Source organism: Homarus americanus, unplaced genomic scaffold (genome assembly GCF_018991925.1).
Source record: "Homarus americanus isolate GMGI-L3 unplaced genomic scaffold, GMGI_Hamer_2.0 scaffold48016, whole genome shotgun sequence".
Lineage (NCBI taxonomy): Eukaryota > Metazoa > Arthropoda > Malacostraca > Decapoda > Nephropidae > Homarus > Homarus americanus.
In genome coordinates, this window is record NW_024755055.1 from 560,314 (window position 1) to 632,402 (window position 72,089).

The 72,089-nt window shown below is 37.8% G+C and overlaps 2 protein-coding genes across 10 annotated transcripts; one reads left to right on the plus strand and one right to left on the minus strand.

Moving 5' to 3' along the window:
* Positions 1-906: 906 nt before the first annotated feature.
* On the minus strand, positions 907-53,223 carry LOC121856255 (probable phosphorylase b kinase regulatory subunit beta). Of its 8 annotated transcripts, none has more exons than XM_042351645.1 (27): positions 53,118-53,223; positions 50,426-50,541; positions 50,056-50,191; positions 48,720-48,927; positions 47,080-47,276; positions 46,577-46,736; positions 45,519-45,605; positions 44,799-44,909; positions 44,176-44,314; positions 43,030-43,103; positions 42,227-42,406; positions 36,219-36,239; positions 31,065-31,079; positions 28,337-28,429; positions 27,238-27,375; positions 26,166-26,353; positions 25,784-25,899; positions 24,738-24,880; positions 23,437-23,569; positions 21,506-21,645; positions 9,144-9,236; positions 8,807-8,916; positions 7,954-8,091; positions 7,499-7,568; positions 6,213-6,383; positions 5,045-5,152; positions 907-4,447 (listed from the first exon to the last, which is right to left on the minus strand). In XM_042351645.1, the coding sequence occupies exons 1-27, from the start codon at positions 53,189-53,191 to the stop codon at positions 4,289-4,291; spliced, it is 3,318 nt and encodes a 1,105-aa protein (XP_042207579.1). In that variant the 5' UTR covers positions 53,192-53,223; the 3' UTR covers positions 907-4,288. The 8 variants fall into 8 exon arrangements, with proteins under 8 accessions (XP_042207579.1, XP_042207578.1, XP_042207581.1 ...); XM_042351644.1 differs by lacking the exon at positions 21,506-21,645 and adding an exon at positions 14,120-14,262 and having other exon boundaries at positions 53,118-53,221; XM_042351647.1 differs by lacking the exons at positions 21,506-21,645; positions 36,219-36,239 and adding exons at positions 14,120-14,262; positions 39,212-39,217 and having other exon boundaries at positions 53,118-53,221.
* Positions 53,224-54,723: 1,500 nt separating this feature from the next.
* Positions 54,724-59,331, plus strand: LOC121856254. Of its 2 annotated transcripts, none has more exons than XR_006086943.1 (2): positions 54,724-54,791; positions 58,447-58,536. XR_006086943.1 is itself a non-coding variant. In XM_042351643.1 (2 exons), the coding sequence occupies exons 1-2, from the start codon at positions 54,817-54,819 to the stop codon at positions 59,076-59,078; spliced, it is 819 nt and encodes a 272-aa protein (XP_042207577.1). In that variant the 5' UTR covers positions 54,798-54,816; the 3' UTR covers positions 59,079-59,331. The 2 variants fall into 2 exon arrangements, 1 of the variants encoding a protein (XP_042207577.1); XM_042351643.1 differs by lacking the exon at positions 54,724-54,791 and adding an exon at positions 54,798-55,003 and having other exon boundaries at positions 58,447-59,331.
* Positions 59,332-72,089: the final 12,758 nt, after the last annotated feature.

Below are 72,089 nucleotides of genomic sequence, written 5' to 3' on the forward strand. Positions count from 1 at the left end.
GAACTCCACTAGTCACATCTGAAAAGCTTGCTAGTCTTGGGGTGGTAGATTAACAGGGTTTTCTTACTACATTTCATTCTTTCTACTACTAGAACATATTACCTGAAAAATAGCTGTACTACTACACCCTCCACCACTGCTAGTACACTCATCACCATAACTACTACTTACTGCTACTATACCCATTACAGTAATATACTAGCCTACCAGACCCAGGTGCCCTACTAGGGGGCTGGCCCTAGGACTACCACCCCCAGGTGCCCTACAGTCAGGTGGATGATGATGGGTAGGTGGAAGAGGAGACTGTTCAATATATCCTGGAGGGCTCTGTTATGAGCCAAGTTGTTCACACTGATCCTAATGGTGGAATTGTCAAAATATTTCTAATGAGCCGGAGTTTCTTTCGGGGTACTCCTTAATAAGCATGAAGAAGCCTAGTGGTCCCATCTGTGCCTTGGGGGACATCACAAAAGAGTCACTGAAAGGTGGAAGCAGTCCCTCAAGAAGCATGTGGGCTTGGCGTCCGTCGCTAAGAAAGTCTGAAAGCCATGGTTTAATACCAGAAGCATTTTTGTATTTTATCCACAAATGTTTGGATGATCGTAATAAAAATTACAACTTTTTCTTTAATTTTAAGATTCTTTTTTTTCTTTCTACAATCATAAATCACCTGTAGCGGTCAGGGCACGAAAGATGAAGGACATACGGGGTAAAACGCCACCTCCAAGTGCTTTGTAGGTGAAGAAATAAATTATTTACCATAAATATTCGGCCAATATTTCTTGTGACGTCGCATGTTCGCGTCTTGTCAAACTATAAATTTGTGATTTGATCTTTGTAAACATTAAAAGTAAACGACTAGGCTCTCGATGGGGTTTTTTATTACAGCACATACTAAAACACTGGTCAAAGACAATCTTTTATTCTGACTTTGGTAACACACCTGTATAAAGGCATGACATGAGACTTAAGACCAAATTGAAAACAGTTGCTGTACATCTTAATGCAAGTTTTATTCACAAGATATTTAATTTTGAGTTGACAATAAATAACTTGTGTTGAAGACTTAATATGATATGTACAGATGTCATCTATGATCCACAGTCTTGCAACAAAATGCTTGACACTGCTCGTCTTAGATAAAGTACATCGCACGGTTACATTTTCTGACGACAAAGGTGAAATATGTAAGACGTACAACTCTTGGCTTAGATAAACAATGTTTTATAAATGAGATACAGGTATATCTAAAAATGAATGACGCCAAATGATGACGCGTTTGATCTCGCAATGGCACCGACCGTTACACTAATGACATGCACTATAATGTATACCTCACTTGACATTATAACAAACATTGCCACATCATGTGACATTAAGTATGTACAGTACAGTTTACAAAAGTTCATTTACTGTATATGCCTGAGACTCTAAACTGCTTTCTTACCCAAAGATGGCACTATGGTATATATTTTGGGTGTGGTGCAGTTTGGAGCAATAGTTTAAATCAACTTTTTTCTGCCTATACATTAATATTTTGAGAGGATGGGTGGGGGGGGATGAGTTGAAATATAGGTTACACTTCAAAAATCCAAAATGCTTGATACCAGAGCCATTACAGATAATTGATCTTGTTGGCTAACTGAAGGTCATTATTAAAAACCCTAATATTTCACTAAGCACCAAATAAAATACTATATGACAAGTATAAACTAATATATAATACTGCATGTACAGGTATAACAAACTAAACTAAGGAACTCAAGATATAATGTTAATAATAATACAAGAAAATGCTCAGTGAAGATATCTTTGCTTATTTACCCCTGGAGTCAGCTTAGTGTGCTACAACGCCATCGCCTGGCAGCTCGGCGAACTAGTACAGTAGAAGCGTGGTAAATTTTTATAATTAATGCGATCACTCCAATTTTCTTCGGATGTTCACAGTTTTTGGATAAATGATGTTTGGATTTTTTAAGTGCAACCTGTATATAACATTACTGTATACGGTACATATATATATATTTCCGAGGAAGTACACCTCATGAGGAGCCATAAACATACTCTTGATGTATGCCAAAAGTAATGAAAAACCTAATTTTAGAATACAGCATTCCTATATACTGCTCCTCCCCGACTTACGACGGGGTTAGGGACACAAATCCAGGTCGTAAGTCGGAAATGCTTAAATAATACATAGAAAATCTTAAATGTGTGTCTCTTTTTCTTCTCAACATCACAAAACACTCACTTTTAAGCTTGCCAGCCATTTTAAAGTGAATTACAAACAAAAATTTTGACTGCGTACTGACTTTGGGACTCGAAAATACGTAATTTGATCAAATTTTGGTACAACCGAGGCAGATCGTAAGTGAGAGTGGTCGTAAGTTGAGTAGGTCGTAAGTCGGGGAGGAGCTGTATACGGTATATCCGAAACAAAAATTGAGAATGCCAAAAGAAATTACAATATTATGAAATACATGGTGGATATTTGTTTAGTACAACTGACTAGAATACTAGCAGCAACAATATTGAAATAAAAATATACTGCACTGCATAATTCCCTATCATTGCTAAGTATTGCTTGAATGTGACCTCCAAAGTGTAAATAGTACACAGCCACATTCCATCAACAATTTGCTACACACCGTAATGCGTACACGGAATATATACCTGTTCTTACCACTTAAATCGCCACATTCTCCGGGTTAGACAAAATCTGCTCGGTTGTTAACCGCCTGAACCGCACAGTCGTCGTGTTTCATTTATATGGCCTGTGAAAAATAAGACAAACTACCTCAACCTGGCAGATATAATATGATGTCTCACAGTTTTGTACCCAGTAGGTAGAAATCCATAGGTATGTTAGATGTAGATGACCGTAGATGTAGTGAACTTCGTCTATAATAACTCGTAGACAGTCGTACGGGTGTTGTGCTCCATTTGGCGACTCCTTGTGCCGTCTCTAGAGCTCTGTTCTATCACTTTTGGCTGTTTGTCACATTCTCTCTCTCTCTCTCTCTAATGGTGTTAATGATTAATGTGTAATGATATCAGGTTACAATGTTTCTTTAATGTATTTGAGATTATTTACAACACAGAGTTCAATGATATCTTCAAAATATTCCTAACGGTGGTTTAAGTGTCCGTCTAAGTGTGCGTGGAACTAAAGCCCCGACTTGGCTGCTCTGACGCAACCCGTCGCCTTCCGTGTAAGCGTCTGTCCACGTAAATATCCAGCGAGTGCGTGGTGGTGTGACGTCTTGTCGGCGGTGCTTACGGTGATGTTGCATAGCAGGTGTCAAATTCCTTACAGCACTGGGAGTAGCAGAGACAAACGTCTACACACATTTTCCGAATTAATACACACATAAAGCTTAATAGCCTGGAAGAATCAGTTTAGTTTTATACCATAATGTATAAAAAGTGACACAAACTGACCACTAACTTTGCCAAGCTCTGAGAATCAAGTGTAATAAATAACTCGAAAATATGACTACACTACTGAAGATCACATTTTTGCATCTTAGGACTAGAAAACACTGTAAGCCATATTAGCTGGTATGTTACATACCATAGATAGAAATATTACAGAATAAATGCATAAAAACATAGAATACTATATTGTACATAAAACTATACTGTATATACTTTACTACTTTACTATGCAAGTTATATAAACTTTCAGACTGTTAATGAACACATTAAAATGTATTTTCAAGGTTATTGTACTTTAATGCAGTATTAGTTTTGACACAATTCATTCTGACCTCAAGACCTTCAAATAAAGATGGTACACACAGTGTCCCACTCATCTAAAATATTATATAATATACAACAAATTATTTTACATTACTCTGATTGATACAATTATTTAAGAAAACATCCCATTCAACATTACCAAAGAAAATATTTAACTCATATAAGAGAGCTAAATATGGTAGTGTATTAAAGGATGAGGTCTGGTAACTCACCCTTTCTTCTTGTGGTGTAACACCTCACATCATAAGCACAGTACTGTACTGTACACAAAAAGTGAAATGCAAAATTCATTTAACAATTTTCTCATTTGAAATAATATCAAGAAAACTTCATAGCTACTGCAATTATGTTACTTTATGGGTTATGAAGAAATTAACAAAATCATTAACCCAAGTTGTAAATATCTAAATGTATAGTATAGCACAACTCTGAACATTTCAACAACTATATACAGGGTATTGCAACACTAGGATCGATGCAACAATCTTCAACTAACATTAAGAACTTGCCATCCTCACTAGCTGACCTATGACACTTTACAGAAAGTAAGACCCTCTTCAATTTCACTACGAACATCACCCGTTAGCATGAAGTTGACAATAGCGCGTGCTAAATAACTCGTCACTGCAACTTGAGATGCATTGTAGAAGGATGACATATCTTCAGTATATTCTCTACCCAGGTCCTAAGAAACAAAAGATAAAATTACAACAATCAATGAAGGTGAAGTTGGTGGTCCACTTGGCCTAATAGCATATCTCAAGGGTACGATTAAGTTATTCGTGATATATAGCAGGTCGGGATTCTTTACATATACCGTAAACGCCATATTGGATAAAAAAGAGCCAATGACTAATTTTTTTCAGCCAACCTCACTTCATAGCTTTCAAAAATTTTCTCACAATAAAATTCATTCAAGCTACTATTTCCTCAAACACACACATACTTCAGGTACCAACAACCTTCACCCCCTCGAGCGTTCGTAAAGTTTCGCCGTCAAAATTTCTCATGAGGATCTACATTCCTCGTACTACAGCATTACTTTGCAGAATGAGGCTCTACATTCCTCCTACTACAGCATTACTTTACAGAATGAGGCTCTACATTCCTCCTACTACAGCATTACTTTACAGAATGAGGCTCTACATTCCTCCTACTACAGCATTACTTTACAGAATGAGGATCTACATTCCTCCAACTACTTTACAAAATACTGCTATGAAAACTCAACCCTAAATTCCCCAAAGTTTCAATCTCAAGAGAATTACAAACTCCACCTTACCTTTAAAAACATCTTGAAAGCTTCTTTGACAATCTGGTCCAAATTCAGCTCGTGCAAGAACTTGAGCTCGGGATTTCTCTCCAGGATAGTTGCTATAACCGAGAACAGCTGGAATATAGGTAGCATATATGTAAACATTTGTATCACCGTCCTATATCAGGGTTTTCACTCAATATTTAGTGAGTATAAACAAGAGGATTTTAAGATAGGGATGAAAAGTATTACAAGTACTGTACTGTATATTAATAATTACAGGATAATTCTTACTCATAGTACATAATTTTCAACAGTGCAGTAAATTCTATATTTCCACAGTCTCCATTTTTATAATTTTAACAGTGTTCAACCAGCTTAGGATATATTTTTCAATTCTTCACCACCCTTTCATTTGCAGGCACTGTCATGCAGCCTATTGCTTCCTATTGTTCCCCATGAATGTAACTGCTTTTTTTTAAATAAAACAAATCCACCCAAATACAGTACTGAAATTAATTCTAAAAAAAGAAAGACCAAGTGATATTGATGTACAAAAGGAAGCATGTTTCTCTACTGTACTACTAACATACAGCAAAAAGCCAAAATATTACAAATATTAGACAAGGATGCTTCAGCATACAAACTTACTGAACAATAAAGTACTGCAAATACTGTACAACAAATTATGGTATCAAGAGACAGTATTTCAAGATGATAAAATTTTATGATGACATTGACAAAAACATGAGCTTATTAGAGTGTAAAGCACCGCACAGAGCCAGGCCAGCAGAGCTTGGCACAGTGATGGATGAGTGTTTAATCAACATAGATATGAAGGAGTGCCTATTTTTGCTCCTCTTTTGTGTGAAAAACCCAGACAGTTTCACCAGATTTTGAAAATAAAAGTAGAATACAAAATGTGTCATGGAGATTTAGCAGTGACAAAATCATACCTAAAAGCTTGTACTGTGCTGTACCTCATAATAAAACACTCAATATTCAATATTTTCATGTATCCTTGCATTTATATGTGCACCTTTATATTTATTCCCCACAAATACCCTTTTAAAGCAAATGGACAACTTTTTAAGTGGACCCCCCCCTGTATGATGATTCTTACTAATTAAAAATTCATCCACTTGAAATTGTAGGGTAATTATATTGAAGACATTCTTAATATAAATAACTGTACCTCAACAACAATCTGACGATACTCCGGGTGCTGGATGCGGTTGAGAAGAGACTGGACGGTAAGAGCAAAGTTTAACTCTCCGGACGACATCTCGGAGATAGTCGGATGTTGTGGAAGGAGTTGATCGCAAAGACGAACTCCTTCTGTTGACTTGGATAATATGTGAAACACCTGGAACAAGAAAATTTGTCAAAATAAGCATAGTATATTGGTCCTGGGGACAGATGTATACTAACTAGGTGGGAATAAGCTCTATTAGCCCTCCTGCCTGCAAAATGCAACTTTTACATCTACAGTATCTCCTTATTTTGAGGCCAATGGGTGTCACAGGAAGGGATCTGTAGTATTATGAGCTTCATACTGCCTTAAGGGTAAGGTGTCAAAGGCCAACCTCCACATCCCAGGAGAATTATCAAGAGGCACCAACCAGAGAGCAACTTGCTATAAGGGATGTCTCCTAAACTTGGTGTCAGGGATTGGTGGTGAGCACATGTGTAGCCAGGGGTTTTAACAATTGGGCTTTTCTAAAAGAAATCGTGAGACATGGATTGATCCTCCGCTCCCAATGGACAGTCAACTCGAAAATTATTTTCAAATTAGTGGATTGACCGGGAATCGCGTGGGAGGACCGTGGCTCTGGTAAAACGGAATTACCTTCTCGGGGCCTCCTTCGTATTGTGACATTCTCTGCAACTCGTCTCTATTGGAAGGGATATCAGAAATTCTCCCTGAATTTACAGGTGCAGTACTGTACTGTCATTCACTCACTCTACATGCTATTACAGAAGTGCTCAACTATGGAGTTCCCCTTCCACAATGAGGCCGTGAGATAAGCACCCGGTTTATCCGTCACTTCGTATAACTACGTCGCCCGGCAGCAACTCGTCTTTTCCAAAACGCCACTTGCTTTCTGGTCGTTCATACACCCACCACTGCTTTCTCTATGTCCACAAAAATACTGTTAATATTGATGATATTTCTAATTCACATATATCATACCTTGTCTATTGCTAATCCCCATATTCTAAGCATTCAGTGGCTAATAGGTTACCCCAGCCTCTTGTCAGGATGCTAGTTGACTGAATGGTTGTTTTACTATAGGCAAGTGCCCCCAAGTATACTGTACTTATTTCATTACTGGGTGGCCAAGGGGTTGTATACAAAGAGGGAACCCAGTCATTTACTACAGCTGATAATTTTAACCTGGACCCTCTGCCTGTGAGCAAATTTCTCTACTACTGCTTAGCTGTGGATAAACAACAACAGAGTAACATCAAAACACAAACCTTTTCATAAAATCTTTTAGGCGTTCTTCCCAGACATCCATCAATGACTCGAATCTGCTGGGGTGTTAATCTGAAAATTTAAAATACAATGTAATTGGTTGCCTTCACAATATCCAAAAAAATAACCAACCAACCAACCAAACTTATTTGTTTCATTATCCAAAAAATTTCACACTCGACTCATTATAGTGAATAAATTTTGGGTTCTGTACAACAACAAAAAATAACGTCAATGGGCAAATATTTGTTAACTTTCACAATTATTTACTGATAAACCCAACTTCTTCAAAGGAAAATTAGGAGACATTCAGTTAGTAAAAAATGACCCCGATTCTCACCCAAAACCCTTTTTTTCAATATTATCTCTTGACGATAAAATTTCTTTTATGCATTACTTGTTTTTCCAGTTATAGTTACACCACATAATACTAAAAACACTATACACAAAAACCTACCTTTCTTTGTGTGCCCATTCATCAATAGAGAGCACCTTGACCACCAAACGTCTCACTTCATTTGGAGCTAAAGATTCGATGCTTTCCTTTCCGTGACACACGTCGTGAAGGTAATATGTCATGGCTTTGATCACCCATCTGTAAGGCAAACAATGAAAATTCAGAACTGTACAGCAGTACTTTGATGTTTACTAAATACGATAACAACAAACCTGTCACAACCTACATTTGTACAAATATGAGACATTTCTTACATAGAAGCAAATGTTTTTCCTCTCTGTCTGACCTTCACCACGCGAACATCTCTTGCAGAACTCGCCATTCGCTGACACACTTTACTAGCATTTTTTTTTTCTCTTAACCATGACCCCTAAGAGTAGAGTGGGTGCTGAAGTGAATCCTATGCAATAAGGCAGAAGGGGGCACAAAAGATGATGTGATAACAGGTGCTCACTGGACCTCCTCTGCTTAGACTACATGAGGGAAAAACCTTTGCTCCTTCTCTCCATTTCTTAGCAAAGGTTGTAACAGGTGATGATAGATTATTCTTAAGATGTGTTTTGCCCACTGATGTTAGATCTCCTGACTCTACATCCTTGGCACAGTGGGCACGTTACTACTACAACTGATGCAGGATGACTACCAGTAACCATAAATGAAAAGCAATACTGTACCTGCCATGGTAATGAAAGTCTATAAGGAACAAACTGTTGGCAATGCCATATAATTTCACATTTGCATTATGGGAACCCCACAAGTATTATAAATTAAAAATAAAACCAGTGACAGCCAAATAGCTTAAATTGGCTTTAGGACACACACACACAATAAGAACTGAACTGATGGAACTTACCCAATTCTAATATTAAGGATGCCATTGAAGAGCTGTGTGTGTGTAGCGATCAGTTTACCACAGTAGAGGACCACTTCCTGCTGCAGTACTGCCTGAACCACATTATGGGCCTGGAACACATGGACACTTAAATATCTTTGGGTAAATTAATATGATGACAACAGCTAAGCATCTTGGGTAAGGAACTTAACACAGTAACGGCTGAACATCTTGGGTTAGGAACACGACACAGTAACAGGATGGTAAAAGGATGGTTGGACAATATCCCCAGATAACTTTAACATTTTCTGTCAGGAGATAAAGAACAAGTTGAGATCCTAGGGGGTATATAACCTACCTGAAGAGCCGGTGTGTAGAAGAGGTCGTGAATCTCTGCCGGCTGCACTGGTTTGTCTAGTAGTATCTCGTCCTTACCATATCCTGCTGTCAACTAGAATGACCAAAAATAAGTAAATAACCTTAGGCTTTAAAAATTGTATCAGTGCAGGACATTATATTTCACTACATTTGGCATTACAGCTTCAATGAAATCAAAATTTTCAGCAAAATTAAGCTAAAATTTACTCAAGCAAAAAACTAATTAATTGCAAAGACCAGATCATATGTACATGGCTAAACCAAACTTTGCTGCATCTTATAAATTAAAAATGGTTGTGGTAAATGTTCATGATGAGCAGACTTTAGTCATACAGTACATTATTTCTCAAGATAATCCTGAGTGAAACATTAGCTTAGGGATTTTCCACTAATGAGAGAAAGCAGTACAGTGGTCCCTAATAAATGTTCAAGGCTCAATAATAAAATGGGTCAAAAAGGGTGAAATAACACATTAGTGAAGTTAATGTCCTATGTGATAGTGGAGGTTAGGCTGGGGTATCTTGATAGCTTGTACAACACAAGTTATAAAAATAGGTAAACATGCCAATATAAATAGTGTTATTTACACTACAAACAAGTTAATTCTACTCATAAATACTTTAGACTAGTGATGGATGGTGATGATCAAGGCAGTGGGCAACGTCACCGGCCAAAAGACTGTTTAGTTTTTAGGCTGATTTTTTTTTCTGTCTCACTAGCAGCTTCATCACCAGTGGGCTGCACAAGGCACTGAGGAGCCATTATAACACACACAGCTGGCACAGCTAGAAGCTAATTGCATGTGTTGCATGGAACAGTGGTGACAATCCTAACATAGCAAGAGATACAGCAGCTGAAGCTCCTCCTGTCTTCTGGGAGGCAGCAATAGGTCAAATTTCTCGATTTTTTTCCTTTCTAGGTTGAAACTTTTTCTTGTATTTTAGATAGTTGTAGCAACACCAGAGGGCTGCACAAGGCACTTTAAAACTATTATAATACACTGCAATAGTATACTGAAGGTACTAATACAGCATAGAAGCTACAAAACCTGGTGAAAGGAACAGTGAAATTGTTTTAGCATAGTGAGAGATACAAGACAACTGAGGCTACTCCTTCCCCTAAGGCAGCAAGCAGGCACATCCAAGATGACTAAAAGAATACAGTACAGTACCCTAGCACAAATGTTCCAACACTGCTCTAATGAAAATTGACTGAACATCTGTGTAACACTCGTACATTATGTCTATTTGAAATGAGGGTAAAAATTCATTTGTTGAACATTTATATACGAGGCGTGTATGACCAGAGTGGACAAAGCGCCACTGTGGTAAAAATTGAGGGTGGCGGGTTGCAGATCGCAGAGAGGAACGCACCAGAAGTCTCCATTTTTTGGGGGGGCACCTTCTCCACTCTGGTCATGCGCGCCTCATATCATCCACTACCGAGACGCACATTTGTGAGGGATCACTGTAATATCTATACAAAGGATGAATGGAAGTTATAGTACACACTCGGTCATCAACACCAGCTCCACACCTAAGAACATTCAACCCTGACCGAGTTGATATAGAGAGCTTTCTCATACTGCACTGACATTTAATTGCTATAAGTTGCAATAGATATCTACTGTATAAGGAAGAGAAGGATTAAACCGTGAAATCCCAGTTAATGGCCGAGCACCATTATGCATGTCAAGTATACGCACACAGCCAGTTTTTCGGTGAAGGCCTAACAGACCAGTGCTCCAACAAGAACAGTAGAAACAAAGGTTTTCTTTCATGAACACCAGAAACAGAAGGCCTCAAAGAATATGTCACGTCACCTTGTGTGCACCTCATTATCATCTTTGGGTTGGCAATGATTATTTTATATTTATCAATTCCCATTCAGTTCGAACACACTTCTTAACTATCCCAATAGGAAGTCAGGAGGTTCTGAGCCACCTAGTTCTTGGCTTTATGTAAATCCTTCATTATTGGCCAGCCATCTTTCACTAAACAATATCAGTACCTTGAGCCAGCTAGAAACAGGTAGAGGTGGTACTAAATGTTTTAGATGTTATTGTGACATTGTAACCCAGAGAAAAGTTTAACTTTTATTCACGGCATCCAGCACCTTTAGTGGCCTTTGCTTCTACTCTCGCTCTCAGAAAGATAACTGCAGTGGGTAAAGTAGATCAATTGGAGTCACTTAAGTCAGGTTTCCTGGGTTTAGATGCCCTGTGAAGATGGTGGGTTATATATATACACCTGTACAGTATATACAGTATACATAATATCAGTGAAAGTTCAAACCACATGCATTACAATTCAAGGATAAAACATCGGACCATTTGGAAGGCGTCAAGAGTGCAACACATGCAAAACTCTTCCTAATTAATACATTTAAGTTATAAGTTCAACATCCAACCTCCCCTACCATGACAAGAATCATGCAATATTTAAAGATAGAGAAATATTATGTACAGTCATTGATTTAGAAAGAAATGCGACCCTGTCTAAGAGTTTTCACAAAACACTTATAATTCTACTCGGATCATCTGAGGACTTATATAAATATGCCTATACAATTTCATCATCTTTGTGAAATACCTAAGCACAATCCTATTAACATGCTCGTGTTGCCTGCAAATATAGTGACCAAGAGGCTAAATGAAGACTGATCCAAGAAATACCAAGTTATAGAAGAGTAAGGACAAGAAGACTCAAATACAAAAACCATCAAGTCTATGTTTTACAACCCAGACATGACAGCTCACACCATCAAATAATTAGTATAACTCTCGTCACAACCCTATCCCCCAGAGAGGGTTTTGGGAGGGGAAAGACGGAGAGTAAAATGTAGTCTTGGTGCTACAACAATTGGTGCATTCTAGTTCTCCCTTGTCCTTAATTAGCCATAAAGGATTTCCCAATAAGAATCTCAGTCCAGCTGTTACCTATGATAAACTGCTTGGAAAAAATTAACACCTTGATTGAGGTTTGTTACTGCATAATCCAAGATGGCTGATGTTAGATAAGGAATGGCTACAATGCTCAAGCTGCTGTAACACCAAGATTCATTTAGTTCTCAACCGTAAATGGTGACTTCCCCCCCCCCCCTCCCAGAAGGATAGGGGTGTACCAAGAGTGTTTTACATTTTGTATTAGTATACCAACCACAGAAGTCATGGTTTAGCCTGTGTTACAACTTATAGATTTTAGAGGTGCAGTATTTAGACACTTGGGCCGAAGTAAGGTTGTACACAAGTTTACCCTAAGTAGAAATTTGCCAAGCTTCTTACAAACTTTAAAGCAAATGCTGATACTACTGATGTACTGAAGACACTAAAGAACCAAAACTATAATTATTAATACATGTTTGTTTTTTTTAAGTTTGAATTAAGATGGTGCCTTACTATTTAACAGTATATTCATTAAGTAATTAACAAAATCCTAATATTATTTTTATACAAAACAATTATTAGGTCCAAGATATTCTTTATGTTGAAGTTAATCAGTAATCATACACACAGGGGACTCAATCCTGAAACACTACTTTATGAGAGTTGAACCAATGGCCGGTGACTATAACAGCTCACTAGAACCCCGTTATATATACTGTACATGATTTATTGCAGATGATACTGTAAGTGGATTCCTGCAATTGTCCAAGTTTGTCTGTGCATAAGTGTGTGTGATCATGCATTAATGTAGAGTGTTTATGTATACAGTAGTATGTGCAGGAGTGATAGTGTATTTAGAGGAGTGAATCCACCACACATCTACATGTTATCTCAAAATCCTGCACATGAACTGGCACTTAGCTGTCTCAGTTGATAAATGCATCTTTAGGTATCAAGTATTACTATGGGTTTACAGTTGCCAATACAGTCTCTCCTCCATTTACGACGGGGTTCCGTTCCGACGACCGGGTCGTAAGTCGAACCGACGAAAATAATACGTAGTACAGGTAATAATTGTAAAACTTTCACCTTTTTAATACACAAACTGAGCGGGATACGACGTGGATGCTGTACGCAAGCGGCAGCGTGCCAGCCGAAGTTGTCGTACGGCACCGTTAGACGTTACGACCAAACGTCTGGACTCAAAAATAATGTAAAATATTTGAATATAATATTACGGCGACGACCGTCTTAAGTCCGGGTTGTCGTAAGTCGAGGAGAAACTGTAGAGTACCTAGCTAAGGAAGAGTCCCAGTGTTATTCTTACACCTTCAGTTATGAGAGATTCATCAGGTAAACCTTTAGGAATTCAAACCTTTGCTCTAGTCTGTTTAAATTTAAGAGCTCTGTTTTAGCACAGTTTGGAAAAATGTTCAAGCCCAGTGTTTATTATTATTAATTTATTTTTATTTATATATTTATTTTGTGTAAAATTTTGGCTTTGCAATCTGGTCAGCAAACCTCATACCTTGAGTTGGTGAAAATAATTGTTGTCTATGAAACAATTATCAACATATGTTTTCCTGCATACCATTTAGTTATTGCTTCACAGGCAGGAATAATAATTCAGAAAGCTTAAACTTTTAGCAATAATTCTTAGTACCCCGTAGTTAAAAAATGCCAGACCTTATCCACGAAGCATCATTTTGACCTTTTTCTTTTTATAAATAAGTGAACAAAGAGACACTTCCCATTTCATACAGAGGAAAGAGCTTCAGGCATCTTGTAGGTTCTTCAACATTTACAGTACCTGCTCTGATATAGAATAAGATCTGGGTCCTCTTCATAACAGGGATTTGGTGTCTTGCCATGACCATATACACTGTTTTCATTATAATCACTATTTGAGCTTCACCAAGTATCAGCCCGAGTCATCTATCAATAGTGAACAATCGTAATACAAAATTTATATGTAGTAATACACATCTAAAGTGAATAAAAGTAGCACACAAGACAAAAGTGAAAACAGTAGGAATATAAAACCATTATGGGAGACCTTTACTCAGCATTACCTGTTTTCCTGATACCAAGATAGTGGTGATGTAAGGTGAGATTGACTCCACCTCCTTGGAGAGTAATGCATTACACTCTCGTACTCCAGCCCAGTATCGGAGAGAAGAAGCCTGACGGAGTAGTGCGCATACTCGGTCTTGAACTGATGAAGGAGAGGAGAGGGCAGCATGCGTATAAAATAAGAAACTAGTCATCGGTTAAGCAGACGGGAAGAGACAGTGGGAAAAATAACCACCAGTTGGTTGTCAGCTCAGAACATAAGCACCACCATCACACCTCCAATCAAACACCACATACTCAAGCACCACTATCAGATACACCATTTTCCCAGCTAATACCCCATGTCAGATTGTTTAAAGTAATACTGGCTGGGTTACAGACCATTCTTTTCAAAACTTAAGTACTACTGGAAAACATCTTTTCTTGGAAGTATAATGTATAAATCTGACCAAATACCTTGACGACATTAATTAATGAAATTCGAAGCACAGTGGAACACACAATGAGGTTTGTGACTATGTTGGCACCCCTGACATTGGGCTTCGTAACACATTTCCCCGAAGAAAAACACAATAACGTACATTTATAAGTTAAAGCACCATTACCGGTTACCTTGTCCTTCCTCTACAATTTTTTTTCTTATTTAATACACCATTTCCCCCACTTGTCACTTTACTAGCCGATCGGGTGGTCAGTCTGTTCTTTGTTACCATCTTCAGTGTCCGGTGAGAGTACAGGAGGAAACTGTAGTACCCGGAGAAAACTTGCAATGCTTGATAGGATCGTCCTTCTCACATGTCCCATGGATTAATCTTGAGACACAGTAGTGAGAGGCAAGCATGCTACCACTGTATTGTTTCTTTCACCATCAGTAAACTCAGCTGCACATTCCAGCTTAAAGTTTTGTGCAGTAGTAGTCTAATAGCAGCAGCAGGGAGGGTGATAAGAACTTCAATTTGCAATCTTTTCACTGAGCAATTTACAGCTTTTGTGAGTACACTACTGCACAGGTACTTAGTTGCTAGACACCGCTTTTGTTTCATTCATAAATTTCTTTTAATTTGGGAATGGAAATTAACAGCAAAGGTTATATTACACCCTTGCAATTGTATTACAGCAATAGACACAGATGTAGTACTGATAGAAATACTAGCTGATAGTGGAAATATTAATAGTAGTTTTAATAGTAAAAGCAACTATGTACAGTAGAAAAATGATAACCATCGATGTAAAGGTTTGGTCAAGTTTTGGTTAGATGTAGCCATATGTGCATAAGCTACAAGCATTTTTGGAGAAACTTTAGCAAAATGAGACAAGTCAGCTCAACCAGTCTCACCCTACGTTCTGGTGGCTTTGTCAGTAGACCCTCTTTAGTAGAACTGAGGGTAGTGAAAAGTGGCTCCCATAGGAATGACTGAAGGTTAGGGACAGTGTGGATACAGCACATCTTCACCAGGAACCCTTCGTGGGTGATGGCAATAAAAGGAGAGGAAGATGGATGGGTGGTGGGAGGGGACCAGTAGCAATTTATAGATGATGGTATTTGAAAAGGCACATGTAAATAGAATGAATGAAGTACCAAAAGATGATGAATATACATAAAATAACTTAGATAGTAGACAAACTATATTGGGAAATGGGGAGACACATCTACCAGGAGGAGGAGGAGAGTGGGAGAGATAAGGAATGATTGGTTGGGTGGAATGAATTAAAAATATAGTGGAATAATAATATAGAGTAGAGGGAGATAACTTACAGCATGCAGGGTGAAGGTGGAACAACTCATGAAGTACAGAACAGGTGAGGAAATAAGCGAAATGGATTAAAATTTACGCTCCCAGATATTCATATTACTCTGTCGTGGCCATCCCCTACGTGGGAGTTCCTCAGAGTAGATGTCCGATATAAAATATTCGTATTGCAATTTCCTATATGGTTTTGGGAAGGATGCATTTTTATCCCGACTAGAGCGCCATTTACCGTACGTTGGGCAAAGTCCCCATTACATCATAGTGTACTCAAACCAGCCATAACTCTCATCAGATTCATCACAACTCTTGCTTTAATATTCTGTGTCTTTATAGTTTCAGGTTCCCCTTAAATCAATCTTAACTGTTTAACCTACAACAGTGATCTCTCTTAGATGCAGGACAGACACATAACACAGATGAAAAGCATTCATATAAACTATTCCTAAGACGGCAAGTGTTTTGTCTTAATAACAAAATAATTGACTTTTAGCAATGCTGAATGTACAAGGTAAGTGCATATGAAGGTTCCAGTACCCAAGTAATATGTAACAATGCACTTCATACAATTACTCAAAGTGTTAATCACCTCACTATGTTTCTGTACACTATTCCTAAAATTATTGACAGATTATGTAAAATGGACAAATTACAATGTCAAAAACATTATCCCACTGACATGTTCTCTTTACCCTTAAAGGGCGAGAAACGGAACAAATAGTGTAAGATAATGTTGCTCAAATACATGTAAGACGCGCCCTAATTGAGATACAGTGGGGTATGCTATAACGAACGGATCCTACTACGAATATTCCTATAAATCTAACGGTTTTACTTATAAAATTGAGAATGCTATAACGAACGAAACTCCTACAACTATAACATATTTTAAAAAAAAAAAAATTTTTTTTTACTAATTTATTGTTTTTTTATTACAAATATTAATGATATTCTTTATTTCAGGGGTTTAGATGCATATTTATGCACTTTTTTACAATTTTTACAATTTTATATTATATTTTTCAGTGTTAAGTGGTTGTATTTGGGGGCCTGGAACGGATTAATCCTATACGAACGAATGCTATAACGAACAAGGTTCTAGAACCAATTAGATTCGTTATAGCATACCCCACTGTAGTTATTTTACCATTAGAAATCTGAATCTTTTTTCTACAAATTCATATTTAATCAATAAATACAAGAAATAATAATTTTTCGGAGAAATCCTGAGCTGAACTGGGAATACGTGCTTTGCCGGCTCAGGAGTGACCTGCCAGCGTCGTCACAGACACCAGACGACAACACAGCCACCCAAACAATGGCCGCCCTTCACGCGTTTTCTTCTCAAATGTCATATGACGTCTGTTGTCCTTTGAGGGTTAAACACCAAATTTGCCAAAAAAGCAAGTACTGTAGAATTGGTATGATTCATGATCCTACACTATACAGTATTTGACTGCAATAAGGCAAGGTGTCAGTTTATGCCAAATGGTACCTTTTGTTGTAACCTCCGACCTTTCGACCCCAAAACACAGCACGGTAAACTTAACGGTAAGAGTACCGTAACTCCTTCCAATCACGAGTTATGTTGGTAACATACTCAAATAAATAAATAAATACAGACAGTGCCTGAGCTATGAAAGCCTGCCTTACGAACCCCCACCATTTATGAAAGGGATCCTAATACTGTATATCCATCACAAAAATTGGTAACTAAAATAATTTTGTTTTATTACTTTCATTATTGTATAATGTTTAACATAACTTTAATTATACTATTTAAATTATTTGTTATGTATGGGATATTATTAGTGATTTGTATGGGCAGAGTTCTAACTAAAATCCCATTTTTTACATGACTTTATTTTTTTTAACATAACTTTATTTTCAATATTTACATTATTTGTTATATATGGGATATTATTTTTGTTTTGTATGGGCAGAATCGTGCTTTAACCTAACCCAAACTATGGAATTAACACTGTCCCGACTACCGTGTACAGATTGACTTACGAACAAAGGATCGGCAATGTAACTCGTCCGTAACTCGGGGACTGCCTGTACGTGCAGCACTGACCATCCGCTCGCTCAACTTTGTCAACGCAGATAACGACAAACTACAACTCAATAATTGCCAACTTTTTCATTCCTCTTCATCACTTCCCTTTACCTGTACCACCTCATCATTCTTCCCTACAATACTTCAACTCTCTGCTGTGTCAGCCTGGTGAGACAAACAACACTGTTTACATGCTCTACCACAAACAAGGTTATCATCAAATCAAGACGTACAGTATTATATCCTTCAACCCCATCACTTCACCTTCAAGACAGGGTGTTAGGTGTAAGTAAAAGGTGACAATGTTTTAATGGTACAATACACATTGAAACATTGCTCCTTCAACAAGCTTACACAAATTGTCGTATACATCATGTAAGATACCACTTTTCATGCATAACCAAATCATTGTCATTGAAAGGAATACATTTCATTGCATCACCTATGTATGGATTATACTATACAGCAAAACCACGACCCAGACCCATGCACAAGATGTGACAACACTCCTTCAAGCCTTTTCCCACTTAAAAATAATGTTTACAAAAGCAAATATACTCACATTTTTCCATCATTCAATGTTAATCATTCACTCCTATGGCTGTAAAGAATGTGTTCAGCAAGGGTACTCCAGACATTATTTCTTCATAATGTAATGTGAAAAATCTGTGCAATGTTGATAGTACAGTATCGACGAACAACTAAATAACTGTCACCAGAACTCAATATAATAATATAATAATAATAATAATAAAAGACAGAGGATCCAGGGTAGGGGGAGGCAAGCAAGAAGCAGCAAGACAGGCATCAGAAAAGTTCAATCTGTATGACAAAAAATAAATAACAAAAGACCTATAGTACAGTAAGTCCTCGTATAACGTCGGCCCGCTTAACGTTGTTTCTGTACTACGTCGCTAATCTTTAGTGACCAAAAATTCGTTAACGTCAAGATGACTAGGTACAATGTCGTTTTGCGTTGTCACGGACTACATTTACGCCGCATCACCCTCTCTCCTTTCTCGGCTCGGCAGTCTCGGTGACTCGCGGCCCTCCTCCTCCCCGGCCCTCCTCCGCTCCTGCCATACTCCCCCCTCCCGCTCCACTACCCACCACACACTCGCTCTACCACCTCCGCCCATCAGTGAGTATCAATACAAACTTAGTTGTACATGTATGCACTATTTTCTACAGAAATGGCAATGATTTTCTGTATATGTAATGCATTTCATGGGGCAAAGGGAGGCTCAGGAATGTATTTTATCTATTTCTTAAGGGGAAAATTGATCCACTTAATGTCGTTTCGTATAACGCCGAATTTTTAGGAACGTAACCCCGACGTTAAGCGAGGACTTACCGTATTGACATTTCACTTTTCTTCACATTTTTAAAAGGTTACGAGACTGATACCTGTACTCAACGAGCTACACTTACTTAATGAGAACTCAATATTTCAGCTTCTACAACTACAGGTATAGACTTTAGATCAACAGGCAAGAAGACTAACTCTACATATTTTCTTACATGCTCCATACACCATGATAAGGCACATGTCTGCAGATTCCTCAAATGAGATAAATACCTTAAATTTAGCCTATTTTCTGTGGGGTGGATCCGAGGGTACTTGAAACTTAAAAGGAACAGTGAAAAGTTATACTGTATGTGGATGAGTATAACAACAACAATAATAATAATAATAATAATAATAATAATAATAATAATAATAATAATGATAATAATAATAAATAAATGGGTATAGTTAAAAAATACATATAAGGAAACTTGGTGTATTTGTAAACAAGAGATTCTCTACCACGATTAGAGCTTTAAGAAGGCAGCTTATAATTATGATGCAATGTTAAGTGAACAAGCAGTGTATACAGTAAAGATTTATGGGGTGGCTATAGAGAAGAAAAATAATTTGGGCTAATATTAAGCAAGAAAGGAGGAAAAAAAATTATTGCTAAAGTGAATTAAATTATGTGAATTAACGCTAAACGAGGGATACCTGTGTAAAAAGTTATAAAGGACTTGTGTTATGGGAATGAGAAGGTGATGTGACTTTCTGACACGAGGTACACTAAGGAAATTGCTGAAGCAGATTGAAGAATGTACAGTACAGGTAATTATAATAAGAGTGATCAGTGTGCATCTATTTGAGAGAGACATTACTTGACGCACATAGAGGTGGAAGCTAAAGACTGGGGAAAGATAATGCAGTACAGTACATAAATGCAGCCTCACTAAAGTACTAATTAAATAGCTATAACTCTGTAAATAGTCAACTACAAAAAGATAATTACAGGAATTAAAATAAAATTTACGGAATAAATTATTCAAATACACGCACAAAAAAATCCTAATAATGAGGAGTCAGCAGATATGTGCCTTAGGTCTACTCTCTAGACAGCTCTACAAAAGCCATAATTCTTTAAAGCAAGGACAAGAATGTATGATACTGTACCGAGATACTGTACACTTAAAGAATGCAGTACACAAGAATGCACGGTCTTCGTAAAATATTATACAAGACATTTATAAATGTACTGCACTCTAATTTTCTGGTATTTCATATTATGATTTGGGATATGTGTGAAACATGGGTAACCAGGAATTGGCCTTAAGCTCTGCCAACCCACACTGGTAGGTGTTGGCTAGGAAGCAGCAGCGATGCAAAATGGTCTCTCGGGGAATGAGTGAGTGAGTCAGCTGGCAATCACTCGGCATTTATCTCCCCAAAGATGGCTGATGCAGCAAAAAATCAGAGAACCCAGAATATTATTAGGGCCAAGTTAGGTGAGGAAAAAAAGAATGTTATAAGGTGGTTGTTTGAAAAAACAAATTAAAGGAGACAAAGATAACTGAATAACACAGTTTAAAAGGAAGAAGGATCATGAAAAAGACTTGAATGGTGTACAAGTACAGTCACCCGCAAAAGTCCTGTCGCCTCTACTCCCGAACCACGAGCCCCGATATTCAGACTCGTGAATCCGAAGCATTCACGGACATAATAATGGATCGGCGTCTACTGCTTCGCGTTCACGAGTCTGAATCTCGGGACTCGTGGTTCGGGAGTAGAGGCGACAGGACTTTTGTGGGCGACTGTACAACAGCAGAGACACAGAAAAATTCTAAGACAGAAATTTGATTGACTGACACTAATGTGATATTGTAATATACAGTACAGTATAAGGTAGAAGATTTAAATGTACTCCTTCAGACCTCTGACTATGGATATCCTAAGACTTACATCCCTGTAATCATTGTGTCATGATGTGAAAAGCAATTCCAGTGTTTATTGTACATTCAATGCTAACCAGTGATAGTGGGTTGGATACAATGCCCAGTTTCAAGGCTCTGTATACGTATGTGAACATTTTCCTATAGGAGAGTTCATTTGACATAAGCATGTCAAAACTCAAGTAAAGTTTCTAAGTTTATCTGAGTATTTCACACACTGATGCACCAAACACGCAACACAGCAAAGTTTTAGCACAGCAAAGTTACAACTGCAAAAAAATGCATACAAACTGATACAGAATACTGTATGAAGTTTGAGATAGGCAGTGAGTCACAGTCACCTGACAACCCTGCACCAAAATAGTGGTGATGTGCGACACAGACGGGTAGAGTTTGTTGAGGGTGGCGGCCGCAAGACGCATGGCACCCCAGAAGTGGCACTCGCTGACCTCCTGCAGCAGTCTCTCCAGCCTCACCTCCACTAAAACCTTACTCTAATTAAACTAGGTTCTATGCACTACAACTCTCAATAAGATCTTATCACACTACTCTGTGTTACACACAGCTTATGGTAAGGTATTGGATTAATTTTTTAATAATAAATTTTAAATTTCATTAATGGCTAATTAAACTATGATCAACAGTCAATTTTTACTTTAATCAATTATCTATAAAGAATTTGTGGAATAAACTTAACTACTAAAAGACAGTTATGAAAACTACTGCACATTAATAGAGTAGACAGGAGAGTGGTGATGTGACCAGAGACAAAATACTGCTATCTTTCACAACATTTACACACACAGTGCATCAACACTATGAATGATTTCACAAAGGTTTCGCATTTTTAGAATCTACTTCAAACATTTCAATAACAGATCAGCACATAATTTCCCCAGTGAGAAGTAAATAAAGTATTATTTATGATACAATATATTCTGTACTAAAACAAAATAGGCAAATTACAGTTTTATAGTTCATAACTCTTATCTAATTATTAATATTTAGTAATACTTTCATCTCAAGCAAGCCCTTTCATATTTGCCAAAGGATTGTTATCACCGAGAACAACACCGACTCTCACTTGCTGTCACTCATTACATTCTAGCTGCCTTATCTGATGTGTTTTGCTGTAGTGTTCCCCTCCATAAAGCCCCAAGATTTCTATTGGGAGTTACTTGGTCACTTCAAACCAAAAATCAAGTAAATTTTCCCAACTTCAAGCAAGAAGTTAACTCCAACATCTAAACATTCCTAAATTCCAAACATTCATATACCATAACATTCCACTGGTTCCCATTTTCCCTCATTCTTTCTGGTAAGTGTACTTTCATTTTATTCTCGGTATCCCTGCACGCCCCCTCCCTTCCATCGCACTCGACATTATCCTCAGCATACCATCCTAACTGCCTCATAAAACAGTATACATATAAATATAACCCAGCTGGCTATCCTACCATCCAAACTAAACACAGGACCAATTCACTATATATTTTAACCACACCTTTTTCCATTCTTGCAAGTTCTCTCCTGAAGGTATATGCATTCTCCCACCATATGCTATTATTTCTTCTCACTTAAATGGCATAAGAATGTGTTCATCATGGTCTCAGAGGTATCCATCTAAAATATCCTCGTCACTACACATATGATATACAAATTATTTATTCTATTTCATTTCTCATGAAAGCCCGATACCATAACCTACAGTAGGTAGGTTAGCGGCCCTATGACAAATATCCCTTTTCTTTTTACACAACCTTCCAAACTGCTTAACTTTTAATTGTAACTTGTCATCATTATCATCCCATTTTTTTATCCTTACAATTATTTCCCACTATCATACAAGGTGTCTAGAATCAGCAACATACATGGATACTCCTTTCATTCCTTTCATGTTGTAACTTTCTTGAAACAACAATTAATAATGTGACAAACAGGACAAGTATTAACACACAAAACTATACCTGCATGTTGTCACCCACCTACTGAAATATATATATATGATATTCAACCATGTTATATCAAGGTATAATACTGTGTGTCAACTCTGTACAAAATCCGGTAAATTTCAACAAGAAATAATCCCAGCATCAGTTACTTTTGATAAGATGAAGCAAAATAATATAATATCATTTGATTCAAAGTATGAAAATAATTTATAGCATGTCAAATCACTCTGCAGTACATCTCTCTTGAGTACTCTATTATTCTACATTAAAGTTATGTTTATGCGAGTAATTTGTCAAAGAGAAATTAGATTATCACTAACCTGAAACACCGTCCACCTGGAAGTTTCGCCCTTCCCGTCGAAGGAGGATTCCCAGTAGCTGAGTCTGGCCATGCAGAGTTGAAACTGACCTCAGTACACTAAGGACTTCTGGGGTTGGTTGTAAACCCATATCCTGTGAAGAACACCCTATGTAGTCAAAACTGATCAAAGGTTTAAGAGCAGTAATCAACTAGGTTAATGAGTTAGCTCCACCATCATTGATTCAGCTTCTGCAATTAATAATTTGCTGAGAGACAAAGAGACAGAGCTGCTGAGATCAAATTAACCAAGGGAAAGCAGGCCCTAAAAAGACCCAAAACATACATTAGCCAAGAAGCTGTACGCACAATGAAGTAGCCGACAGTGGGTAAGGTAAATTTGGCTATAACGGGATTTCTAGCCAATAAGGAATCCCAACCAACTGACTTGGTTAAACCTCTGGGACAGCTAGGAAGATATAAGTGTAGAGTAACAGCAGCATTACTGGACAAAAATGGACACAAAGATAATACCAAAGGCTTGAAAGAGACTGTAGGTCTTTTATTTAATAAAGGAGTAAAATTGGCTGATAGGAACAATAATGCTGATGTAGTTGGAACAATTCAACTCATCATTGGGTCTGATTATTATGGAAAATTTTTGAATGGGGTTGTCAATAAATTTGGAGTTCAAAATTCTCACCACTGCAAGGAGGAATTTAATAATGAGTCCTCTACCATTCAGTAAGCCTGTTAGTCTCTGAAAATAAGTTGGTGGAACCGGTACATAATTTCACCTGGTAATAATGATAAACAGATGTTGGAATATAAACTCAATATAAACAATACACAGAAAGATGATTCATATCAGGTAGAATAACAATACAGTATATGTGTGATAAGGCTTTAAAAATAAAACGTATATGAGGAAATATACATACAATACTGTATATCGTTTCTCACTATTGATCTTTTTTTTATTTGTTTTTAATTAATGGTCCCTTATTATTATTATTATATTATACCCCTGTATTATATTATATGCTTATTCAATATTTTTCTATTTATTTTTTTTTTGCCTGTTGGTGTTGGACCTTGAGGCCAACAGACCCGCTGAAAGTTGCCAATTTGTTTATTTAATAGAACTTACTTGCTATTACGACGCATTAAAATTTGACGCAATTCTGTTGAATATGTAATTTTTGGCAAATTTTTTAAAGTTTGGCGACTCGATTTGCATCACCGTGAAGATGGTCTTATCGTGCGTGAGAGAGTTAATGTTTGCATAGCAGAGTATTTCCACTCCTACAAGTTGAGGCTCACCTTAAAGCTCATTGAATCCTCAGAGTAGGTGATGGCAGTTGGGACATCGGTGAGTGACTGATAACCGATGCTGGCATGCTGAAGCTGCTCAAATGGTGTGATGTCCAAATCTATGTCCATGGCATTCATGAAGTCCAAATGCTCTGTACAATGGGATAAAATACAGCCTTTTATAGTTTAGTACATTGTAAATAGAAAGAATATCACAAAATACTTATTATAAAGATATTCAGTAACTGAGAACTGGTCATAAGATGTGTCAAAATGTTCTCTCATGGTTTCAGGTCAAACAGGCCCCAACCCAACCTGACCCCCAATTCTACTGGTAAGTTTTTCTAATGCCGGGGCCTCTTAGGGCTCAAGCCACTTTGACCCGTTACCTTCTTCCGTGAGTGAGATAGTCAGGATCTGTATTCTAGCTAATGCAGCTGAACACAGAGCATCTCACAAAAAAGATAAGTGTAAAGACTTGAATTAATTAAACAAAGTCAAAGGTGACTGATGCTTCTTTCACTGGTCCTCTTATAAACTGCTATAACAGATGCATTCCATCATGGTATTCCATTTCATAACAGCAACATGTCCAACTGTCCATCATGTAAAGTGTTCTGTGAGAAGGCCGAGTCTGCTACCCTTACCATTAACAGTTGGGGTGCTAAAACTCCCTTAAATCCAGACCAATTCAACCCAGGAGTGGTCTGGATAAGTGAGATGTCTAGATTGGATCAAAATTCCTTTACATCAGTTACTTTGTTCAATAAATATTTAGATATAACCAAAAATTATAACACTAACACGCACAAAGACACGATCACGGATGAGAGTGTGTGTGGCGGTGTGCACATAAACATAAAGATTATTTAACGTTTTTCTTTCTAGCTCATACAAGATCTATCCCACAACAACAAAGGATGCACCAAATTAGCAACACACACTCCCCAATTACTCTCTATCATTTTTTCTTTCTCGCTGCACAACTGACACGTAAAGAACTTATTATATTCCATTAAATCAACACGTCAACAAATATAAAAGTGAATAATTACCAATACAGGAGGACGCAATAAGGTTCTGGAGTCTGCCCGTACGAATCTTGAGACCATCACAGTAGCCAGACTTGAGCATTGCTAAAAGATCCAGCAACTCACGGAAATGAACATCCCTGGAGAACAAAATATAGATTACCTACAGCACACTCAGTAGGGTTTTTCATATTGTTATACAGAAAAACCCTAAAGGAGATATGAAAAAAGTATAAACCAAGGCTTATGTGATTTGGGTCCTTAAGCAGAAGAGGCTAAGATACTTTATATAATACTGAGTTAATAATATTAGTACAGGTATTATCAAACAAAAGGAGATACTATGGGACTTGTAACTTCCCAATAATATGGAGAAAAAAGAAACAAAGAAAACAATTTTACACACCTCATATGCTCCTCTCGGATAAGAATGCAAACAGTGGGGCGACCAGACAACCTCCAATATTTCCCGACAAAGTGAAGTTCTGTCTTTATGTCATCTATGAGAAGAGCCATGTCATGTGAGAGGTAGAAGTCACTTACTTCAAACACCAGAGGATAGCACAGTACTGTCTGCCCACAAACACGATATATCTGTCAAAGTGGGAAATAATAGTGAGACTTGTAATCAAATTCAAAACAGTATTTCTTTTATAATCTTGCTTCTATGAAAAAGAAACAATTCAGTCAGAAAGATCAAGAATGAGTAAATGGTCGAGTAAAATAAGAGTAGGTAGTGATAGAAGGCCAAGAAACAAACTGTATATATTTATACTTTTATCATGTCCTCAACACACAAAAGGAGACTCCAAACACCCTTTATCCTTGTATCTCCCAGAGTCAGTTCAGGTTCACTACACTAATGCTCTCTAATGAGGATGTTACACTATATAATTCAATTGATATTTTTTTTACCTCAGTAGTCAGTCCATTCTTCAGGGTAGCTCTTATAGAACCTTTTAAAAATAATAAGAATAAATCTATTACCCCATATTTTAATTTTCAATGTCTTTTTTAAGGCTGCATGAGGTACGTACAACAGTCGTGCAAAGTGAGTACTGTATAAAATAACAATTAAGAGATATATACTGGTAACTGATGATTCAATGCAAGTCTTTGGTTATTCCCCAGTTCATATGGATTTTCTTTTGTAACTTGATTGAGGGTTTTTACACTTTAGGAGAGATCTCAGAATTAAAGCCATATTTCAGCTTCAAATTTCAATAACTGAATGTTGTCTAAAATCTCTCTATTCTCCTGTTACCTATGTCTCCTACTGAGTTCTAGCCCTAGTGGACATAATCCATTTTAACTATTAAGACTCATGAAGACAGGTCCATTTGGATTGGGCTCAAATCCTCATAGTTAGGTTAGGTTGAAGCCCAGTATGGTTGGGTTCCATTTAACCAATCACTGTAACATACAATCAGTCATACAATTTATATCAGCATTTAGTAATAGATATAACATTACATTACCTTGCTCGTCCCTAATGCACCAATGGGCCGAGTTGGACGACCTCCCAGACCTAATTTTTCGCTGACGCCAAGATTTTGATAGACTTTGACCAATTCCTTGGGAGGCCAAATTTGTACTGGTTCTACTTCATGTGGAGTCTGAAATATATATGTATACACAGATAATACAGCAGGTGTATTTAAAAAATATTAATGGATATGACATAAAGACAAGAAAACCTGATACTCCCACCATATTCTCGGTCTGCTCTTGGCTCTCCTCCCCTCCAAATTTACACTCGTGCATCTCTTAACTCAATTGATCTCATCCATTCTCTTCACATGCCCAAACCATCACAGCCTAACTCTACACATAACTTTGCCAATACTCTCAATACACAGCTGCCCTCTAAGCTCTGAACAAGTCCTCCTGTCTTTGAATTGTAACAGTTTATTTCGCCAGAAAAAAATACAGATCCAGAGTGGATAATAATAACAATATTAACATGGCTGAGAACCTGAGCTCTCAGCATTACATTGCATATTCACCTCTATATTCTCATTTCAGTTTGTTCAAGCCATTATGTAATCTTCTTTAACTGACCATGTTTCACTGCCATACAACATTAAACTTCTTACGTCAGTTATATACATCCATACTTTCATGAAGAGGGAAGGTCCTCTTGCCGTCAACAATGGCAGCAGCTTCCTAGATTTCCTTCAGCCACATATAACTATTGCTACTGAGCTTGTTTCAGCACCCCCTCCAGCACTGATCACGTCATCCAGGTAACAGAACTCGTCAACAAAGTGGCAAAAAGAAACTTGCCCAGTTTCACACAATACCCATTCATTACACAATAGTTCAAGAAGAGTGGACAACTCGCCAACTGCAATGCCTAACCATTACCTAGGAACCCGATCCGCAAATCGATTAACATCCAGGTTCCCAATTACTGCTGGGTAGACAGAGGCAAATGGCATAAAGAAATTTGCCCATAGTTTCACACAATACCCAACCCATCACACAATATCCTAACATCAAACCACCTGATACTCTCTGGTCATACGTACATATCATTGCCGTTGGTTAATTTGCAGGAAAACACAAAGACCACACCTGAGTTTGTATACCATATGTTGCCATCATCGCCTGCAGTCTCATGCTCTCTGCAATCAGGACCACTTGTACTACTAGATCACTTGCTGTTCCCTGTAAAAAAATATTATAAGGAGATCTGAATTACAGGTTTGCTATATTATACAGTATTATAATCTAAAGTTTTAAGCATAATGTTAAGGTGTTTCATGAACTGACAATGATCAAAGTAGGTATTTCAGCACAAAAATATCAATAAAAAAGTGATTTATTAATAATGTTAATGCCTCTATCTATCAGGTAACTAGCGATGTGTTTACTTCTGGTGATGTGAGACACGTGATCAGGAAGGATAACTGGTCAATGGTCAGACAAAGGTAAGGATTAATAAGTGCAGCATGCTTTATAACCACTTCCTGACCACTCAACATTATGGGCACAGCTGACAAATTCCACCATACTCGAATAATTTCCATTTTATGCTCAATATGAATACAGTGTTGTGGTGGATTTTTTGGGTGGATGAAAAACTTAGATCACTTTGCCCAGACAGTGTTCATCACCAGAGAACAAGATGAGAGGACTAGATAATGCCTTCACTTAACCTTATTAACAGAACAATGATAACTGTATATTGATGTAGAAGCTTAAACCAACTTAACATCAAGTCAAACATCAGTGATAAATCTATGAGCACATGCTTTATTCCATTCAGGAGTAATGTGGTAAAAGATATGACACATAATTAAGATTAAAAAGTAAATAAAGCAGTATAATGCAAACACTTATCAATTTGGTATGAGCCAGTGAATGCATGGCCTTGAGATGTGCTAGTTCTGTCAATGTAATTTATATATACAGTAGTGTACAGTATCACATAATTCTCCTAAAATTTTTAATATTCAACCCAAGTTCTATAAAATACAATTTGAGGTATGTACACAAAACTACAAAATTACATTATGAATTATGAGACAATTCTGACTGTTAACCCCTTAACTGATATCGTGTTCAGATGATTTAGCACAAAACCACCATCACCATTTTAAGACAATTGGCATTTGGTGCCGTGAATTTAAAGCTGTGCCTAAAATCATACTGTACCATGAATGGAAAGTCGATCATTGGAATTATTTATGCCTCGTCGCCCTCCCCCTTCCTCCTGCCCTCAGTGGCCCCTCACAGAACTTTAAAGTTACATTTCAACTGGATTTTCTACGTATGAAGTCTGCACGAGAATAATAATAATAACCAAATAGGGTGACTGGGGACATAATAATGCTCAATGTTAAAAAAGTTTGTGGTCATCCAGTCTCAAACATGTGCGTCTTAATGTTAACACGTACAGTACACGTCCATAACTTACAAATTTCTACATTTACGCTAATCACGGCTTATGGTTTTAGCTACACTAAAGAATACCCAAACAAATTCATGGTTACCTAAAAGATGTTTTAAAGTATATAAACACAACTAAACCTGGACACCTGTATGTGGTGAGAAGCAGTGGTTGCATTTTTGGATGAGAGAGGATGTCACTGCTGAAATTTACTCACTGGTACACAATAGTACGACAAGAGATCAATCCCTATATTACCAAAACCTACTGTATTGACGACTATATACTGTAAACAAATTTATCTTTACAGTGAAATTATATTAATTTCAGGTGGCTGACAGCTGTGGTGTTGGCAGCTGGAAATAGTCATGCCTTAGCAGTGAGGGAGCAGAGCCAGTCCAGTGCATGCAGACTCACTTTCTTTACCAACAATGCTTGGCTAATACAAGCAGCAGAGATTTTTAGTTCTCGTGAGTACAGTACAGACTATATACAGTTTCCACTATCACAACAGAATTCATGTTTTATATTATCTAGTTACACTTTGGGGTCAAAATTCTTTGGGCTTGAGAACATCTCGGTGTATAACATTGGTTTCTGGGTCAACAATTTTTTATCTGGAACCCTTATTGGCTTTTAACACAAAAGTCTATGGGGAATTGGATCCCATTTGGCAAGGATTCACCTAACAAGCACTGTTTCAAGATTATATCTCTCTTATTAAGTGGGACCTTAGAGTATAGGAAATTTAATGGCAGACAATAAATTACTTGAGCCAAAAAATAAATTACAATTACATGACTTTACAGAAATATCAATAAGTTTGCAATAAGTCATCATTGCTCATAATACTGTACAGTTTCTAGTCATCTCTACTTATTTCTAATCAATGGGTTTTATTTCATCGAGACAGAATTCTAATAACCTAATGAGATCTTAGAGGTGACTGCCCTCATAGTCAGTAAAATAATATAAAGTGGTAAAATATGTGAGTACAGTGCTAAAAAAAAAGACCATCACAAGCTATTTTGATGATAAACCTAATGATATGACTTTTATTCATTAATATTCAGTGACAAACATGCCCAATGACTCAACATCCACTAACCAGTTTTTATAATCTAAACATTAACAAAGTATTATTGTCATTCTATTCTAAAAATAAAAAAATAAATGATCAAAACTGCTGGAACATCATAAATAAATAAGAGGAAATACCACCATGCACCACATTATTTGTCTTATTAGTTTATACAAGGAACTTCTATAATTCCCGAGATCACAAGCACCTTCACAGCCTAGAGCTTCCACTATGGCCACACCAATCCAGTGCTACTACAGAGAAGATATGGCATCACAGGCAACTTATATGCACTACCCTGTACAGAAGCAATAGTAGTTTGTACTTACTTTGTGATTCTTGCTCTACAAAGGGGTGGAAAAAGCATAAGATTTCATAAGATTTTTGAGTTGATGATCCACATAGCACAGGGATAATACAAGGGGAAATAAGTAGAGCATAAGGATAATACAGGGGAAAATAAGTAGAGCATCAGGATAATACAGGGGAAAATAAGTAGAGCATAGGGATAAAACAAGGGAAAATAGGTAGATTTTTTTTTATCATGATTATGGAAATACAAAAGGAGTTAAAAAGATCTCAATGGATGGTTCCCAATTATATATATATATATAGTATAGTATATAAAAAGACTATGCCACTCGTCAATCAGCAAACATTACTTAGCAAGGAATATACACTCGCAAGAGAGCTTCAATAACTTCAACAACACACTCACAAAAGCTCCATGCTCACATACCACCATAAAGGAAGAGAAGTGATGCAAGCAAACAACCAACAGTTAATTCTACTCAAGTGCCAGTTAGTTAAGTGAAAAACTGGCTCCCCAAAAATAGGAAAGGAAAATAAATATATAAAAATAATGGTGACTTGAGAAAAATGAAAAGTGTGCTGATGCATCTTTGTTCCTTCTGAGAAATAGTGGATGACGTATAGAGCACCTTAGAGGGATAGTGCACGGTGCAATGATACATCCTGGTTTCTTCTCAGAGGGACAGTGTATCAAGGTAATTCATTTTCTTTTGCAGAATGGGAGTGGGAAGTGTACTGGTGCCTCTTGTTATCTTTTGTGGGATACTGGCTGGTGTATTAATGGATCTTGTTTTTCTTTACGGACAGAGAACAGTACGATAGACAGGTACAATACAGAGCCTCAAAAACAGAAATTTTCCTCTCTTGCTTACTCAAGTTTTGCTTACACTCACACATACATACTCAGCTGAACATTTGTTTTACTTCTCATAAAACAAAATTAAGAATACACTGTTGCTTGTTTACTTCTCACAGGTCCAGGTGACAATAACTAATCCCTGGCATAAATTTGGTACAGTAACTCAAATGTTTGGATGAATTTGACCAATAATAATAATAATAATAATAATAATAATAATAATAATAATAATAATAATAATAATAAAAAAAAAAAAAAAAAAAAAAAAAAATAATAATAATAATAATAATAATAATAATAATAATAATACTACTAATAATACTAATAATAATTTTCAAGCTACAAGAAAACTGTAATAATATTTTAATACAAATTGATATAAATAAAGTAAATCAAAGCATTTGGTTATTTACTCAATCATACAATAATCAACTCTGAGCTCTCAACTTATAAATACATCATATTTATTGTATGTGTTTATTTAAAATGTGTACAGAATGATGTCTTCTATATTTTGTTATCTTACAAGTAAAACAAACTTCAACTGAATTTGTGGGGAAGTAAAACCTGATGTAGACTACTGGTAAGTCTGGGGTAACATGGATGACCCCAGACCTAGGGAGACTGGTAAACCCTCAAAACTGGTTGTTTTTGTCCCAAGGATCCTGGATTTGAGGGTCTATATACCTGTATTAATTGCATCCTGCCTTCTTGTTTTAGCATTAAACATATAAACTTCATATAGTGAATGTGAAAGATGATCCCAAAGGCCTGACAGCCCATTATAGGTGGTGCAAGTACAGAACACTAGACTGAGCCTTCTTTCAGTATACAAGGAGGCAGTGTGGCCGACACTACACTCGAGTGCCTTAACAACTGGATGAACTTGGGGTGCCGAGGGCATGAACTAATTACCCTAAGGTAAGAGGTGAGTTGCTGTATCCATTTGGGCACCCCACCAAGCAGATATATTTAATGAGAGAAGTAAACATAATGATAAGAGTTAAAAATACTATACTTTACTGTATATTAAATATATACCTGTACTGGCAGTCCTCAATTTTTCAAGATCCAATTTACAAAATTCCCGAGTTAAAAAAAAAAAAAAAAATATTTGCCCCGTATTCCGATTTACATAGAAAAAATCTGGTTACATAATTTTTTTTTCATATATTTTTTGGAAGCATCAGAAGAAGCCCTGAAGTGCTGGCACAGGCACTTCAGGGCTTCCTATACTAGACCTGGTCAGTTTATAGAAACAATTGAACTAAAAACAACAGAGTAGTGTACTATATCAAGTGTGGTTAATTAATGTTTTAGTTATCATGACTCACAACATCACCTGAAGCAGTGGCAAGATGCTGACTCAAGATATTTTGACAATGGGAACAATGATGTGTTAAGTACCTCAGAGTTTGGTCTAATGTCAGTGGAGGAAATAAAATGTTAAATGAATAAGTCTATAATTTCTTCTTCAAATTAAACCTCATCAAAAATAAAATATAAAGTGAAAGCGAAACATCTCAAAGTACAGTCTCCCCTCGCCTTACGACGGGGTTCCGTCCCAACGACCAGGTCGTAAGTCGAATTGGTCTTAAGTCGAAAAGGGGAGAATAATACATAGAAATTCTAAATTGGGTGTCTCTTTTTCTTCTCAGCACCACGAGAACTCTCACTTTTACAATTGCCAGCCATTTTAAAGGTATTACAAACGAAAATTTTGTCAGTACACAGCGCAATCACTAACGTCGGGACTCGAAAATACGTAACGTGAAAAAGATTTTATGCGACCGTGGCCGTCGTATGTCCGGGTTGTCGTAAGTCGAGGAAAGGAAAACACTGAGCGGGTTCAGGTACATTCAGGAGCCGTGCATGCCCAGTATTTGCCAACAGTGCGTGACAGAGACGTGATCGATCGTCGCTTAGCGAGCCGACCTTTTGGTGAAGAATATAAAGGAAACGAAGTCGGACCGATCGCCAAGCGGCAACAAGCCGATCAGTGGCTAAGAGGATAAAAAAAAAAAAAAAAAAATAACATTCCAAATAACATTTAAGTGTTCTTGCTACTGTGTAAAAACATTCTAATAGAGAAATACCATATTATAGCTCTGTACAGTACTGTAGGAAGCTGTGAAAATACCTTTAATATAATTCTGATATTGTAGAGGGGAGGATGACCTTACTGAATATGATTTTGACAAGGACATTATATATTTATGGTACATATTATACAATCAATGGAAGAAGGAAAAAATCATTTATAATAAGTAAGGAAATACACGATGACTACCGAGTATGCATGGGGAAGCAGATATATTTAATGAGAGAAGTAAACATAATGATAAGAGTTAAAAATACTATACTTTACTGTATATTAAATATATACCTGTACTGGCAGTCCTCAATTTTTCAAGATCCAATTTACAAAATTCCCGAGTTAAAAAAAAAAAAAAAAATATTTGCCCCGTATTCCGATTTACATAGAAAAAATCTGGTTACATAATTTTTTTTTCATATATTTTTTGGAAGCATCAGAAGAAGCCCTGAAGTGCTGGCACAGGCACTTCAGGGCTTCCTATACTAGACCTGGTCAGTTTATAGAAACAATTGAACTAAAAACAACAGAGTAGTGTACTATATCAAGTGTGGTTAATTAATGTTTAAGTTATCATGACTCACAACATCACCTGAAGCAGTGGCAAGATGCTGACTCAAGATATTTTGACAATGGGAACAATGATGTGTTAAGTACCTCAGAGTTTGGTCTAATGTCAGTGGAGGAAATAAAATGTTAAATGAATAAGTCTATAATTTCTTCTTCAAATTAAACCTCATCAAAAATAAAATATAAAGTGAAAGCGAAACATCTCAAAGTACAGTCTCCCCTCGCCTTACGACGGGGTTCCGTCCCAACGACCAGGTCGTAAGTCGAATTGGTCTTAAGTCGAAAAGGGGAGAATAATACATAGAAATTCTAAATTGGGTGTCTCTTTTTCTTCTCAGCACCACGAGAACTCTCACTTTTACAATTGCCAGCCATTTTAAAGGTATTACAAACGAAAATTTTGTCAGTACACAGCGCAATCACTAACGTCGGGACTCGAAAATACGTAACGTGAAAAAGATTTTATGCGACCGTGGCCGTCGTATGTCCGGGTTGTCGTAAGTCGAGGAGAGACTGTATATACAGTATACAGTATGCACAGAGCAGTAGAGCTACTGCTGGTGTGTCACTACCAAAGTGAGACCATATGTCTTGGCTGGGCCTCACAGTCTCACACTGCATCACATTAGTGGTGCAGTTTCTCACAAGTACAGTATAAAATTATCACTGAACTATATGCAATTCACTTAATGTGTTTATTATTGGCTTATAATCATTATGTACATCAATTCTTTTTTTTTTAAGCATGTTTTGTTGCACTTTCAGACATTTGGGGATATTTTTTTTTAGGAATGTATCTCAGCTTTTGTAATGGAAGTCTATGGCAAATGGGATCTGATTTATGAAAATAAATTTCATGAAATCTATTCAGGAGTGGAAACCTTTAGTAAATTGTGGACTGCCTGTACTAAATACAAAGTAATGTTCTGTATACCTATACAGTATATATATGCTTTAGTGCCATGTTTGGTATGGGAGTAAAAAATGATACTAAAGTAATAATAAATACTGTATAAACAATAATAGGAAAGAAGGAATGCATTTAATAAGCAAAAACTAATGAACATAATATAGGAAGACAAAACGAAGTATTTGGGAGAACGAACCAAACTACTGTGTACAAGAACTGTGTGAACGGAAATATATCTAGTATGGGAAATAATTATAATTTATATGAAGAACAAATAATAACTAAAGATTTATAAAAATAACTCAAACACTGTTATAAAAAATATATATGCAATTTATTTAAGAGTTTATCCATCAGTGTTTGGTGTCTTCAATAACTCCCTTGCTGGAGCTACTTCAAGTCTCAAAATATTATATACAGGTTACAAATAGTCATGCTAATGCTTATAAATTAAGAAACATTAAGTTGATTATTTGTAAACATCAAGAAAAACCGGTATTAAAAAATCTTCATTAAATTTTGAGCTTATTAAGTGAGTCTTAGGTAATGAGAATTATTATTTGTCCATCACATATACTTGATGAGCCAGGGAACAGCCTCTCTCGTGACTATATGCTCGGGATCATCTCTAGTGCTGGACAATGCGTACGGGTAGGATGAGGGTGCCACAATGTTAAACACTGATGTAGGCAGATATCAAACGGAAAATATCAAATCTAAATGCACCCTCTCCTTACCTTTACAAAGTACCTTGAACGCTTGTTAAGATACAAGAAATGTTCAACTTTCAGTAAATGAATATTAAAAGGAAATCATTCAAATAAACATGCTTATATCTTTGGAGGAAAAATACCTGAAATTATAAGAAAAAAATCCTGTTTCAGGGGAAAAAATCACAAAAAACACAAAACAACACTGGCCATCATTTAATGTACAGGGAATATCAGAGATTAATTGGTTACCAACACCTGGAAAATAAATAAAATCCACTAGCTATTGGTGTATGTATACCTGTTGATATACAAGTAGCACAAAAACCTATCATACCAAAAAAAAAAAAATCAAAGAAATGGATAAACAAACATAACCACACAACTCTCATGAGGGATCAACATCAGCTGGTGCAAGGAAGTCTAAAATATTAGTAATGAACTGAGGAAAGAGCCAGCCTTCTCATTTTCAAGCTACTGGCATCTCAAGTTTACAGTGCTTATAACTATCACTGAAAATCATACACAAGATTAATGTTTAAGTAATGAGACTGGCAATTTCTCTTTACCAAACTTGAATTATTGTGTTTCTGTCTCTTGCTTCCCTGGTAGTGGAGGACCCCTGACTCTCCCTACCATCTAATACTCCTTCAACACCAAATGAGAAGACTGCCACCTAAATATAACTCTAGCCAAAAATAGGACTCCAAGGGTAAGTTAATGTAGACATCCACTTCTCATTATTTACAGATTAATATGGAAACATTAACAGCTGTTGACACATTACATTATTAGAACTGTTATGATGTTCTCCTTCATTAACTACTGACATAAGGCTGTGTGCCATTATGACCTTATGGATTACAAGGTACTTTTGAGATGAAGGCAGTCATAATAAAAATGAGAAAATTGTATTGAAGGGAATCAAATTTCACTCAGAAATTATATATATGATCAATGTCAAATTTACCCCAGCCCTTATAGGCCCTAACCTTAGTAGGCTCCAACCCTACCCCAGTAGGCTCAAACCCGAATGCTATTAGGCCACAATGATAATGGGTACCTTAGGAAGTTAGGCTAGGCAAAGGCCCATTTGATCATCAACTATGCATAAGTACAGTAGTCATGAATGTTTTATTTAAGTAAGAGCCAAATCAGTAGATTTCTTTTGCACTGCTGATGGTTCTGGAAGTGGACGTAGTATAAGAACTAAAATGTTTGGAGTAGAATTGATATTTTCCATCTTATTCACAATGTGAGAAAAGGCACAAAATTTCAGTTAACTCTCAAACACATCCTCAGCCTCCTCTTAGTATTAAATGGTTCCTGGTAAAAACAGAACTACAGTACTTTAATAATAACACTATAGTTGATAAGTATTTTCATCGATGTGACAGAAAGAGATGAAAGCAAGAGAGAAAGGTGGTGCAATGGGACACAAGACACTGGGAGGTACAGTAGCTGCCATTTACTGTTGGGATTTCAGAAGTTGCAAAGATTGGAAGAATGTACAAAGAGAAAGTTGAAATAATAAAGATAAATAAGATAGGAAAATAAAAAGTAGGAGGCAAGGTATTTCATTATGTTTGGGAAAAGTGACAGCAAGTGAAACAATTAGTGATGAATTCAAACATAGACTAACAGAGCAAAAGGAAGTACTGTAATACATTCAAAGAAAACTTGAGACAGACAGACAAGAGACTTATGTTAAAGGAAGTAACAGTTGGATATAGAGAAATCATGAGTCAACATTATTATAAGAGCATAAAACAATGACTTGTGATGTACAGGTAATTAAAAGAAGCAAATTAGATGGAACAGAAATGATGTATACTTGATAAACATATTTACTATTTTCAGTTCCTGGCTATCAATTCTCTTTCCTTTTATAACTTCCTTCACTCACCCAGAAAAACAATACTGTACAGAGTATTTGTCACAGTCAGAGGCAAACCCCACACTCTCTCTAGCTACCGTATGGATTGGTTACCTGCACTGTGAATAAGTATTTGAAGAGGCCGAGGATTATGGTGGTCCCTAAGTTAAGTCTTTAAACAAACACAAATAGAACAATCTAGTCCAAAGATCAATAAAGGGTGGAATCATTTTTCTATTACCAGATACAGTGGGGTATGCTATAACGAACGGATCCTACTACGAATATTCCTATAACAAACGGTTTTACCTATAAAATTGAGAATGTTATAACGAACGCAACTCCTACAACGAACGCGGATGAATACCGGACTATTTCGTCTGGCGCATGAATATTGTTGTACCGCTGCTTCCAGCAAGAGTGTCAGGCGCCATATTGGTTCATTGTGTAGTCAGTGCACCACTGAACTTGTTGAAATTTCGTCTTTTGATGTGGAAATTCGTGTCATTTGTATAACTATTTTGTTATACAAGTGTACAATTGTAACAATGAATCGTCAAAAGTGAGTGAGAAAGGTAATAACCCTTGAAACTATGAAAGAAATTATAAATAAACAGACAAAGTGCCTGTAAGACAGTCACCAAAGAGGGCTAGGAAGGATGACTCCTCCCCTTCCACCTCTTCTCCATAATTCTCTCCTCCACCCCTCCTCCTCTGCCTCCTGTCCTGTATGCTGAACAACACTAAGGTAAGATAAAGTACCGTATTTTTTACAATTTCCACAGATATTTTTCAGTGTTAAGTGGTTGTATTTGGGGGCCTGGAACGGATTAATCCTATAACGAACGAATGCTATAATGAGCGAGGTTCTAGAACCAATTAGATTCGTTATAGCATACCCCACTGTAAAAGAAAATTCGATTCCTGAAACAAATTGAACAAGCTCAGATGTCAGTTGAATTAGAATCTTGTTAGACATAAAATTGATCTATACTTCACAGACCATCATCCATTTTCCCTTTTACAATTTTCATCTTTTTTATTGTGGCTGCTAATACAACCGCATTTATAAAGCCAGTTCAGTTTCATCTACATTACACCTCCGACATGCAATGCTACTTGCACCTTATGTTACCGCAGTTACCGTGTCCTGTGGAAAGGCACAGTGAGTAATATCTGGACACACCAAACCTTCATTTATCTCATGTTATCTTTAGGAAAATAATCAATATTATTAACTATTTCAACTCTATGATTAAAAAGACTTTATAACTGGACTAATTTCTTTCAGCTTTCTGAGATTCTTACGGTCAAATGGAAAGATCATCACTAACTTTTGAAAGGTTGTATTATTAAAGAACTAATCTGTATACAGTACTACACACTGAACTACACTGGCTGCAAAAAAAACTGATACCTGTTAGCCTACAACAAGATTAAACTGATACTGAAACCAAATGTTATTAATACTGTATGGAAAATGCCAAGCCCTATCTACTGTATGTATAAATCCCTATTAAAAAAAAGAATCAGCCTACAGCTCAAGATTTTATAGAGGAGGAAGGGAGATATATTATCGTAATTAGTGAGAGAATACACGTCACTGCTCATATCTCTTGTTTATGTTAAAAAATTCCCTTTCTAGTTATGGGTCAAGCTACAGGGTTCAGGGAATTTAACACCATTGAAGAAGTTGGACTTATTTTTCATTCACAAAACTATATTATGGTGAGTCAGTCCAGATACTGAGAGGATTTATGGGGAGAGAAAGAGATAAACAGAGAGAGAGAGAGAGAGGAGAGAGAAGAGAAAAGAAGAGAAAAGAAGAGAGAGAAGAGGAGACAGGTAGGCCTCTATACCATCACTGTGCTACAAGACTAAGAGGGAATATTACATTATATAAGATTTATCACCACATGGAAATCAGGAATGTTTAGATGATAAAAAAAAAGGAAACAAGAGATTAATGTACAAACTGATAATTACTATAATGTATAAACATGATGCATCAAGTGAATGACATAAAAAAAATATGTAATATACCCATTCCTGTATTCTATGAGGTAAGACACTTCACTTGAAACTGAAGCGGGGTCATGAAGATAACAATAATAAGTAATTTTTTTTTTAAAGGGGAGGGAAACATTGCAGTAAGTGGTCACTCCTCTTACCTCCATGTCTGACTAATGTACCGTACTTAACACTGCTCCCTGTATGATGGACCTACTCGGGGGTATCAGAGAGCCGGTGGGTCTGACTTAATCAACATATAAGTATTGAGAGCATAACTACTGTAGGGGGGGAGGGGGGGGTGGTGTACCAGTTCATACAAAGATCTTTTAAATTTACACCTACAAGCTCAACATTATGACTAAAGATGTATTATTCAGATGCCTATAGAATTCAGAGCCAATTAGGGATGTGTGACTATGACTTTAATTAGTTTACAGTAGTACATCAAATTACTGAACAACTGCATCTCTTAACTATTAAATTGGACATGTTTTTGAGGGGTATTATATTTCACAAAAAATAATACAGGTTATCCTCATATATTTCAGAGGTTGTGTTTCCAGAGAAGGTCAACAGAAGCACAAATGGTATAAACAAAGACAAGTTTTTCCAGTAGAAGGGAGGTTATGTTCCCAGCCAGAGTCCCCATATACTCTTTATCACCAATCCATGCTATTGTTTTCTGTATGAGGAGAGGCCAGCAGGGAGGATGATGTACTGATGCCAGACTTCATAAACAGATGGCTAGTCAGGCCTGTCAGTAGCTTCAAGTATTTCAAATAATAATTTCAAATATTGCTATCACTTCCTGGTCCATTGTTTGAATAAAAAAAGTGGTGCTGGGTGGTATAAGGATGACTCACATATTAGGATACAGATCATTAAGGTGTGAAAGGTGACTTGGGACATTACAGTATTCACAAATCAGTCTTCAGGATATTCTAATGTTATGTTATGTCCAACAGAAAATTGGATTACCAGAGAACAGGACAGGAGAGGCATAATCAATTGTTGTCTGGACGATGAGGTATATGAAAAGTGGGATCAAAGAGGTTCCTTTTAGGCCACAGGTGAGGAACTGGAGGGGTATAATTTTGTAGCCAGCATTGAGCTATGTTATGGAAGAACAGCAGTGGATGTGGTGACCTTTTAATGGTCTCAGACAGGTGTTTACCCCCATATTATGAGTGTGTGAGGTTGTACTGTATAGGGGAGAGGGGTTAATAATTCTTCAATAAATCACAAAGTCTGCTGTTGTGAACCACCTGATGCAATCATTAGTCCAGTAAAGTGATGTACTACTGTAACCTATAGAAGTGCCTGTTATGACAATATAAGCTTTAATATCCCCAAATACAAATAAACAAAACTATACCAAGAGTCCTACATATCATGTTAATCAATCAACAAAAATTTAGTACAGTACAGCATTTTTTTATAATTCTACTTACTGATAGAAATTGTTACTCTTAAAAGTATATTTATATATGATTCTTTCCCACTCGAAGAAATGTTAATTCTGACAACATCTACACTGTACCCACTGACAAGCATTAACTAACCTGAGCCTAGTCATGACCACCTGAAACCACACCCAAATAATGTGTCATCCATCAGGATATGACGGACCCACTTTTCTTAATTGCAAAAAAAAAATACAAAAAAAATCCTATAAATCAGATGCTAAAAAAATAAAAACCCTTAAAGAGGATGGACATATGGCCTAGAATTCTCGATACATCAGAAAACATAAAATATCCCAACATTCAAAGTCTTTTCCCTATTAATAGTAAACACTCATACACTCATGATTCATCAAGCCTATAACCCAAGATCATTCGAGAACCTTTCACTTGTCAAAGATTTTACCATACTCAACATCCAACTGTCCTGCATTTAGATTCTACCACAATTGACATTTCACTCACAATTGAATATTTACTAATATGACAATAAAGTAACAGTACATTGATAATAAAATATACAGGTTCTACTTATTTAATCAATGTTCTATTTCTCTCTCTCAAGAAAATGATGAAGGTAATCCCACTTCATTTACACTCACATAATACAAGTAATAGCTTTTCATAATATATATAAGACACACTAAATGTTAATATTGTGAGCCATAATTAAGAGAACTTACCTGGAAAGCAGAATAGCGGCCACCTTTACGGGGACGATTGTACGACGGAAGATGACGACGGATGAGGTCTAACTCGTTGATGTGAAGGAGGTTATCCATGAGCAAGGAGGCAATAATCCATATACTCTGACCCCACAAGAAGAGATTCTTTGGAGTGCCTTCAGGGCTCGACTGACGATACTAAGAGGGATAAATTCACACATACTTATTCTTGTTCCTGACCAATGAAGTACAGTGTCAAAGCTCAACATTATGGATACCTGACACACATACACAAGGAAACTGTTGAGCCTGAAATATATATAGGATCATTTTTTGTTTATTCTAGAACCCTAAATGATTAATATATTTGAGTGACTACGTCGTTGCGAAGAATAGAAATGTTCTTTGCAGTGATCAGACTTTTTTCCTGCTAAGTTTAAGATTCCAGTTTCTGTACGTCCTAAAACATAGTAACCATTCAAGGTTCTTGAATATAAAAGTGACAACGTATCTAAATCTGTACCGTGTTTATATTTTTCCCGGGTACTGTACAATACTTTACCTGTTTACGGAACTGTCAATTCTTTTTCTCAAATTTCGTCATATCTTACATCTACTGTATTAAGTCATTTTACACTACACTATGTTATAAAGTATTCAAAGACTTTAAGGTAAATAATGTCAATTCTCAAAAATATTGCAGCTGTATTATAATATTTGAGTCTAAGAATACTCTGACTCTAAAGAATATTGTAATCTACTGTACACAAGACCATCATGAGTTTACTGTATGTAGAGAAGCATCAAGGACTTAAACCCACCTGAGAGCCTGGTTCAGCCTGCTCATCCTCCACGTTGTCTTTGTGGACAAAGTAGTACATCGGGATCACTGGATCTGTTAAGTACAAAAAATAATGTCTTCAGTTGCTTATTTAGGTCTTGTTTTATCAAAGATTATGATCAAACATTACATCTTCTCTATAACTGGTGATGCACAAATGGAACCTAAATGGCATCAAGACAGCATTAAGACCACTGTAATGTATATTAGAGCAATATGAATTTCCTAATTCGTTGTTAAAGAAAAAAAAAAGCAATGGACAGATTTTTGAGAACCTGGCAGCAGATCTGTTTGCTTGCCTAAATCTTAATATGTCAAATGAAACATCTTTAGTACTACAGAGAAGGGAGGTTTACAATATACTATGCATACGCTTGTAAATGCTACTGAACATTATTATTTTCTATGGTAGGACAATATCTAGGTTATGAGATTGACAATGTTGCCAGAAAGGTGAGCAAACTGCTGACAGAACCACAGCAGAGTTCACAAGTCTTTGCTTAACTCTAGCCTAAGAGGAGAGGAATCATTGTTTACTGAACTCCTGTTGTGATGCATCAACATACCAAGTTTAATTAAAATCCATTAATATAAATTATCATGTTTACAATCACCAGCAGCATGGACATACAACACCGTGTATTCCCCCATGTCCTCTTCCCAAGATGACAAGGAAGAAAAAGAGGAATGTCCCAGCTGTTGATAATGTAACCAAAAGTATGTAAAATAGATACTGTAATTTCCCTTTTCTTGAGTTAATAATAAAGTTTCTGTTGTTGAAACTATATTTAGGTGTCCCTGTTCTGTTCCATTCACTAAGACCAAATGCAGATGGTTCACCACCTATGGATAAGTATTCATATGGTACATAAAATTCTTGGGAGTAAACACGAGGACAATTGAGATATGGGCAGCATTATAACTACAGTATATCCTATAAAATATCTTCAACTGGGTAAGATATGAAAGAAAGAGAAATTCCCCCGTGATTGTTATAATTAAGGGAGGACTACTAAAGATGTCAGTGGTATTCCTAATGCTACCTAAAGACCCACAGGAACAGAACAGATACTGGTAACTACACCTGGCCTTCATCTCAACTGGAAACAGAGAATATATACATTACCTCCCCACTTATCTCTCTTGACCAGTGGCTTTAACTTGTTCTTGTACTCCTCTACTTGTTCTTCGTTATTCTTGAACATGCCCTCTAGGATCATGTACAAGTAGAACAGTGGCCATTGACATTCTATCTTCTCAAATTCCTGTTCAAAAGATAAAGTCAGTCATAATATTGCACAATAACACAAGTACTTGAAGCAGTTAAACAATCAACACTCAAGAGACTATCTATCTGATGTTAATAATAAGAGTTGCATTTATAAAACACATATACTCTACCCCACAAGTGCAAAAACCAATCAGTTTGATAGTCTATTTACGTATTTCAAAAAAACATAATACTTTAATAATGATAATAATAAATCATTGCTCTTAACTAAATACTTTTTCCTTAATCCTGCTGACAACTTGGGCAACAGTGTATACATGTGAGTGGAGAGGTACACATGAGAAATGAGGATAAAAAAAAGAGGTGCAAATTATTATCAGACAACTCATGAACCCCTGAGCGAAAATGACTTAATCCCTTATGGATGATGAGATAATGCTTTAAGGTTGATGACTTAACTCCCTGAGTATAAAAACTTACTCCGTTAATTATAATAATAACCCCATACGGTACAATACCTTTGTTTCTGCACTGTGATAAAACCTCCTCCTCTTGTCTTCCAAAACTGTTCCATAACCATCCCGGTGAAACCTCTTAAACCCATATTTGCCTTCTAGGGAACTGATGACCTGGAGAAAAACAGTGAAGTTAAACCAATAATATGTCTGGCCCTGATAAACCTCTCACCATGACCCCATATTACAATAAGCACATCTACTGTCCCTTTAAGATGGAGTTAATTTTAATCATAAACTTGGATGGAATAGATGAACAGGCTGACAGGACAAACAAGAGTTATGTACATTCCCTAAAATAACAAACTATACAACAACTGCATCTAGTTTAATTTCTGGATCACTAGAAGAATTTAATGAAGTTCTTTATAAAAACATCATATTTAGAAAGAAAAAAAGGTTACTATGTACAAAAAAAATCACACCAGAAACAAATACCAATTATAGGGACAGAAAAACATATATTGTAAAGTTCTTTGGGCTCTAACCAAACATATTCTTAACTACCTGATACATTAAACAAATAAATGATATAATTCTGGTAAATACGATAGCAATAGAATAATCTTCCCACACCCTAAATATTTATTACTCATCAAGTAAAACAGCGTAACAAATTTCCTTCTGAGCTATCAAGTCTTTCCCCAGGTAATGAACAGAAACAAGATTTATACAGTACACCTTCATAATTTATACACACAACAGTCTACTATAGTTACTAACCTGAGACCTTGTTTTGGAGTATAACATTTGATCGTGAGTAGCAAAGGCAGGGAAGGATATAGTACACATGAGACTTGCATCAACGTTCTGCAATGAAGAAAAGATTTGATGAATCCATTTGCTTATACACATGAGAAGGTTTGTAAAATTATTGCCATGTTAATACACAACTTGGCCATTTTCTTTAACTAGAAGGAAAACTACCACTAACAAGAGCTCTACCTTCTTAGCTTAACTAATTTTGTATTTTTTAATGAGCTGCACATTCCTCAATTCTTCTTCCTCACTTCTCCATTCATTCAACTCTACATCACACAATCTACTGGTTGTTTTAAAGTCTTACAAGAGCCATAAATGTATACTGGATCAATCAGTGTTGTAGATCTTCTCACAGTTCCTGCAATTCAAGCTAGGATAAAGTCTTACAATTTGTATGAAGAGTAGAGTTTGAAAATTAACATAAAAAGGATCTTATAAATGGCATATGGGGCCAAGTAGTTTTGTGCAAGATGGATTAAAAAGGAATCTAGCAAGATGCATGATGTCTTCCAATTTGAATAAGTGGAGCACTGCAAATTACACAGGGAGGAGAGTTTCATAACTTGTATGAGATGATGGATGAATCTTACAACCAGCAAAAGGGGATAGATCTTATATTTTAAGAGGAGGTGGATCTTGCAAATTTATGGGAAGGAAGAATCTCCTGAAGAAGAGAATTTTACAACTTGCATTAGGAGGAAACCTTGCAATATATATGAGGAAAAGAAGAGTTGTAATATGCATGAGGAGGAGAACTCTTGCAATTTTCATGAGAAAGAGTAGTTACTAGTGTTGATCTTGCAACGTACATACAGTCTTGCAATTTGCATAGGAAAGGGTATTCTTACAATCTTTATGATGAAAAGTAGTCATGCAATGTGTATGAGAAGGAGTCTTTGCAATCTGAATGATGGGAACAGTCTTGTAATTTACTGAGAGGGAATGACAAGGATAATAAATGTGGTTGAGGATAAATGAATAAATATCAACAACACTCAGGACAGGAGTAAAGTGGTTACCTTAGAGCTGGACTCCCGGGGTAACAACGTCTCAAAGATGCTGCGGTTACGGTTGTGTGCATCAATGTCCACAAAGATGACAGACCAAGAGGCACCTTTCTCTCCAAAAAGGTTACAACCATTGATGGCTTCCAAGGCTGCCTTAGCCATCCCAATAGAGCTGCCAGTGGGGGAAATAATAACTTTTTGATGTGTTTTAACTTACATGGAAGGTGGGAATAATATCAGTAACAAGTGAAATGACAAATGAATGACTCAAGATCAAGAGGTCTCCACTGTTGGCTAAATTGTTGAGATCGTAACCCCTACACTTCCACCCATTGTTGATTAGTATTTCCTGTTAACTATTAAATACTTCTTGTCTTTTATACTTATTACCACCAAGTACCTCCTAAAATAAAACTTCTTGAAACAAACACACATTTAGAGGTACATATCATAAACATATTAACCCACATTAGTCATCTCCATACAAGTAAAGAAAGAGAGTCAAGCCTGATTACCTGGCATGTAATTCTGGGGTGCCATTGTTGTACTTGCTACCACGTTCCCACATCCCAAAATCCGGAGTCCTGTAAGCTCTCTCCACATAATACACAAGATTCTGCACAAACGTCACCTCGTCCATGGTATATATGATCTGTAGTCCCGAGGTAATCATCTGGACGAGGAATAGTAGGAAGAGGGACACCACGTCAATCTGAAACACAAGGATCCCCCCACAAACTTTAATGCCACTACAGTTTATCCCATTTGGTAATGATTTAACTACATAAGACTTGATCTCCAGCCTCTTCAAATCCTACTGAAGCTTCCTCTTTAACTGTGTAATGGACGAACAAAGGCATACATGACACGGTGTTCTCTGAAAGGCAATATAACTGATGATTGGCCCAGCAATTCATGTATTAAAAGACAAAGATGAGTAATTAATTGTGTAAGTAAGAAATGAATGCCTTACATTTTAAAGCTCTGCAAGTTGTAAGTTAATGGAAAGACAGGAGGCAGACAGGCAGGAACTACCATAGAAAATAAACAATGCAAGGAGGAAAGAGGTGCAAGATGATAAAGTCAAAATAAATGGACTTTAATAAGGACAAAGTAGATGGTAGAAGCAAAATAGAGCCTCGTAGACAACCAGCAGTGATGGGAAATTAGCTTAAGTGTGAACAAATCATAACTGTACAGATATAGTAGCTAGTTGGAGAGAAAGGATACTATACAGAAAATCAAAGCATCAGGGAGACCAAAAGATGATAGTCTGGCAATTAAGTATCAGATAATTGAGGTGAGAACTATGGGTCAAAAGTTGGAAGAGAATGAATGTAGGAAAGGGTAAAATGGTGAGAGTAAGAGCAAGGGTCTGGTGCACAATTTTTGTTTGGGCCTAGAATGGAAAGACCAGACAACACTAGATGGTCACATAGGGTGGTAAGTATCATGTGTAGGTAAGAGGGAAAATTTACCATGATCAAGGGCTGGCTTTTAAATATACAGAGAACTAACACATTGGTTTTATCTTGAACACTGTTAACTTGGGCATTAAGTGAGGAGAGATTTAGTACAACAGTTGCCATCTAGAGGCAAGAGGATTTTTTAAACAATGCCTATCCAGTAAGTACACACACGAACAGGATATGAATGACAAGCACTTCATGTCCCATGTTTAGTGCTTTATTCGACTATTATCTCTGTGGTGTTGATATGCGCGCCATTCTCCCATCAAACACAAAGGCAATGGATAAAATAAATAAATACCCTAAATATATATGTACTGTATACCTGTATATAAAAAAGGAAATATGACTGTGATCACTTTAACAGTATTTTGTCATTAGCCAGACATGGTACCTGTAAACAATCCAAAATTTTGTAGCCAAGCTCATAAAACTTTTGTCAAACCAATTATTTTACAATTTTGGAATTACTTTAATAATTTGGCAATTTAAGATATGATGCACAAGTACATGCACACAAAAAAATACTATATAAAATTTTAACCTGTCTTTCTATGAACATTAATATACTGTAAGTTATATAGTTGAACCAAAAGTGCAATATGTCAGCACTAACTGAAAAGCAATTCAGAGCCAGTAAAGAAATTTGTCCACCGTGTACAGTGCAGTAGTGGTGTGCAACATACCTGCAGATGACCATAATCATCGGATGACACAACTTCCTTTCCCGTTTTGAGATGAAACTTGGAGTGTAATGCATATTTAGGATTCTGACCTTTCTTAAAATTCTCCACATTTTCTGTTTGTCTCATCCAACAATTCAGTATCCCACGCATGCACTTGACACATGACTGACCTAGTTCATACGCCTTCCCACGATCATCGTCTATACGCCTGTGAAGGAAACATTTGTACATGTAAAAATCTGAACACATTAGAGAAGGAAATGTGCAATAATTTCTACAAAGTTAATTATGATAGTACGGTTTTGTGTTAATATTAACGCCTAGTAATATTCTAAGAGCAAGAGAGGGAATAAAATTTCTGGTCAACTAGATCCCATAACCACATTAAAGGAAACAACCATATTGGGAAATTTACCACCACATTTTTTAAGTCTGGTAAAGAGACAAATTATGTATCAGTTACTATAGTATTTCCACGCCCCTCGTCAATAGCTACAAATAGCCGATTTGTTTCCCTGAGCATTTTATCTCCCCCGGACTGTGTGTGTATATATAAGCGCGTATTCATATCGACCTTTTATGATAAATATTAAAAAAAATAACATCCTCTCTGAAATGCTAATGCCTTAAAATGATTTGCATTTTGATAGTTCAGATATTTAACAGATCTGGTTACCAATAATTGTGAACACATTTAGTTTGAATTTTCTATGAACCAATCAGCTATTAGTATAGAAGAGGGGCGTGGCTTATGGGCCAGGTTAGCGTGGAAAGAGTATAGTCCTTTAGTTAGAAGTAAGTGGACCCTTCGATACACCAATTAACTAACCCCTCACCCCCGCAAAATGACATTGGGACGGTAGATACATGCAGACAAAGGCACAACACAGATACATAAACTATCTTTGTGATCCTAAGTTGTATTCTGACATGTTAAACAATATTAGGCCACGGAGAACATTGAATGACTAACTAGGAACACAACACAGTTCACATGTCATGACCTATAGTACACCATATTTGTTTCTGTAGAAGACTTGTTCAAGAGTATATACAAAATATGTGTAGGTTCTCAGTACTGTAATGAAAAACACACTTCTACAATAACAGATAATTAAAGTGGGTTTGATAGGTGGGAGGGAAACACAGGTTGAGCTAACTTTCTTTATTTCTCTAACGTTTCAAGGCGCACAGAACCCAAAACGTCAGAGAAATAAAGTTAACTCAACACTGTGTCCCCTTCCCCCTCCCCTCCCCATCAAATCCACTTGTCGTCATGGATCGATGACAGATAATTAAACTCAAGCAGTACAGTATAACCTTTGAGTGACATCACCTGTAGGCCTGGAAGAGACTCCATATAGATGCAGCACAGTATATGGTAGTGCGAATGTCAGCCACTTCCTTTTCCTGACTGGACAGCGGGAAAAGTCCAAGGGTGATGCTCTGGTTCTGTAGCAGCTGGCGCTTAACTAAAAATGTACAAACAGATGAGGATAATAAGCATGGTAGGATATGGTGAAATTAGTCTGCCCAATATTACCAATTTTTCCCTTCAGAGCCTAACAATATCACACGTTTAAGAGGAAATTTATTATATTTTCTTTTATTTAGAACCTAACAAAATCTCTTTCCCCATTAGAACATACATCATTAAGTCATTTCAGGTCACCCGTCAACAAGTGGGTAAAAAAGACTTTCCTCACCAATGCCGTAGTAGTGATCAAGCTTGCGGACAGTATCGTCATAACTGATGATTCGAAGATTAACGTCTATATCCGAATCACACACGCTGCCAGTCCGCTGCCTACTGCGAGGAGGCCTGGAAAGAAGAATACAGAGTGAATGACAAAACTAATTTAACTTTGGTAAGGTATGGTTGGCTCATGTTATCTGCTCTTATCTTCAGAAATAATCTATTGATGGTGAAAAAAATACTGAGGAAATAATTTGGCAATTACATGAAGTACCGGTATAACTTATTCTACGATCCACTGCTTGACCAACGTATTTCTTATATATTTATGCTCATCTTTATACAAACTGCACAGCAAATAAATCTTAAAAGCCAGATGATAAAGATTTAGTAAGCTTTATTTCTTGTTATTTATTAAAGGAACTGAATCATGTACCAAACTATCCATCGTGTAGGGAGTCCCACTGTCACCACTCCAAGTCCTGGGGGCACAGAGAGAGAACACCGTGTGGAGGAGCCTACAGTGAGGTGCATATGTTACCGAACTTGTGTGGTACAGTACTATGTGGCGACCCTGTTCATGAGTCTGGTGTTGCTGTCTGCCTGAAGGGGTCGGAGTAGCAAGACGACCACCCAAGGGGACGTGGTCATGCTGGGACATGGCTGTGATAACTTCTACTCAAGATCATATTTTTTTTTTCCTGTTTTTTTTTGTACAGTGTATGCGAAGAGCTCGGTTAAATACTGTTGTGTTCGCAAAAATTATGTCATGAAATAATCAAGGTTAAAGTTAGTGTACTATACAGTACATTGCTTTTATTATTTACTTCATAACCAACTATATGATATTAATTATTCTAGTGTCAAAAGAAAAACAATTGAATGTACTGGCAGGTTGAGGATATGTAAAAAAAATCTCAGGAAGATAAAGTCTGAATAGTTATTAGGCCAAGTTTATTTTAGAGGTTTACTTTACAACATACAGTACTGCAGAGTAAATGATCAATAATCATTCAAACAAATAATGTAATAACCACCAGCCTCTGATTGGCTGAGTGAGTGATGTCAAGGCTTTGTATGCCTCTGAGTGGTCATGCTATGTGGTAAATACATCGGTGTCCCACTGTATCCGTAACCTACACGTGTCGTATAGGCTGGACAAAAGGCTGAAATTCAAATGATTTATAACTCGATTTTTTTCCATGTTCCAAAGATGCATTTCCCTTCCCTGCCTAACTAACCCACCACCTCTCATCCCCCGATCCTACCCCAGTCCACTACCCCTACCCACCCTTCTCTACCCACCATCACCCACCCTGCCCTCCCCCTACTCCAACTCGTATGTCAGACCCAGCACTTGTCCACAACTGTATATTAGATTAGGTGAGGTCAGGTAGGTTGGTTAAAGAACTATTAACACACTGACATATCACAATAATTAGCTCTTGGCAAAAAAAATTAAGATAAACAAAAATTGCAATTCCTCGAACTTTAATTAATAATTCGAGGGTAAGAAACTTATTTTTCTTCTCTATTTTTTCCAAAGTTACTCCTTCTAACGGGACATATTGTAAACTGTAACCATTTATTTTATATCAAAGGAATTAAATTAACATATCATCTACCAAGAAAAATTGGCTGGACTTCAAGAGATGACATCATTTAGGTAATATACAATAGGGCATTTTATCTAATACACTCAAAGATTATGTGAAGATGTCGATATTAGGTTTTTTAGCGGATTAACTTACTGTTGTGGCACTACTAAGGACGCCATGGAGGTGTTTAAGACTGCCTGGCTCGTGTCCTTGATCCCGTAACTTCGTCCTTAACTTCGTCCTTTCTCACTTGGTTTAAATACAGGCCGTTTTAACCAGAATTTTTTTATTTTTTATAATAAAATTGAAGTGAAAAATAATAATATGTAGAATTTATCAGTTAGTCCAAGAGATAAAGAAAGAGAGATTGTATTTTCTTATATATTTACATTAAAAATTTAAAATATCTCCTACGTAAGCTGTAATTAATGGAGCAACATAGAAAACGTACACAATATAATGGAACAACTATTAATAAATTTTGCTATTTTTTTCCTTAATATAGACAGATGAATAACACACACGAAAAATATACCACTTTATAGAGCATATCTCGGTTACTAAGTATAAATTTTATATTAATTTCATATAACCCCAAAGAAATTAATCCCGCGTAAAATTTGAAGCATTTTTGTATAGTAAAAAGTAATTAACTATTGACCTCAGAATACCTCCTAATATCAAATGCACTTGGCTTCAAAATAACCTCAAAGTGCCCATGATATTGGTTAGATTAAAAAAAAATCGGGGGGCCTACAGTGTGCCCAAACCTCCCAGCTGGGTGAGCTTGTAGTGGACGTCTCCCCTACAACTGCATATAAGAAAACCACATTAGAGTTTCCTTCCATCCTGAGTGCTAGACAACATTAATATCTCGATACCCCTACAGGCTCGTTTTGCTCGCCATGTTCCCCCACCCACTATTTCTTGGACCACCCCTCTCCCCTTTTTTTATATTCCTGGATCCGCCCCTCACAGGTGCCAGTACTTGCCAAGAGTGCGTAATAGAAACGTGACCGACCGACCACCCAAAAGGCTTACAAGCCGACTAGTGGTGAAAGGGATAAAGTAAAAGTAATGTAAGCTTGTCATAGAATTTCTTACCGTGCATTATGAGATTTTCGAAGTTTACTGACGGTTCTACCTCTTCCGTGCACGGAGGTCATGCCTTTGTTCATATCCGACAAAAATAAAATTTCTCTGTACTTTTAGCAGGAAAAAACACACAATGACCTATAAATGAGATATCTAACTGCTTGATGTATATCTCACACACAGTCAACTGCAAACAATATCTACTCCAGATAACGTTATCTATGATAAGGACAAAATGATGGTATGCATATATATATTTTTTTTTATTTATCATTTAAAAACTTACCAGTTTACTAGCGATTCGTCTGTTCTTTGTTACCTTATTATGAACTTTATTGCCCAGTGTTCGCACAGGAGTAAACTGCGATGTTTAGTAGGGTCACACTGGATAACACCCCTCCCACGTGTATCGGGACAGACCTCGAACCCAGGACATAATATTGAGAGATACGCGGATCACTATACCTCTGATAACGCTTCTGAACTATAGTGAAATTATGTTATTACCATTAGCAATCATTATTTTTTTTAGTCAAGTCCCAAAAACATCCCCTTCGAACACAATGCTGTGGTAGTTGTAACTCAAACTGTTAAGAGTTAAATTTATCCCGTAACTGGAGACGAGGGAACATAAGCGGAAACCTGATTTGGAGGAATTACTGATCCACGTTATTTCTGACCATCTGCAGTTACTTTCTACCAATTCTGACTTATTTTCCTAGGAATGGTTGCACATCCTTCTAGGGGAAAATATGTCTCAAGTCAAAATTGGTAGACACATAACTGCCACGAGTTAGATTGCCATGAAGGTCCAAGAAACGTTTATTGGTGTGTGTGATACTTGTCATTCTTTTTCAGATCTGTTCAGGTGGTAAATAAAAGAGAACACTTAAGAAATTGGTTTTTATTGTCTTTTTGAACGATGTGGTGAGGGGATTCATGTATAACTGGTTCAATTTATAGTAGAGGACAAAATTAGATTTAGGCTATTTTTGTGTTTAATTATAATTTCAGATAAAAGCAAGACTATTTTCTTCTATGAGACTTTTGATTCATTTTACCCATAATGGTGAGTTGTAAATCAGAATGCTAGAAAATTTATTATTGCATTTGTGTACACCAACCGAATTTAGTATATCTAATTATGTTCTCCACTATAAATTATCTTAAAGTATATACTGTAGAGAGAAGGAAAAATTAAAATACCATAATAAAGAGATGAAGTAGGGGTGAATGAAACCTTGTGTAAATGGCATTGAAATTTTAAAGCACTGTGGTCTATTAAGGGGGTGCACCAGTCCTTTGGGTTCGGTCCTGCTAATCTAACTAAAATTACCACAACCTAAACTAATATAACAACTAGTCATTAAAACCGCCGGATCAGTGATAGAGGAATTAGTGATGGGAGGAATTAGGAGATATGGATTAAATCATTTTCCCTGGGGGTGTTACTGAGGGTAATAATAGTCTGTTGTATATTATATTAAAACCAAATAATTTTTGTCTTATATCGTAATTAGAATTATAACACTAAAATTATAATAAAATCAATATTTAAACGAAACATTTGTTATTGACGATTAAATATTGATTTAATCCAACACTCGCTTGATCTCCTATGGTAAACAACACTCGCTTGATCTCCTATGGTAAACAACACTTAAGTGGTCACCAGTTCCTACAGTAAGAAACATTACAAATTTATAACATGAATCATCCAATTCTTTGGTGTCATGAGGCAATAGTTAGTCTACTTAAGCACATTAGACAAGAAGAAGTATTATGGGACACAAAGCATCACTTGTATTATAATGAAACAATGAAAATGAGCCTCCTTGACCAGATCTGCAAGGAGCTGAGATTGGAGTACCCTGGCATGATTGGTCTGTCTACAGGTAATTTGGAGTTAGTTTGTGTCTAAATCAACTACCTCAGAAAAAAAGGTACATTATTTAAGGATATATACCTCTTGGCCTTATGTAAAACAGTTATTTTCGTGTGTATATTGATGGGAATGAACGTGGTGACGAAACGGGTAAAGCAGTTGAATAGAATTAAATTGAAACAGTTTATTGCAGTGGTGACGAAGTGGGCATACCCCGTTTAATTATTGTCTGCTGCCCACTGGTGATAAACGTTTGTTTTGCACATAATTCCTAACCTAACCTGGCTTAGGTTAGTTAAGGTGCAGTTGCAAGACAAACTGTTAACACCAGTAGATACAACAAAAACAATAAATAAAGAAGGAAAAAACGATATTTGTTGCCGGGTGCAGGAACAGAGGGTAAATAATTATGAGGTACAGTAGTTGGCACTCATGAGTTTCCTCCACTATTACCAATTACTATGGAAAATAGGTTTTAATGGTGTTTTTCATCAGGTTTCACACGAATTTGACCTTCATTAGTAGTTATGGAGATATGACTCCCCCCCCCCCCTCCAATTACCAACATTGTGGTGTAAAAACACACTAAAACGACTCAAATATCAGTATACACGTCAAACTTAACCTAACCAGAGAAACTTGAAGGACCACACCTAACCTCCTAACCCTCACTAGACTCTTAACTTAACTTAACTTTACCTAACCCAAATTTACCTTAAGAAACTGATGGAGAAGAATCTTGATACAGAGTGTCTGAATCACACCTTGGGTACTTTAATGAACCAAAGAGAATACCATGAGGCCTAAAGATGTCAGCAGCTGTGGTGTGGTTCCCAAATACTCGTTGAATCACAAGCCAATCTCCGAACACCGTCTTAATACTGGTTGAATCACAAGCCAATCTCCAAACACCGTCTTAATACTCGTTGAATCACAATCCAATCTCCAAACACCGTCTTAATACTCGTTGAATCACAAGCCAATCTCCAAACACCGTCTTAATACTCGTTGAATCACAAGCCAATCTCCAATCACCGTCTTAATACTCGTTGAATCACAAGCCAGTCTCCAAACACCGTCTTAATACTCGTTGAATCACAAGCCAATCTCCAAACACCGTCTTAATACTCGTTGAATCACAAGCCAATCTCCAATCACCGTCTTAATACTCGTTGAATCACAAGCCCATCTCCAAACACCGTCTTAATACTCATTGAATCACAAGCCAATCTCCAAACACCGTCTTAATACTCGTTGAATCACAAGCCAATCTCCAAACACCGTCTTAATACTCGTTGAATCACAAGCCAATCTCCAAACACCGTCTTAATACTCGTTGAATCACAAACCCAATCTCCAAACACCGTCTTAATACTACGTTGGAATCACGTAATCTCCAAACACCGTCTTAATACTCGTTGAATCACAAGCCAATCTCCAAACACCGTCTTAATACTCGTTGAATCACAAGCCCATCTCCAAACACCGTCTTAATACTAGTTGAATCACAAGCCCATCTCCAAACACCGTCTTAATACTCGTTGAATCACAAGCCAATCTCCAATCACCGTCTTAATACTCGTTGAATCACAAGCCAATCTCCAATCACCGTCTTAATACTCGTTGAATCACAAGCCAATCTCCAAACACCGTCTTAATACTCGTTGAATCACAAGCCAATCTCCAAACACCGTCTTAATACTCATTGAATCACAAGCCAATCTCCAAACACCGTCTTAATACTCGTTGAATCACAAGCCAATCTCCAAACACCGTCTTAATATAGATTTGAATCACAAGCCAATCTCCAATCACCCGTCTTAATACTCGTTGGATCACAAGCCAATCTCCAATCACCGTCTTAATACTCGTTGGATACAAGCCAATCTCCAAACACCGTCTTAATACTCGTTGAATCACAAGCCAATCTCCAATCACCGTCTTAATACTCGTTGAATCACAAGCCAATCTCCAATCACCGTCTTAATACTCGTTGAATCACAAGCCAATCTCCAAACACCGTCTTAATACTCGTTGAATCACAAGCCAATCTCCAAACACCGTCTTAATACTCGTTGAATCACAAGCCCATCTCCAAACACCGTCTTAATACTCGTTGAGTCACAAGCCCATCTCCAAACACCGTCTTAATACTCATTGAATCACAAGCCAATCTCTAAAAGCCGTCTTACAACTACGCAATTCAAATTCCAGGGCTTGGACATGCTTACGAGTATCATGTGACATCCAAACTTCTACTAATTGGCCGAGTAAGAAGTAAGCAATGTAGAGCATATATCCCAGCAAATTTTGTACCATAAATGAAATGAAAAAGTCAAAATAACTCAAAAAACAAAGATTTCCGACTGAAACGCAATAAAGTATTTATTTATTTATTTATTTATTTATTTATTTATTTATTGCTATACCTCCCTATATAAGAGTCAATACAGAATTCCGTGCATGGCAACTACCGAATATTAATCGTGAATATTAACCGAGCACATTTTTCTGAATTAAAAAAATAAAATAAAAAAAATTATAAATACTGTAAATAAATAATTAACATCCAGGACATAAGGACAACAAAAGCTCACACATCAACCTTAAAATGCTGCATTTAATGTATTTCTTATCAGGGAATTTTTGACTGGGCAGACTGAAGGCTATGTAGCTGGGATGTTAAGTTAGGTTGGAAAAGTCAGTTACTGTATTCTGATATATGAGTCGTTAGGTCTGGGTTCTAAGGTTTATTTGAGTATAGGTGGAGCTGTACCGTGCTTGGTATTCTCATGTTTCACAATTGCCAACCTAACTTACCTTATTATTGAAAACTTAAAAGTTACATGGTAATACAGTACAGTACTTAAAAAAAGACGTGTGCAGGTTATTCAGCAACATCCCTAAAAATGGTGGAGGAATAAATTTTTACTAAACTTAATCTAACCAAAAAAGAAAGTCAAACCTAATGACATATATATAAGTATCCACTTCCAATAATAAACACTGTATGTGCTATAAGTAGGCTCCATGGATTATGCTCCCAATATATGAAATATTAATTAGTCTTTATTAGTACTGTACTTGTACAATATTATTAGAAATCATTTAATACAATATATTTAAATCAATGATATTTTCTCAATGATTATGGGCACAGACCATAGTGTAGCATAACAGTGTCCATTCTTTAAGCCCTAAGCTCTCACTATCATTATGTTGAACAATTTCCTAACATTTCTAGCTACAACATCATAAAAATTGCTTTCTATTATAAAGATGCCAGCAGCATTGTGTCTATTCTATCAGTAATTGTAATTATCTGTATTTTTCTATAGTTTTACCTACATTACCATCTTCAAGAATTATCCTTCATTTTAGAACTACTGTATCAGCAAAGTTGCATTTGCTGAACTGACAACAAAAGTCTAATAGATATATCCTTCATTCCAGATATAGTGGTCAAAAAGTTTGCAACCTTACAGAAAAGATTCGAAAGGGAGTTAAACAAAATCAAGGCTACTTCCAATGGGCCAAATAGCAGAATAACTACAAAATGGGAGTATTTCAAAGCCTGTTCTTTCCTACTGCCTGTATACGACAACTGCACAAGTGAGCCCTGTTACCAGCCAACAAAAAATTTGACAGACGAGATCATGTCCGATGACACCCTGGAGATGGACGAGCCCGTACCATCCCCGTCCTCATCTTTAGTCTCTTCTCAACCTTCCCGCCCCAACTCTTCCCTCTCAATTACACATGTTCCACCCCTCCACAGGATACCAAAAAGAATACAAAAACGAAAAATCCAAGATAGTGCAGAGGTCATGCAACAGAAGATAATCGAATCACTGGACTGCGTGAGAGATACATGGAGTTCGCAGCCGCACCAAAGTCAACCCTTCAGATTTGATGCAGCTACAGAGGCTGCCATGTCATTCATGAATTTAATACCAAATTCACACCAACACCTCAAGGATGAATTTACTGAAAAGGTCTTTTTTCTAGTCGCAGATATGATCAAAAAGTATAACAGTGAAAAAGATTCTGAACAAATGACAGATAATGTTGAACACTTTACATAATAAAGGTCATGTTCAATGTTTGCATGGGTGCATTAGCCATGGTCACCTGAACAGTAGAGTACAAATGTTAAATTTAAGGACATTATTTTGTATTTTTTTTAATGTTAAACTTTAAGGTCTTACTTATGATATACAGTAGAACGTCGATTTAAAGTGATTCAATTTAAGGACACTGTTTTAATTTAAAGCGAATCTTTCCCATTTTGTGCGAGTCAATCTGGCGCATCATATTTTAAATTTCGCGCCTAATGTTCTCTGGGCACGCTACACTGTCCTAAGGGCAAAGTTGTACTGTACATGTACTCAAAATAATGTACTAAATGATTACTAAAATTTTTGTCTGGTGCAAACTATAGCATGTATATATTCAAACTCATCATTGTCTTATAAGAATTCCAGCAATGTTTTTAATTATTTTCCCCCATGTCAGTTCAGTGACATTTTATAAGAGAAAAACTTAGTCACTCTTAAGGACAGATAAATAAATAAGCACTAGACCTTGGCATCAACTGTCAAACTTGTCACCTCCCCCCCCCCACCTCATCTTCCCATCAGCTGATCGCTAGTAAACAGACCATTTCACGTCCCATAATTTTAGCTGTGATGATTTATGAGTGTTTGTTTTAACATAATACTGTACTACAAAAAACAATGTTTTGTTTATTCTAGGAGATGCATCTGGGTAGACTGTCAGTCTTTTTAGTATTTTGTGTTTCAAGTACCAAACTAAATTATTCCATTGAAACAACACTTTGATTTAGTGCGAATTCAGTTTAAAGCCACCTCTCTTGGAACATATTTAGTGTTATATCGACGTTCTACTGTACAGTACAGTAGTACCCCAACGCGGTCAATAAAACCCACAGGGTACCATGTTAAGTGAAAACCGCGCTAAGTGAACAACAGAACATATGGGATTAATTCCAATAGAAACTGGCCCTATCCCCAAACTCCACTTTTTCCGACACAATACCTGTTCTAGTAAAAATAACATCTTAATTTTATGATGGTACATGCACACAATTAATACTTAAGAGAAATAGAGAAATACAGTGGCCAAGTTAATGTCCATTCAAATAACGGACTCAACTCCCTCCCCCTCTTCTCACACTACACTGCTGGCTCTTCCCTCTCTGAGAAATTTTTGGGGGAAAACCACTAAATTTTAATAAATAATACCTCAAACTAAAGTTAGGATAATACAATTGACATTGCTGGATTCCTTGTAAGACCAGGAATATTTTGAATATAAATGTCATATATTTTGCACAAAAGATAACATATTTACTGAGACTAAACATTATATCTAAAATTTGTATGTCTAATGCAAAATCTATGATGTTTATATTCAAAATGATCATCATATTGTAAGAATTCCAGCAATGTAAATTATATTCTGGCCAGGTAATTTGTATGAATTTTATGAGCTAAAACAGGCAGTCAGGCAGGGTGGCGGGTGGGGCAAATCTAAAAATAGCTCTCCAGCCGGACACTCACCGCGTATACGTGGAAAAAACCCGCGTTAAGTGAAAGTTAGGCTCTGGCGAGGCACCGCGTATATGGTGAAACGCGCTAAGCGAAACCGCGTGAAGCGGGGTAATACTGTACTGTAATTTATTTTCTTATGGTAAACTGAATAATTATGTCAGCAGACATCTCAAAGCTATTTATTATCAAGGGGGTAAGTGATGAAACAGTACTCAATTTGGTCAATTATTACAGATACAAAATTGGTCAGAATGTACAATATAAGAACATAAGAATGGAGGAAACTGCAGCGGGCCTATTGACCCATACTGGGCAGTCCCGTTTATACCCAACCCCTATTGCTCATATAAGCATCCAACCTATATTTGAAGCTATCCAGCGTATTCGAGTTAATGATGATATTTGGTAACTTGTTCCATTCATCCACTACTCTGTTTCCAAACCAGTGTTTACCTATTTCACGCCAAAATCTAAATTTGTCTAATTTAAAACCATTGTTACGAGTTCGCTCCTGGTTGGATAGTTTGAGTACCTTTGTAATGTCCCCTTTGTTTAACCCTGACTTCCATTTATACACCTCTATCATGTCGCCCCTCACTCTATGTCTCTCGAGGGAGTGCAAATTAAGATACTTTAACCTGTCTCTGTATTCAAGGTTGCTAATGCCCGGGATTAGTCTTGTCATTCTCCTCTGGATTCTTTCCAAGGATTCTATATCCATTCTGTAATACGGTGACCAGAACTGAACTGCGTAATCCAGGTGAGGTCTCACAAGCGTAAGATATAATTTTAAGATGACCTCGCTAGTCTTGTAACTAACACTCCTTTGTATGAACCCAAGTACTGTACTTTATTAGCCTTGTTACGAGCAACGTGAAACATTATGAGACCATGGATGATAGGTACAGTATTGGGACATTTATTTACTTTGGTATACTATAGTTTAGCAACGTAATGCAATGTGTATTTATTTCGGCTATGTGCATACTGTACTGTACTTAAACAACAATATAATCAACATATTTACAGAACAATGTTTAAAATCCCACTACATCATAGCCTAAGTCCTTATATACATCTATTATCACTTAATTTAAGAACAAAAGAAGAAATAGAATGACAAAATACAGTAAATGAAAGTAAAAGAAAAAAAAAATAAGTTATCAGGTAAATAAAATACTGTACTGTAAATTTCAAGTTTAACCCATTTCGTATCGGTGGGCGTTCCTAAGTCGGGGACCCCTATATTCGGTTACCAAATGTAGTAGGATCAGCATGCCACAGAGCCAGCATACCAACCCTCCCGGGACATGACAAGTTGCAAGTAGTATTTCGGAAGTCATCGGACCCATCCTGGCAGATATTTTTGAGAGATGCTATACATGACAATTAATTCTATAATTCTAACTCATGGTATTAAAATGAGCAATGAGATAAATAGAATAAGTTCAGTTCATAGCTGAAAGTATATAAAACAAGGTACAACTTTAAATTAAAAACTAATAATAATTACAAAGATGAGAATAATTTATACCTTGACCTAACCATTATACAGTACCCACCCTAAACTAACCTAGGTATAAACAGATGTTACTCAGGGGGTTAAGTCATTGTACTGAGAGACATAACACTTGGGGCACCAGCAGTGGTCATAGGTGGGCGAAGGGTAAAATAAAACTGAAGAACTAAACCTCATGGAGAGAAAGTATAAAATTGACTTAATGGTCTTGATACCTGTATATACAGGTATAATCCAATTCAATTTAGAATCTGATTGAATAATAAATTTAGTGCATGAAAGGATATCTGAAAAGTGAATAAAGTTAGTATGCCTAGATGCCACAGAATTTATTTAGGAAAGTGTTTTATCAGTCATAGGGAAGTAGCTGTACTGTATAGCAAGATGCCACAGAATTTATTTATGAAAGTGTTTTATCAGTCATAGGGAAGTACTGTACCTGTACTGTATACCAAGACAGTGGCACACCCAGGGGGGGTTTCCTGGTTGCCCGGAAACCCCCCCTCCAGGTACTGCATGGTGCGGCCAACCCATACCTGACCTGGCGACACCTTAGTAACACGAAGGTTGGGTCACCTTACCTGACCTCACCCCACGCCATGGTAACTTCCATCACCTCTGCCATCCCATGCACCTGAATGCACTTAATATACAGTACAGCACTGCCAGACAGTGTGAAATATTGAGATTTAATGTGTTTTTTTCATTTTCTCATCTACATTGTACATTTTCTATAGATTTTACATAGTGTAACACATTCAGTACAGTAATAACCATATTATATACTGTACTGTACTCGATATTTAGTGCAGTAAATTCATGTATTTTAAAATTGTGTAAATCAAATATTTAAAAAAAATTTTATGACGTCTATTATCCTGTAATATAAGTCTATATATACAAAGATTAGGAAGCTAAATTACACCATCTTCAACCTCAGATTATTTCCTAAGATTCAGTGCAAATGGCGTCAAATATTGGTCAGATTTAAAAAATCTGAAAGGGCTCGCTACGCTCGCCAGACTTCTCAGTAATTTGGAAACCCCCCTCCCTACTAAATTTCTGGGTGTGCCCGTGCAAGAAGCCACAGAATTTATTTAGGAAAGTGTTTTATCAGGCATAGGGAAGTACTACGTGAAGAAAATATATGAAAATGAACCAAGGAAAATTATCGAATATATTAAAACTATAAAAGAACCCCAACAAAATATATCTAGGAAGAAAACTGATCATTTGAGAAACAGTTGAGGACATCAAGTCAAAGAGGTACAAGCATGTTCTGTCAAAACTAATCATGTGTATTAAACAGTGCTGGGTGATAGGTACTGTTGTCATACTGCTACTATAAAATGCAGGGGTAAGATAATCTCGCTATTCTTTTACAACAAACTTCAACAATTGTTTTTATATAATCAGCCACAAGAAGAATTAAAGGTAGAAGATTTTCAAGGTATCCAGAAATCATACCACAGATGCAATAAATATGAATTGCTTCTACTGCCTCTTAGAATTTTTTTCAGGAATCAGGGTGCATGAAGTTAGGGAGAAATTAATCAACGAGCAATACACACAGATGACACCATTTCACCAATGTCCCTTATGGTGGTATTGGAAGGTTTCAAATCACTTAAAATTCTAAGGAAGACATAAGTTTAAATATCAATGGAGCCTAATTAAATCTTACATTCATTTTGCTTGAGATATAGTACTGTAATGTTCTTTCAAACTCGGGAGAGCAACAATGAAAATTAAGTTTGAAACAATGTTCTACAGGTTTGCATATCCTCATTCAATATAGGTAAACAATTTAACACCATAGAAATATAATGAATTTACAAATGAACATCAGTTAAGAGTAACAATGGAATAGACTACAATTAGAAATCTACGTCGTGTAATTAAAGAAATACTGTAATATAATTGAGAGCATTGTGTGTTGGAGAGTGAGTGTTGTGTGTTGGAGGGTGAGTGTTGTGTGTTGCAGGGCTAGTGTTGTGTGTTGGAGGGTGAGTGTTGTGTGTTGGAGGTGAGTGTTGTGTGTTGGAGGGCTAGTGTTGTGTGTTGGAGGGCTAGTGTTGTGTGTTGGAGGTGAGTGTTGTGTGTTGGAGGTGAGTGTTGTGTGTTGGAGGTGAGTGTTGTGTGTTGTTGTGTGTTGGAGGGTGAGTGTTGTGGTGAGTGTTGTGTGTTGGAGGGTGAGTGTTGTGTGTTGGAGGGTGTGTGTTGTGTGTTGGAGGGCTAGTGTTGTGTGTTGGAGGTGAGTGTTGTGTGTTGTAGGGTGAGTGTTGTGTGTTGTAGGGTGAGTGTTGTGTGTTGGAGGTGAGTGTTGTGTGTGAGTGTTGTGTGTTGGAGGTTGTGTGTGTGTTGTGTGTTGTAGGGTGAGTGTTGTGTGTTGGAGGGTGAGTGTTGTGTGTTGGAGGGTGAGTGTTGTGTGTTGGAGGGTGAGTGTTGTGTGTTGGAGGGTGAGGTTGTTGTGTGTGAGGGTGAGTGTTGTGTGTTGGAGGTGAGTGTTGTGTGTTGGAGGGTGAGTGTTGTGTGTTGGAGGGTGAGTGTTGTGTAGGTTGGAGGTGAGGGTGTGTGTAGGAGGTGAGTGTTGTGTATTGGAGGGTGAGTGTTGTGTGTTGGAGGGTGAGTGTTGTGTGTTGGAGGGTGAGTGTTGTGTGTTGGAGGTGAGTGTTGTGTGTTGGAGGGTTAGTGTTGTGTGTTGGAGGGTTAGTGTTGTGTGTTGGAGGGCAGAGGGCGAGTGTTGTGTGTTGGAGGGCGAGTGTTGTGTGTTGGAGGGAGTGTTGTGTGTTGGAGGGAGTGTTGTGTGTTGGAGGGTGAGTGTTGTGTGTTGGAGGGTGAGTGTTGTGTGTTGGAGGTGAGTGTTGTGTGTTGGAGGGTGAGTGTTGTGTGTTGGAGGGTGAGTGTTGTGTTGGAGGTGAGTGTGTTGGAGGGTGTGTGTGTTGGAGGTGAGTGTTGTGTGTTGGAGGGTGAGTGTTGTGTGTTGGAGGGTGAGTGTTGTGTGTTGGAGGTGAGTGTTGTGTGTTGGAGGGTGAGTGTTGTGTGTTGGAGGGTGAGTGTTGTGTGTTGGAGGGTGAGTGTTGTGTGTTGGAGGGTGAATGTTGTGTGTTGGAGGGTGAGGTGCTGTGTGTTGGAGGGTGACGTCATATACCGTTATCCCCCAAACACTTCACACACCTCCACCTCCTGCTCCTCCTCCACCACTTCACCCGACAGCACAGTTAGAGAGAAAACACCTCATACTGCCGGTGTTATCTTTAGTGACAGTGAAGACAAGAAGTGGGGAAATATTCTGTGTTTTCTTCATCAGTTCCAGCGTCTGTTTAAGGAGTCGAGGATTCCTTTCCTTATTAGAGTTTCGTCCATTGATATTACACTTCCATTGTGATACCTGGTAGATGGGAACAGCCCTAATCTAATAAAAATTCCCCTAAACTTAATTTAATCTAATGTAACTTAACCTATTTTACCTTAACTTAATCTAACCTAAGCTAATTTAATTTATTCTAACTTAATCTAACTTAAATTAACCTAACTTTATTTAATATAACCTAAGTTACCCTATCCTAACTAAACGTGATATTTTAGTTACGTATTAGATTTGTAATATTTTAGTTCTTTAGTTAAGTTACCCGATTTTTTTTAACTATTTTAATCCTTTAAGTTATCCGATTTAGTTTATATTTTAGTTCTTTAGTTAAGTTACCCGATTAAGTGCGTCCTTACGTTTTTATTAACATATTTACCGTCCTGATCTCTGAGTGTCTTTACCCAAGTGTTATTAAAAAACTCTTCGGTAAACCTTCACGAGGTGTTTGAACCCTAACCAGTGTGTATTAGTGAACAATTAATTCAGGGTACAACAGTTAGTCGTGGCGAATAAAAGAACCAAAAGAAGAAGAAAAGACTAGGAAAAAAAAATAACTCAGGCCAGTAGATTGTCTTGGCAGTATACTTTCTCTTTCTGGGGTCATTTACAGATTATTCTCTCTCCCCCAGTTAATTCCGTATTCGAAATTCTTGATAATTTTATTTCAGGATTCTCTTAACCTATTGAGTATAATGATTTAATTTCCTGAGTACTCAAGGGAATTAGCTATCGTAGTCAAATGGGTAAGACATCGTACGTAAAGGGATTAAATACTCCAATATAAAGAGTTATCCATACTAATCCAGCCACCACTCCATTTTCCCATACACCAACCTGCATAGTTAATTACTTTCGCCTTCATCATTCATTGAGTGTTATTAACCAACGTATACTCGCTTCTTAGATCAAGTCTAAATATATGTTATCAAACAAGTCTACTGTGTTAACTATAGTAATCACCAGAACATGTTTTTATATCCACAGTAATTAACACTTCGTAATTTGCAGTCTACTGACGTGGTAAAATGAGTGTATCAAATAACCAGAGTTTCCCCAATAAACGATTTCATGTTAACAAAACGGTGCAGTAATAGAAAATGGGATTCCAAACGGGTGTACATTATTCCATGACTTACATAAACGGCTAAATAAACTGACCCCAAATTTTAACATGGCTAGTTACTTGAGTATCCACAGGACGTCTGATAAAATCGGTTTCAATCCTAATAGAACCCAATTGATTCTATTCAAACCTAACCATTAGGATTGGAACCTATGTGACTAAAATCATCCATATTACGTATATTTAATTTAAGTACATATCACAGTAACATATTTGGGTCTAAGTTGAGGCATCATCCTTATCATACTGTGTTTATGATGACTATAAACCAGGATGATTCATTATGTGTACATCAGGTTTATTAAGATCTTTGGTATAATGTTATCATACGTGGGTTATGAGACACACAAACACACACACACACACACACAAGAGTGAGACACGCCCTCCTCCCGTCCTGAGAATAATTACTCCCGTGATCACCTGGAATTGTCTGCCCACCCTCAAGTCTCCATTACTATGATGTCTAAATCTCCAAGTACAGGTAAAGGTACAAGGTCAGGTACAGGTAAAGCTACAAGGCAACCTAACCTAACCTAACGCTAACCTAACCTACACCCACCATGTAAAATAAGCAAGTGGGTGGGGGAAGTAGTGGTGGGGAGGGAGGTGGTGGGAGGGAGAGTGGTGGGTGGGGGTAGTGGTGGAGGTAGTGAGTGGGAGGTGGTGGTGGGTGGGAAGTGGTGGTGAAGGAGGTGGTGGTGAGGTGGTGGTGGAGGGAGGTGGTGGGGAGGTGGGTGGTGGGTGGAGAGTGGTGGTGAAGGGAGTGGTGGTGAGGGGGAGAGTGGTGGTGAAGGAGGTGGTGGTGGAGGTAAGTGGTGGAAGTGGTGGGTGGGGGGTGTGGTTGGTAGGAGGGTGGTGGGGGGTGGTGGGAGGGTGTGTGGGAGGGGGTGGTGGGTGGGGTGGTGGGTGGTGGGGGTGGGTGGGGGGTGGAGTGGGGGTGTGGGTGGGGTGAGGGGTGGGTGGTGGGTGGGGAGTGGTGGGTGGGGGTGGTGGTTTGGGGTGGTGGGGTGGTGGGTGGGGGTGGTGGGTGGGGGTGTAATGGCTTGAGATCAATTAGTTTCATCATGCACTATCACCGCCTCTGACTCACCCCCACTACTCCAACCCACCCACCACCGCCCACTTCTCCACCCACCACACACCTCCCCACTCCAATCACCCACCACCCCCACTACTCCAACCACCCACCACACCTACCGCCCCTACGCCCACTAACTATAATTTCCGTGTATTATTTATTTATTTCGTTATTAAATCAACTAGTGAGATATTTCTAACATGTTGATTCACAAAATATACCTACGAACGTCTGGGAATACAGGTAATATACAGGTAATATAGGTATGGATTAATTTGCAGATGTCTATGTCTGTCTGTGTGTATGTACAGGTAACAAACAGGTTATTTATACTACCAATATTAAATAATTTACCTCTAGAGGTGTTAGGTCAGCGAGCCGTGGCACATTAAACTGACCGTGACAATTACTGTTACAACTACTCTCTTTGTTGTCTGTCTGTCTGTCTGCCTGTCTGTCTGTCTGTCTGTATTTCTGTCTGTATCTTTGTTTCATTGTTTTTCTTTGTTAATAAGAGGGAGGGAGGGAGGGAGGGGAGGGAGGAGGAGGGAGGGAGGGAGGAGGGAGGGAGGGAGGAGGGAGGGAGGAGGAGGAGGGAGGAGGAGGAGGGAGGAGGAGGAGGGAGGAGGGAGGGAAGGAGGAAGGAAGGAAGGAAGGAACACACACACACCAGCTCCTTCAGGCAACAAGTACAAACATCTAGTGCAATGTAAACAACTCAGCCACACACTGCACTACCCACCCCCAATTCTATAACCCACCACACCCCCAACCCACCCGCCGTCGCCACCCTCCCAACCACCCACCAACCATCCAATAACAACCCACCCAGAAGCACCTCCAAACCAGCACCCACCGACGCCCACCTCCTACCCAGCAACCCACCGACGCCCCCCTCCAAACCAGCAACCCCTGCGCACCCCCCCCCTCCTACAGCAACCCCACCCTCGCTCACCATCCTATCCGCTATTCGACCCCACCCATACCCCCTCTATGCCCTCTCTATCCCACCCACCACCCCACCCACCACCTCCTCAGGACTCTGCGTGGGTGACTTGTTGTTCAGATGGCTGACCTCAGGACAATGGCCTGTCTCTGTGTGTGTGTGTGTGTGTGTGCGTATTTGTGTGTGTGCGTATTTGTATGTACATAATTGTGTGTACATGTATTTCCTCAGAAACAATCAACAAGGAAGATAAATAATAAAACAGCCACAGAGACGAAAGAAATGACACTTGAAATGAGCCCCAGTCCTACTAGGCCCAACCTAACCATCAGTATAGGCCCCAGTCCTACTAGGCCACAACCTAACCATCAGTATTAGGTCCCAGTCCTACTAGACCCCCAACCTAACCATCAGTATTAGGTCCCAGTCCTACTAGGCCCCAACCTAACCATCAGTAATAGGCTGTCCTACTAGACCCCAACCTAACCATCAGCATTAGGCCCCAGTCCTGCAGGCCCCAACCATCAAATAGTAGGCCCCAGTCCTACTAGGCCCCAACCCAACCATCAGTATTAGGCCCCAGTCCTACTAGGCCCACAACCTAACCATCAGTATTGGGTCCCAGTCCTACTAGGCCCCAACCTAACCATCAGTATTAGGTCCCAGTCCTACTAGGCCAACCTAACCATCAGTAATAGGCCCCAGTCCTACTAGACCCCAACCTAACCATCAGCATTGGCAGTCCTACTAGGCTAACCTAACCATCAGTATTAGGTCCCAGTCCTACTAGGCCCCAACTAACCATCAGTAATAGGCCCCAGTCCTACTAGACCCCAACCTAACCATCAGCATTAGGCCCCAGTCTACTAGGCTACCAACCATCAGTATTAGGCCCAGTCTACTAGGCCCAACCTAACCATCAGTATTGGGCCCCAGTCCTGCAAACCCACAACCATCAGTATTAGGCCCCAGTCTACTGGACCAACCTAACCATCAGTAAGCCCCAGTCCTACTAGGCCCCAACTAACCATCAGTATTGGAGCCCCAGTCCTACTCCAACCTAACCATCAGCATTGGGTCCCAGTCCTACTAGGCCCCAACCTAACCATCAGTATTAGGCCCCAGTCCTACTAGGCCCCAACCTAACCATCAGCATTAGGCCCAGTCCTACTAGGCCCCAACTAACCCATCAGTATTAGGTCCCAGTCACTGGGCCCCAACCTAACCATCAGTGTTAGGCCCCAGTCTACTAGCCCCAACTAACCATCAGTATTAGGCCAGTCTACTAGACCCCAACCTAACCATCAGTATTAGGCCCAGTCCTACTAGACCCAACCTAACCATCAGTATTAGCCCCAGTCCTACTAGACCCCAACCTAACCATCATTATTAGGCCCAGTCCTACTAGACCCCCAACCTAACCATCAGTATTAGGCCCAGTCCTACTAGACCAACCTAACCATCAGTATTGGGCCCAGTCTACTAGGCCCCAACCTAACCATCAGTATTAGGCCCCAGTCCTACTAGACAACCTAACCATCAGTATTAGGCCCCAGTCCTACTAGGCCCCAACTAACCATCAGTAATAGGCCCCAGTCCTACTAGCCCAACCTAACCATCAGTATTAGGCCCCAGTCCTAGACCCCAACCTAACCATCAGTATTAGGCCCAGTCCTACTGACCCCAACCTAACCATCAGTATTAGGCCCCAGTCTACTAGACCCCAACCTAACCATCAGTGGCAGGCCCCAGTCCTACTGGACCCAACCTAACCATCAGTATTAGGCTGATCCTACTAGCCCAACCTAACCATCAGTATGGGCAGTCCTACTAGACCCCAACCTAACCATCAGTATTGAGCAGTCACTACTAGACCCCAACTAACCATCAGTATTGGCAGTCCTACTAGAGCTAACTAACCATCAGTAATAGGCCACAGTCTACTGAGCTAACAACCATCAGTATTAGGCCCCAGTCCTACTAGACCCCAACCTAACCATCAGTATTAGGCCCCAGTCCTACTAGGCCCCAACCTAACCATCAGTATTAGGCTGATCCTACTAGACCCAAACTAACCATCAGTATTAGGCCCCAGTCCTACTAGACCCAACCTAACCATCAGTATTAGGCCCCAGTCCTACTAGACCAACCTAACCATCAGTATTAGGCCCCAGTCCTACTAGACCCCAACCTAACCATCAGTATTAGGCCCCAGTCCTGGGCCCAAGCCTAACCATCAGTATTAGGCCCCAGTCCTGCTGGCCCAACCTAACCATCAGTATCAGGCCCCAGTCCTACTAGGCCCCAACTAACCATCAGTATTGGGCCCCAGTCCTACTAGGCCCCAACCTAACCATCAGTATCAGGCCCCAGTCCTACTAGACCCCAACCTAACCATCAGTATTAGGCAGATCTACTAGACTAACCTAACCATCAGTATTGGGCCCCAGTCCTACTAGGCCAACCTAACCATCAGTATTAGGCCCCAGTCTACAGGCCCCAACCTAACCATCAGTATAGGCCCCAGTCCTACTAGACTAACCTAACCATCAGTAATGAGCAGTCCTACTAGCCCAACCTAACCACCAGTATTGGGCCCCAGTCCTACTAGGCCACAACCATCAGTATTAGGCCCCAGTCCTACTAGGCCCCAACCTAACCATCAGTGTTAGGCCCCAGTCCTACTAGGCCCCAACCTAACCATCAGTATTAGGGATCCTACTAGACCCAACCTAACCACCAGTATTAGGCCCCAGTCCTACTAGGCTGACTAACCATCAGTATTGGGCTGATCCTACTAGGCCAACCTAACCATCAGTATTAGGCCCCAGTCCTACTAGGCTAACCTAACCATCAGTATTAGGCCTCAGTCCTACTAGGCCCCAACATTATTATTGGGCCCCAGTCTTAATGGAAACCCTAGCGTAATAAAAGCTAAGTTAGATTAGGTTGGTTTGGGTTACGTTAGGTTACGTTAGGTTACGTTAGGTTACGTTAGAGAAGTGAGTAAAAGAAGAAACAAAATAGAGTTAATGATAAGTTTTTCTGTGTGTGTGTGTGTGTGTGTGTGTCGTCAGGTATTGGAGGTGATTGACTAAATTGAGAGAAAAACAATAGCCAGGTTTGAGCAGGAACGAGAATCAAAACAACAAAGGTAAAAAGATGGATGGAAAAAAAAAACAAGAGGAAAACAGGAAAAATCAGGAAGATAAAATAACAGACAGACAGACAGAGAGACAGACAGACATCAGCAGCAGGAAAGACCCAGGCAGGACAAAGGTGAACGCTCAGCTGACATGATGCAACAACCCCAACAATGAAAAAAGCACTACGACACAGCCATTGTTTATATACCAACAATGTTAAAAAAGCACTATGACACAATGTTTATATACACCAACAATGTTAAAAAAGCACTACCACGACCATTGTTTATATACACCAACAATGTTAAAAAAGCACTACGACACATTGTTTATATACA

Excerpts from the sequence above, each read along its gene's own strand:
- LOC121856255 (XM_042351644.1), bottom strand. The coding sequence starts at position 53,191 with ATGAACAAAGGCATGACCTCCGTGCACGGAAGAGGTAGAACCGTCAGT. Across the intron at positions 48,928-50,055 it reads AGTCTCTTCCAGGCCTACAG|GCGTATAGACGATGATCGTG; the intron begins GTGATGTCACTC and ends TTTCCTTCACAG. Across the intron at positions 27,376-28,336 it reads CATATGGTATACAAACTCAG|ACTCCACATGAAGTAGAACC; the intron begins GTGTGGTCTTTG and ends TATATATTTCAG.
- LOC121856254 (XM_042351643.1), top strand. The coding sequence starts at position 54,817 with ATGAATCATCCAATTCTTTGGTGTCATGAGGCAATAGTTAGTCTACTT. Across the intron at positions 55,004-58,446 it reads CATGATTGGTCTGTCTACAG|ATATAGTGGTCAAAAAGTTT; the intron begins GTAATTTGGAGT and ends CCTTCATTCCAG.